The sequence below is a fragment of the Genypterus blacodes genome, unplaced genomic scaffold (assembly GCF_046128005.1).
Source record: "Genypterus blacodes isolate CSIRO-AG114 ecotype Tasmania unplaced genomic scaffold, CSIRO-AGI_Gbla_v1 ptg000024l_1, whole genome shotgun sequence".
Taxonomy (NCBI): Eukaryota; Metazoa; Chordata; class Actinopteri; order Ophidiiformes; family Ophidiidae; genus Genypterus; species Genypterus blacodes.
This window is the reverse complement of record NW_027466837.1, coordinates 243,218-314,796: the sequence shown is the minus strand read 5'-3', so window position 1 is coordinate 314,796 and position 71,579 is coordinate 243,218. Positions and strand designations below refer to the sequence as shown.

Sequence of the window (71,579 nt, the reverse complement as noted above, 5' to 3'; positions counted from 1 at the left end):
GTGTGCCAACATGTTGGAGGTGGTGTGTTGTTATTTACAGTAGCTTTAACAATTTGACCTGGTTTCTTTCTTTCCTCCTTTTTGAGGTTCAGGCCCCACAGGGCCTCACACTTTTGTTTTGGCTCAGGTTTATTATCCTTATTATTCTCTTTCTGCCGTCTCTCCTGCTCCCCAGACAGCATGCATACTTAATACACACTCCTATCTTTGCACTGTGATATTTAACTAGGTGCTTCCAAACAAATGTTAGTGCTATTTGACAAATGGTGGCGCTATACACAAATTTCATCGCCCCAAAAAATCCCAATGCATGAAAGACCTCCATGTACATTTACATTTCTACATCTACATAATCAAAGGCGATTCTTTTGCACGCAGCAGTGGTGCCATTACTGCTACATGGCCACAAAGCCAACACCACATGACTTCAGCTCCAGGCCCAGACAAACTGTTCTGATCTGGGACAAAAACCCAGAGTCGGAGCCAAATCGCTGCGAGTCACAGACACTGGCAGACACGAGTCCAAGCAGTTCAGCAACGCATCTTGGCCCAGATGTCCCAACAATTTCAGGCATGTTTGAAATGATCTGTGGGTCCATGGCACGACTAGAATGACAATGAACAATAGCCAATGAGAGAGCAGAAGAGCTTCCAGTAGCTGATGTTTTACACAATCTGAAGTTATGAATTAGAAAATGTTGCAGTTTTGAGGTTGATTTTAAGTCGAGAAAGATGTCGTTTGTAAAACTGTAATCCAAACAGACTTTGTGACTTCCTGTGAACCAGAGAGGGACTGAGATTTGAAGTTTTTGGGACCAGCTGGATGAACTTAACTGACTTCATTCAGCTATGTTATCCTCAGTTCAGATAATCTTGATATGATGAATGTTTGGCTGAATGGTCTTCGTCGATCACGATGTCACAGTTAAACTCTCCCATGGCCATTTGTCTTATTATTGCCCAAATATTTGTTCGTTGCCTCCGGTTGGCAAGAGACGTGGACAGATTTGAGGACATAATGTAGATTAATTCTCAGAGCTACGACACTGAGGGGAGCAATGCTACAATTTCACGCTGTAACTTTGTGAACCAATATGGAAACACAGACAAAAACATTATGTCACTCTACTTTATACACACACTCCTTATATGGCCATCAACTCCTGCTTGTTTGTGTGTTTTAGCCTTTGCATTTTTCTCCTTTCACGTGAGGCACAGTTCCATCTTTCAGTGTCACGGCTTCTATGTAAATGATTCTAATGTAAGTCTTAATGAACTTAATGGGGAAATGATTTATTATTAAAGATTATTATTCAAGCTTGGTAATTCCAGGTCATCTGTCTTTGGTAGGTAAGGAGCAGCTTGGTAATCACTTCCATCTGTCAAAGACAAAATGGTCAAGGAGCTACAAAGCAAAGAGACTGAACTGATCTTCCTTTCTCTCTTCCTCATCAGTAAATAAGTGCAGACTCCTCACACGCCGGCAAATAAATGTCTCGTTGACAACAAATGCATAGAAATAGGAATAAAGACGGCAAACAGAAGAACCGACTGTGCAAACACGCCCACACACGGACATCTGTGCATGTGAATACCTGAAGCTCAGAGGCATCTGAGGCAGCAAGTGGGACCGTCCACGCACTACCCAAAATGCATCAGGTCTAATTTGCGAAAGGTTGATAAATGTCCCGCGAGTGCTTTTAAGAATTGCACTGATGAATCACGCTGCCTCCGACTTCATCCGTCATCATTTCTGGATGTGAGCCAAACTTAATGAAACTGAAACACAACACACCATCAGATACACAAAACAACACCTCCAGATCAATAGGCATTTAGACCCGGGCCGCGCGTGCATACAGACGCGCCTAACGCCGTGTACGCACACGCCCGGCCGGACACGCGGCAGACACGCACACACACTTAGCGTATTGATTGAGCTCCCTGTTAGCCATTTTCTCCACGAGCTCTGGGTGCAGAGTGAAGGCTTACAGCTTGCAGTCTGTCCTCACTAAAGCATCACCATCTATCTACAGGTTAATGAGGCTCAGCAAGGGGGGATTTTTTAACTGCGCTTAGCACTACTGTAGTCGGGGGTTACACCAAATTACACAGAATGTACCTTTCTTCTGGTAGCACACTGTGAGCCGTGTTCACCGAGAACTCGGCCAGCAGAGGATTTTTAGACAGAAATGAGTGAAAACGCACTTCTGTATTGACTCAAAAGTCACAATGAGGTTTTGCCGAATGACAGAAAAGCGGCTGAGCTGAAAACTGCGTGTTCAGGTTTATGTGTTGTTGTGTATTATGGGGCGCTCCTTATGTAGAGACACAGAACTATGGGAGGATTCAGTCAGATAGGCTGCAGAACTGAATTATCCTTCCTGGGATTGAGGAGAGGGAATTTGTTTGCTTTACAGAGAGAGAGCGAGAGAGTGAGAGAGAGAGAGAGAGGGCGATCAGATACGCTTTTAGATTCTTATCATGATAGATCACAGTGAAGATACAACAGCAGAAGCACTTGAGCTAATATACTTTTCACAAAATGTCAATGTCCACTAATTACTTATTTTCCCAGGCCTGTGTTGAAGGCCTTGAAATAAGAATCACAATGAGTCATTTAGAGTTCATCATTACCCTATCATTGAGTCAAACACGTCCCATCTGTACTCTTTGCTGCATTATGTGCTCAGCGTGTCACCGTGCCTCCCTCGCTGCTCCGTATATGTGCTGACGTTAGGTGCATAGCAACAGAGTTCACAGTTGCAGAAAGCGATCTATAAAAGACTATTTCTGCACTTTGCGGTATTCTCAAATGTATTTATTTATTTAACTGCATTGGGCGTGACACAACTGACCCGGCTGACAGTTGCTGACATAGTACAAGAGAGGTACACCAGGTAGTAGCAGCTGCAAGACAAGTACACAGCTTGACAGCAAACTAAATATGAAGGACTGATCCACGGCTGCACTGTAACACCGGCACAGGCGGGGACGCTCACACCACTCTGCATCCAGGGAGAGACACGGCAAATCTGCATAAATGGCAGATGTAAACCGATCTGAGGTGATAGACTGAATCTCTTCCAGCAGAATGTACACGGCCGAGCTGGATGGAGGCTGTTGGTAGCATTTTGCGAGGCTGGTCAAAGCAAAAGGGCATAAAAACCATTTCACTTAAACAAATGTCACATGTAGCGCAATGTAAGCTGTTTCCTAGCGTGAAGCGTTTGGAACAAATGAGATCTTTCCTTCATTTGGAGGGGAGGCAGAGGACCTAAAGGGCAAATCCTCCGAGGGGGAGATGTTACAGGGCAGTGTTTTGAGGAGACCCTGGTGGCCATCACACACACACACACACGTACACACACACATACAGGCACACACAGCCCTTGAACACAGCCGACTTAGCATTAAACCCCACCGATGACTCCTAAAATGCCTCAAAGCACAGTTTGGGCAGCACCACACCAGAACACCCACAGAAACACAGACAGAGATAGTCGTACCGTGACACAATGCTGAAGTGAGAGAAAGTAAGAGGGATTGCGGCGCACACATTCAGGCAGAAAATGGATCTTTGTGTCGTGCTGCCTTTCAGACAGACAAATTGTCTCTGTAGATAATAGAGCCTCAGAAGTGAGGATGAGGAGCCGTCCTGAAATTCGTCTATTCAAAAAAAAAAAAATGAGAAAGACAGAGAGCGGCGGCAGAGAGCGAGAAGATGGAGGAAGCGGGAAAAAGTCAGAATGAAATAGTGGCGAGTGAGCGAGGAAGACATCTAGGCAGAGTAATAGAGATACGATGGAATCAGACGGCAAGGGGCACGTTAATTAGGGAACGGGTTGATAACAAATGTATTAGGAGGCGTCTGAGGAGAGACGTGGGGAGGCAGAGGGGTGAGGGAGATAGGAGAAGGTTAACAGGAAGAGGAAAGAGAAGGGTGAGAGCGAGGGGGGAAAAAGACAAAGAGAGACAAAGGGTAATTATGAATTAGTTGATAAAGAGGTAATAAAAGTCCTGGAGGACGACAGGAGTGACAGAGACGGAGGAGAGAGGAGAGCGGAGCAGAGGGGGACGGCGTGAGGAAAGAGGACGCCGAGGATCCCACGGCTCCCACGGCTCCCACTCATTACTGCAGCTGAGAGGCGATGGAGTCAGGGGTGATTTTACTTCGGAGAGTGAAGCATCATGGGAAAACAGGAGATGATCATCAGTATAAAAGACAAACCTGATGTCCGTCACCTCACCTAGCACAGAGCAACCAGGTCAACCACAGACAGCACGTGAAAATAAAATAAAATAAAATAAAATAAAATAAAATAAAATAAAATAAAATAAAATAAAATAAAATAAAATATTGCTGAAAAATTAAAAGGCTGAAATCTAAATATCAACACCCTTTTTAAATTGGCTCTACTCTTCACCTCTTTAAGTATTGCTAAGCCCAAATGGACACACACACACTTGGTGTTTGGGGATGTGGGTTCGTCTCCTTTAGGTGAAATACAAACGATTAGAAAAATCCCTAATTCAATTCTTAGTTGTTGTGGTTTAAGCAGAGTTGTGTAACTCTCCGAAAAACATCGAACCAAAGTTGACTGAAAATGAAAATTGATTGGAAACACATTCCACACTTCCACACAGTTTAACTCAGCAGACTTAAAAACAGCAGCGTATTCTGACTTCCTGCCCCTTTCTTTCCTTTGATATGTTAAAGTGTTATGCTTCATATTTACCATAATCTCACACTCACATCTTAACTCCTCAAGTAGTAAGTGCGTATCTCTTACAGGAAGTATCTGGCACGCTCGCCATCCTGCAGGTCGACACACACGCGCGAGGTTACCACTTGAGATGAATCATCTCGTGCGATATAAAGATGCGAGCTCTCACACTGCCGACATCTCGCATATTTTGGGTTACAACTCATAAAATAGAAGCTCTTGTAAATTCTTTGGTAATAAGCTTTGCAGCGCTGACTGTTGGTCTCACAGCGTAATGAACAGACATCCAGTCTACAGGAGTTTATTACATTCAGAGGCGAATCCCAATAACGATCCAATTCTGTTTTACAATGAATATTTTATAGAACTTTATTCGATTAAAAGCAGTGTAGGAAATAAGAAGAGTCAAAGCTCAAAATCACCACCATAGCTCACATTTTTGCCCCAAAAAGCTTAAATAAGTGGATAAAAGATGCCTGTGATGTAATAAACTGTTAGGAATGAAGCTTCTAATGAATCAGAATGAATGAAAATAAATCTTAGATTAGGGGAAAAAGGGCCAAATCAGACTGTATGGGCCTTGGCGGAGGTATTGAGCTTCCTTCTCTGTAGGTGGCGCTCTTGTCGTGTTGTTAACAGCGGGACAGCTGATGGAAAAGCTTTATTAAACTCCCAGTTGGTTAAATAGCTGCTGTGTTAAATAAATCAATGAGGGCGAGCAGTAAAAGCGCTCACGTTTATGTGGAAATGTTGCACATTATCGCCTCAAATAGTGAATTTCTCTTTCTCTCTTGGTAATTAAATGTCCCCACAGTGGGTAAACAGAGCTATATGTGGAGTCCTGACTGTGCGCGGAATTAAAACGTCCACGCGTGTGTATGTGTGTGTGTGTGTGTGTGTGAAAACATCTTTATGGCGAGCGTGACACCGAGTCACATGTCAGGAGTGCAGGAGCGGCGCTTTGTTGAGTGCATCATTAGAAGAAGTGGTAGCAAATGTCTTCAGGGTTCTCCTGTTAACACTGCGGGCCAATTACACACACACACACACACACATGTACACACACACACACACACACACTCTGGGCTCTCTCTTCTCTTACTCTCTGTTTCTCCGAGTCTCGTTGCCTCTTCCTTCCCAGTGTAAATAATGTAATTTGTCACAGACAGGCCTCCGTGTAGCAGATGACCTTTGGAGACCTCACAGTAAATTGGTCTCAGCTAGAAACGCTACGTCATTAGCGCTCGCCGTCTCCGCCTCCCTCCGTCTCGCCTCTCTCCGTTTCTCCCTGCTTTCAAATTCACTTTTATTATTTTCTATTTAATTTGAATCCACTCTTTAATCTGCTCTCCTGTGAGGCTAACTGCCTTCCTCCTGTCTGTCTCCCTTTGTCTCGCCATCAAACCTGCAGCAAACCAAACAAACCTCACAGACCTGCTGGGGGTCAATGAGGAGCTCTGTCCTGATTGGCCGATTTGCTCAACGTGTTTTGGTTTTGTTTTAATTCGTCAGCTTTGTCCTCCATCAAACTTTGGGAACTTTAAATCGAAACTGCGATGCTGCAAAGAAACGCAAGAAGCTGCGATTTGTATGAACAGTGAGACAGTGAGTGCTGTAGTGCCCCCGGTGGTGAACTTGGGTAATTACATCATCCTACAGCTGCTCCAAGAGGAAGTCAGTGGTTCTGAAATGAATGGGTTTTGGCTGAAGAGATGGCAGATGTGTCGTGCAGTGTGAACATTAACATGTTGCGTGTGTTTGTGTGTGTGTGTGTGTGTTTGAGAGCCAAACACGCTGCGGTTCAGTTTGTTTACATTATTCAGCGGTCCGATCCGTTTAATCTGTGCTGCGAGGAACCACTGACACATTTGAACCATTTTCATTTGTATATTTCACAAGAATGCAGACTGAACTGGCATCAGTGCAACTCAGCAGAACACATCTGTCACAGTTAGGGACCGTGGTGAAAGTGCAGATCTTCACCTTGAACTATTCTTAACATTAAAAAATAAACGCGGTTGAAAAAATAATTACAATTTGATTTTTGGGAGCAAATCGTTCAGGCCGACATGAAAGTGTGATTTAATGTGACAATGAAGCAAATTCAGAAGGACTAAAACATCCCAATCATTGACATTCACACACACAAACACACACACACACACAGGCTGTCTCACACACAGATTTACACTCATAAAGTAGGTATCAGCAATACGACGAGTGCCAGCTTCAACAGAGAGGAGAGAACCGCCGGAGCACTGGGTTCAAGGCAGGCAGTGTGTGCTGTGTATTGTGTGTCTGTGTGTGTGTGTGTCTGCCAAAGAAAGCGAGACAGAACGAGGGTTGTGTGTGTGTGTGTGCATGAGTGCGCGCGTTATCATTCCTCAGCACCATGCTCCTCTTGGCAGATGGTTCCGCCAACCTTGGGACCTAGGGGGTGTGTGCGTGTGTGTGTGTGTGTGTGTGTGCCCGTGCGTGTGTGTATGTGTGTGCCCTTGTGTGTGTGTGTGTGCCTGTGTGTGTGTGCGTGTGTGTCATATTGTCTTGGTATCTTGGGGGCACAAGGGCAGAAGCTACCTGGTGTTGACTGCCAAGTCTTTCGCTCTCTCTTGCTCTTTCTAAACCCTTTTACACACACACACACATACACACACACAGACACACACACTCACACTCACACACACAGACACACATACTCACACACACATTGATTTGATAACATTTTGAAAATTGAGTTTTAAAGCACAGAGGTTGAGACAGTTCATGATCCAAAAGTAAAGTTTGTAAAGACCAGAATATTTATGATTCATGATTGCTTTGCTATAATCAATATATTGAGTTATGGATAAAATAACCAATCCTATTATTAAGCGGCATTGTTGAGAGTTCGCCCCAAAAATCTAAACAAGCAGGCGGGGCAGATGAGACATCCTGAGCTCCAAACTGTGCATAAAGAACGGGAGGAGAGCGAGAGGCAGGAAGCAAACGAGCCGAGCCGATCGGAATGCTGGGAAACAGAAATGAAACTCAGGCTCAGAATGTGTGAGGTGCTGCTCTAATTACATTATCGATCACAAGCTGCTCATTAGCCGCTTCCTCACAGCGCCGCCAATGGGAACTTGTCCTTTAACCTCTGTTTACGTTGGGTTAGAGCGCAGAGCAGCACAGAGAGCAGCACAGAGCAGCACAGAGCAGCTCCGCATTATCACAGGGAATCATATCGCCACATAATGATAACATTAGGTCCTCCTCACACACACACACACACCCACACACACACACTCGTGTGTGGCCTAATGGCAGCGAACAAACACCTTCATTGAGAAAATAAACCAATTAAATTCTCCCGACAAATGAGTGAACAATATCTCTAACTAACAGACAACTAATCAAACTAATTCCTAATTAGTCGTCACGGCAAATTATAGCAAATACTTTCACTAATTAGAGAAATTGTCCCTACAAACAGCAGCAGCACCTGACTGGAGCAAATAACTTATGAAGCAATTTAATTAAGAACTGAATAAATGGATTCTTTCCTGTGTGAAGCTTCGGCTCACAAAGGGAAAATTACAGCTCAGCGTTCCGGCTAACCGTGATCTTTTATTCTATATGGAAACATGACAAAAAGACATAAAAGGGACCTCAGATCAATAACACTGATAAATGTGTGTGTGTGTGTGTGTGTGTGTGTGTGCGTGTGTGTGGGATGAAGACACACTGTCCTGGTATCAGATCACACAGGAGCTCCAGCAGATTCCGGCTGATCCATTTCCCATGAGCAACACCTGCAACACCTACACATGATATTCCCCCTTTACAGTCCCGTTAGTGCTGATGAGGCTCGTACTCGCGCTTGAGTCGCATCCATGAGGCACAACGGCGTTTTGGCTCTAAGCACGTTTGACGCAAAATATATATCATCTTTTCGGAACAATGATCTATTTTGAGCCGAGTGTGAGGCTTCAATCCAACATGGATTTGTATAAAACCTAAATCAAGCTAAAGAATTGACTGAATTGATGCGTGCTGTAAGCGAGTGACAGACTTCAGCACCTGGGTCAGCGCCTGCCCCCCCTGGCCCCCCAGCAGGGATCCAGGTGAGCTGCAGCTCCCGCTCTGTTCTGTTCTCCTCCACACTTCCTCCTGGGCTCTGTGCTGCTTTGTGTTTGAACGTTTTCTTTGTGACTTCTTGGCAGCTCGGGCTGGAAGCAGACGCGGCTTCCTCTCGCTGCCTGCATGTTGTTGACGTTCCACTGTGAGGGAGCGTCGAGTGGAGAGAAGCTTTTTGGCGCCTGGGCGAGGACCGAAATCTCAGATTGATGAATTATTGTTGTTGTTTTTTTTACCAAGTTGAACCGGAGTGTGTGATGAATCTGATGCAAAGCTTGGGACTGAATTTATTGATTAATCTCTGTGCAAACTCAATTCCAAATCCATTTCACAACACAAAGTAAGAACAGAATCACTTGCAAAAAAATATAAACGACTCGATTGTTTCTGCTTTTATCTGGCCTCTTCCTGCAGATGTGAACTTTGAAGCTTGTAAACCCGCAGCTGGAACCTTATCAAACCACGCTGGTGATATGTGTAATCAATTCAATAATTAAGCACTTAAATGGTTCAACCAATCACCATCAGTGTCAATTAACATTCAAAGCGATCTCCCCCTGATTCCAGCAGTATGATTAGCTACACGATGGGCAATTACAGTGAAGACTATGGCACGCTCAATGCCAGCCGCGTTACAATCATACCAAGCTCTCAGATCTCCGGGCGGGAGAATGAAGCAAGGGGAGAGATTGGAGGAGGAGGAGGAGGAGGAGGAGGGAGGAAGAGCAACAAAGAAGAGGGAAGATGAAAGGGTGTTTCTCCAGGAGGAGGAGGAGACCTACAGTGTTGGATTCGTTCAGATTTAACAAAGGCGTGGGGAGCTTCCAGATTGTTTTCTCTCTCCATTTTCCCTTAAAGGGAAAATCCACCTTCAAATAGGAGCCGCACATCAAATGCAACGACGGACTTTTAACTTCCATTTGAGTGATCTCCACGGTTTCTGTTGAAGGTGTGTGTCACCCTTTGTGGGATGAAGTACAGCCGGCATAATCCATTCTGAGATTATTTAGAAAATAAATCAATCTGAAGATAACACCGTCTCTCTCTCTCTCTCTCTCTTTCTCTGTCTCTCTCTCTCTCTCTCTCTCTCTCTCTCTCTCTTAGGCGTTCACACTGCACGATCACAAGTCGTGGCCTGGTGGAACGATCTGTGCTCTTCTTCTTCATCTTTTCTTCTGAAACCTCCCTCAGCCATCATTGGGTCAAACCTCTCATGGCCGGTCGTGTCACAGGGGTCGGGGTCAGAGGTCAGAGGTCAGTGGGGCTGTCACTATCGATCACTTTGGTCAATTCATCTACCAACTATTTCAATTTTTTGTACAAGTATATACAACATTCCGCCAACTAATAAAAAATGTAATAAATCATTATAATTCATTCAATTTGTAATGCATGAGTTCAAATTCTCCTTTAGGATTCACACAATGTAGATTTGTACTATTTCTATATGCATTCATTTATTTACATTTTTAATCAAAAGTCATAAGTCTAAACTCTTTATGTGTCCAATTCTCCATCTTCCTTCCCACACTGATTTAAAGTGTGTTACATCTCTGTCTTGTCTTTTGATTCCTCCTGGTGCCTTAAGGACACATGGCAGAGTCCAGCATCAGTCCAGACTGTGCGTCATCTTCATGTCAGGCCGTGCTGCGATGAAGGGCATAGAGCCGTCCACTTATGAGGCGTTGAATCTAATGTCTCCTGTATGTCTGCGTGTTGTGTGCTGCTGCTGCTGCGGTGCGCTCGCTTTCCTCATCAGGGACTGCTGACGGCACACGAGTGATGGGGGGGGGGGGGGGGTATACATGTGTAGACGCCCTCAGCTCCCAGACACAGCGTGTTGTTGCAGCAACAGGGGGTTAAGTACCTTGCCCCAGGGCCCTTCGGCAGTGGCAGCCGAGGGACAGCGGCGTGCGTCACTTTCCATGCTGATTCTCTTCCCCCGACTGAAATATGGATTCAAAACAGCTGCGATGTATCAGACAAATCATCTGCCGCGGCTCTACTGCAACACATCCACCTTCCACTTTACAGAGACGGATAGATAATAGGCAGAGGTGTTTTATTGCATTTTACTTTCATTTAATTGACTTCTTATCCAGACTGGGTTCACACAGACACACACAGACACACACAGACACACACAGACTTCCTCTGCTTTGCCTTTTTGTCCCGATCATGCAGAGTCACCAGTGGGAGCTGCCTGGTACGGCCCAGCTTAGGCTCTTTGTCCACTGGGAGCAGTTTGGGCTTGGGTTTATCACCAAAAAGTCCAAGAAAACATCTGTTCTGAATTTTAGAATTGCCCCTCTATGACTTAATGTAGATCCGATTTCTGTACAACACCAACGCTGCAAAATCAAGCAGAAAGAGAGTGTTTGGATGTGTGTTCCACCTCATGGCCTTGTGTTAGACCTCGTGGCCTGCTTGGTGTCGTCCTCTGCACATCTTTGCTCTCAGCTGCATGGAAACCTGCATCAGTGAGAAATGGAATAAAGAGCCACACAATAACTTTGTGGGCGACCAAACTCGTTGCTTTGCTTGGCCAGCGGAGAACCGCAGCATCAGGACAGACCAGAGAGAGAGTTTGAATCAGAACCCCGATTGTAATCTGACAAATTCATGCCCATTCGACCCAAAACAGAGCACAGAGTTTTGAATCCAAGTCCGACAGAAACCCGACTAACTCCTCTCAGACTGACCTGAACCCAACGTACCCAACAAGAGAAAACTTGACATTCTTACCCACATTCCTACAGCAGCATCTGTTTCCTCATAATCACTAAACAATGCAACGTGTGTACCGCCGCACTTTCGCCACGGAATGTGAACAATACATTTATACTAAACTGAGCATGATGTGTGTCTTAGAAATGTAACAAATCCGAACAAGGCCGGCGTGAACGGTGGAGCCTGTCGGGTTCAGACGCTGGTATGTGAAGCGCCCTCTGCTGGTACACAAACAACATGACCACAGTTCAGCAAAGAAATGCGTTAAAAATGCTTTAAAAGTTTCAAAATGTCGTCCTTCTATCTCAGTTTTCTACAAACATGCCTCTGCAGTCCTCATGTCAGGCTCTGTGACCTCTCACCCTAACCATGACCTTTAGCCCAAACATGCACACTGCGAGTATTCATAGGATTCCTTCCCTTCCAGCATGTAGGTGACGTTATTAGGGACGGCCCGCCCTCCTGTCAGAGTACAGGTGGGACAAAGGAGCACACTGCTGCTCTGACAAGGAATTCATTTAAAGGTGAAGCAAATCTACCTTTGAGATGTCCCCATGCTGCATACATACAAACAGGCCTCACTTCATTCATTCATTCATTCAGTGAGGTCAGAGTGTGTGTGTGTTGGGGGGGTTCAGCCTGAGACACGTCTACACACAGCAAGTGAGAGGCCTTCAACTAACTACTAACTGGCTATTAATCTCTCGGCAAAAAGGCTAAACCCCCTGCCTGACACTCACACACTCACACACTCAGCCTCAGCTCACTGTCAGCAGAGATCAGCAGATGAAATGCAGCTTCTTGAATCTATAATAAGTCATTAACAGCTCGTGCAGGTCCATCCAGTCACACTCATGCAGCTCTGCACTCTGATACATGTGGATAGAAATTATCAAACGTGTGTGTGCGTGTGTGTAAATGTGTGTGTGTGTGTGTGTAAGTGTGCAAGCATCAACACCTGTACGGCCCAGGTACACACACACACACACACAAATCGGGAGTGATGCACTGGAGGACAAACTCACCTCAACTCAGTGTAGTGACATTTCTCTGAGCATGTTTATGACAGATTGAGCATTAAAGCTTATCGAAGTATCAAACTTGTGCTCAGTTTCCGGTGAAGCAGATTTCTCCTGTTTATTTACCTGCGTGTCTCATTATGACCCTGAAGATCACACACACACACACACACACACCGCTCAGTATCAGAATAAGACGGTAACAGCCGGCGTGTGTGTGTGTCTGTGTGTGTGTGTGTGTGTGTGTGTGTGTGTGTGTGCGTGTGTGCGCGTGTGTGCGTGTGTGTGTGTGTGTGTGCAGGCTACGTGTGCATGCCCGAGCCTCAACCGGTTCGTCTCAAACAACAGCAGCAGCCTGATGATGACAAAGAAAGACGATCTGCTCGATTCCTCCAAATTAACTTTGCGTGTCACGGAACTACGAGCTGAGGGTCTGAGGGGGTCTGGGGGGGGCTAAGGGGGTCTGAGGGGGGGGTCTCTGTTATTCTACCCCCCGACCCTCCCGAGGCTCCGGAGATGCCTCTCTGCCCGCCGCTCGGTGCCGCTCCAGATGCCCCGCACTCACACACGCTCCGCGGTCACTCACCATGGCTGCTCCAGCTCCCAGTCTCTGAAAAAGTCGAATTCAAAGAGGTCCATGCCCGCGTCAGGGTGGCGGTACAAATCCAGAGCTGCTGCCGCTGCCGCTGCCGCTGCTGCTACGTGGTCCTACATACAGGCTACTGAGAGAGAGAGAGAGAGAGAGACAGAGAGAGAGAGAGAGAGAGAGAGAGAGAGAGAGTAGACACGAGCGGCTGCTGCCAGGAAGCTGCTACGTGGTCGAAGCAGGCAAGCTGACAGGAGAGGCAGAGGTGGAGAGCGAGGGAGGGGGGAGAGGAGAGGAGAGGAGAGGGAGAGGGAGAGGGAGAGGGGGGGGGGGGGGGGGGGGGGAAGAGAGAGAGAAGGAGAGGGGGAGAGAGAGAAGGAGATAGAGGTAGAGAGGGGGGGGCAGGCAGTGAGGGAGGGGGGAAGGAAAGGAGAGAGAGGGAAAGATAGGAGAGATGAAGGAGAAAAGTAAAGGAGGGGGGCAAGTTTGTGATAGAGGAGGGAAGAAGGGAAAGTTTGGGGGGGGGGGGCAGAAAGAGAGAAGGAAGGAGGGGGGGGGGCATTATGTATGTGTGTTGGAGGGAGGATAAGGTCAGGGGGAGAGAAAGTTGACAAGGGGGACAGAGGGTGAGGGGGGGGGGGGGGGGGGGTGCTTGTGTGTGTGTGTGTGGGGGGGGGGGGGGTAGTGGCGTGGGATCATAACAAACAGACCTATAGACTTGTTTATATGTTTATGTTACACTGAATCATACAGAACATTCAGCCTTTAACCCCCAAAAGAAACAAACAGGTCAGTTTACTTGAAATACGGCCGACAGAGTAATTGATCATATTTACTTTATCTTCACTGCAAGATGACACACACACACACACATGCACACACACACACACACACTGAAACCTCAATGATCTTGAAGTCTTGTCACAGCGTCATTAAATGACAGATGACATCATAAACGAAGCTAAATCAAGAACAAAAATTACACTAATAACACTAATAAAATATGTTTTATTCTATTTGTGCCATTTGTAGGCATTTGTCTCTCTGTGCACTTACAGATTACAATACAGATTATTATATTGTTTCATAAATTGGGAAAAAATAGAAAAAGTGTTAATTGGTAGAAAATATTAGTGTAAATAATGTAAAGACAAATCTGAAGATTAATAAAACTGTAAAGACAATTTAAGAGAGTTAAAGCAAAGACAGTAAATTACACACACACACACAGTGTTACTGCAGTGTGTTTGTATTCATGTATAACATGGAGTCTCTTTGTTGGGCTCCTGGGGGCTGAGATGAATCTAATCTGGATTTCTGCAGTCGAAGCAAGGATTTAGGTCAAAAACCCCCCAAAACAAATCACAACACAGAGAACCTGAAGGTTTGGGACACAACTGACAAATCCAAACACTCCACTAAAATCCAGAGTGCTGGAATGCGTGTGTGTGTGGTTTAAACCGTCACAGACTGGTTTATAGGTAAGAGCCAGTGTGTGTGTGTGTGTGTTTACTGATGTTACATTACAAGAATTCTGGGTATTGATCTCTTCACTTCAAACAGCTCTCCCTGCCATTTGGAGCCTCCGGTCTGCAGAGCTGCCCAGTGTAATTTCAGCTAGAGGGCATTCAGCGAGCGCACACTTGTGCCAAACCCCAACAGTCCAACAGAAAGCCAGACTCTCACTATCCAGCGCAGATCTGAGGCGTAATGTCAAGTTTTAGCGTGCAAATCCATTCACCTCGTCCTCTTCAGAAGCTCCAACTGAACATGTGTCAGAAACATTCAGGCGGCTGAATCAGGATCATCGTAGCTGTGTGTGTGTGTGTGTGTTTCACAAACGTGACCTCTGTTCTAACGCATATTTTAATCTGCTAAATCTCAATCAATATCTGCACTCTGACCAAACTGCAGCCATTGATCGCCCATCATAGGAACCTTTTCAATTAAAGCCACAGAATGTAACTTTTTCAAAACAATTTTTTTTGTCGAATTGGCTGAAATCCCGATAGGAATCGACAAAATGAGTACTCAGTATAATGTCATGTCGATCGCTCTTAACCTTCATGTCTCTGTAGCGCCTCCTACTGATGGAATCTGTTGGAGAAAAAAAACACAATTTCCACATTATTTGCTTCTCCACCCCTATTCTGACAAGAGGGCGGGAAGTGCAGAAGCCGGTAGCCAATAAGGAGGACCAAGTCCAGAATAAATCCTGCAAATACTTGTCCATGTACATTTTAGTGTTACATTGATTAGTACAAAACAGAGAAAGTAGTGCGACATTTTTGTGTCACATGATACCAACTATTGACCAATCCCATTCTTCTTCCTATCCAACCTAATGTCTGTGCTGGAGGAAGGTAAATAACCTTGTGTGTGGCGTTTCCTTGGCCGTCTGATTGGAGCGTCAGGTACAAACGTGCTACCTACCAGACAGCCATCCTCCTTTGCTCCCAAACACTCGGTGCAACACTTGGCCAGTGGCACGTTTTACTGTTTACACCTCGCTATGAATAATGATTGACCAGATGGTTGAAACTTCTCACTCAGCATGTGTGTGTGTGTGTGTGCGTGCGTGCGTGCGTGCGTGCGTGCGTGTGTGTGTGTGTGTGGCGACTGTAGCTGCAGCCGCGCTTCCTTGTGACATCACCGTCTTCTCCTTTAAAAGTGGAGATGAGATGAGACGACAAGGACACAGCAGTGGACATGATGAACCAAAGCAGAGCAGAGCTCGCTTACACTGCTTTGTGTGCTTTCAGTAGAGGTGTGTGTGTGTGTGTGTGTGTGTGTGTGTGTGTTAACCGTGGTGGAATATAATGGGAATGAAACACTGCCGGGCATAAGTCAAACTGTTGTTTCATGACCTTGATAAATTTCATCCATTCCGAGCGCTCAAATCAAAATCCCAGCCGTCTCTGGACCTTAAAAAACACTGCATTGAAATTCAACCGATTTTCAAGGTTTTTAAGCACCTGCGGGAACATTTGCGTTGTGTATGTGTGTGTGTGTGTGTGTGTGTGTGTGTGTGTGTGTGTGTGTGTGAGGAAAGAGCTGTCCAAAACTAGGTCAGACACTGAGAGACAGAATGACTGAGGAGAGAGAGAGAGAGAGAGAGAGAGAGAGAGAGAGAGAGGGTGAGGAAGAGGGAGTGGGAGAGAGGCAGAGAGAGAGAGAGACATGACGGGCGAGTTGATGTGATAGATGGACAAAGGATGAGAGGAGGGAAAATAGAGGCAGATCGAGAAAAATTTTAAATATTAGAGACACAGGGGCAATTACCACCGAGATGCACCGAGCTGCAAACAGACATAATCACCATCATCATCATCATCATCATCACCCTGATTTCAATTTTAACTAATTACACAGACTTGCTATTTGTTTTGGGGGATTTTTTGTTTGTATCTTTGGCAATACTGACAAAGCCACACAGCTGTGCCTGTCGTGTCTATTTAAATAATAACAGGCGCGCGCACACACACACACACACACACTCTCTCACACACAGAGAGAAACAGACAGAAAAAGAAGCAGAAAGCGATGAAATAGTGAGAAAAGGACCAAGTTCTCGGCTTTGAGCTCATTATGCTCGCTGTGTATCTTGCAGAAGTTGAGAAATGCATGTCATGAATTTTCAGTAGGCACCCAGGCTCTCTGCTCCTCTCTCTCCCTCTTTGGTACAAACGATGGAGCGCCCAGGAAAAGCCGCGGCGCCACAGCGCCCCCACGTGGCTAGACAGAAGTAGTGCACCATGCAAACGATAAAGTGGGGCATCATTGATGTGGGGCATGGGACTGTCAACTGAACAACTGCCAAGTGTTAGTATGTACTTCAGTATCATCTTAAAGCAACAGTATATAAACTCTTGTAGATGTTGCCATGTCTCTGTGGCGCCTCTTACTGACAGAATCTGATTTGATGAAGAGGAAGAGGAGGGAGAAGTCTACTCAACTCCCCTAAATACAACAATTTACCAAATGGGGGGTCTACTTCAATTGTCAATCATGTCTTATCTTGGGTGGGAGTTGTGTCAGATATGGTTCTGGTCTGTTCGGGAGCTTGTGGTGTGATGGTCCCACATCAGTGAAGTCAGAAATCATCCGGGGGCTAACAGAGGAAGGTTGACCTTTATTTATTGAAACTGCTTGCATACAAAATATATTGCACTATAACCAGACATGTCAACTCATTACAACCCCAAACATCTTAAATGCTAGTAGTATATACAAAAGAAAACAAAATGCCCAAAAGTGCACACAAGGTTTACAGCTTTTTTGACTACCCTGGTTTAAGTATCTACAGGTTTTCTGTGTCTTCACTCTCTGGCACTCTACAGTCAACAGCCCACAACGTGTCTAGTTAGTACTCACTATTTACATTCTGCAGATAAACCACTGGACTGCTGTAGATTTGGGTCCTCTCAACCCGATCCGAGATGTACAACGTTTGCAACGTCAGCAGGGTTAAATGCTTAGCGGAGGACTGAGGTGCATCGCCGTCTGAACTGAACCGGGGGTCAAACCGCCCCCATGCACTGATTAGCCTTGTAGATTTGACAAATACTTGAGGCGAGTGTCCTCGTTTTGCAATCTCAGTTTGGGAAAAGTCAAATCCAAGTTGGTGGACAGGCACGGGTCCACGGTCACTGTCAGTCACCTGACCTTAACTGGTTAACTAGTTATGGAGTTGTTAAATTAGTACCCTAATAATGTTTACACCCAGAACATTGTGACAATGCATTAACCGGGATTATTGTGAACATTCAACATCAATGAAAGCTTTACAGTTTCAAAGGAAAATACATGAGAGGCAAACAAATCTGAAGCTAGAACTATGACAAAATGTTTCACTACAGGAAAGATGTCCCAAATCATTTTCTGTGGATCAGACTGATCCAGGTTCAAGAGTCCATTATATGACAAAGATGACGAAAGAAAAATGTCAAAATGTCCGTCATGTGTTGCCCGCGGAAGCAGACGACCATAACCTATAATCTGATCCCTCTGTTGGCCACCATGTGCGCCGGCCACAGGCAGCCAATACAGCTGGAGGAGGACTAACTCTGGCTCTCAGCTTCAAAGTGTCACTTCAGAAAGTAGAAACCAGTCACCAGTCTTCATGATGAAGTGTTTCATGTGGGTAAGCAGTGAGGTGGATGATACAATATCAAAGAAACAAAGATCTACAAAAATCTCCTTTTGTACAGTTTAGCTTCTGCTTGTAGTACCAGACTGTTAGTGAGATCAGTGACTACAATGTTCTAATGTTCTGGGGATAAAACATTACATTAAGGTCGAGGCAACAGTTCTTCGTCCCCACCAGAACTCCTCTTGGTCACAAACTGGGCTGCAGTGTGACTCGTCCCAGGATCTCTCCATGTACACAAAGTTTGAACCTGCTGTTCAGCGAAGACAGTTTGCGACCCATAAGAGTTCCTGAACGTACCTCCGATGACATGTTACGCTTCTCTGAGAGCTTAGCTCTCAGGATAAGAAGATACGTTCCACTTTATTCTCTCCAATCTGTCCTGATCTAGGCTAGAAAGAGTAGTCAGTCAAAGCTAGTCCATCAGAGAGGACAGGACAAGTCCCCCCTCTCAGGACCAGCACAACCAGCCTGCATGCAACTGTCTCCCACAGACCAATGTGCAGTTTGAGCTATAGTTGAAGACGTGTTAGTATTACTGTTTGTTAGTCACACATTAAAGCGGGAAAACAGTTGCATTAATCAGTTTGTTTGCAATTCTGAGATTCCGATGTCGTTCCAGCAGTTACATATTGGAACAGAGTCTCTGACCCTGGCTGATCAAACGCACCAGGAAGCAGGTTAAAGCGCAGACACAGAGGAGTTTCCCTTCGTCTCTAATGGCGGCACGGCAGAGTTGATATGAAGGTTAACGTGGCTCTTTGCTCTTTTCCATGGGGCCTAAAAAGCCTCAGAAAAACTCTGCCTACGCTCGCCATCGCCGCGCAAAGGACACCAGCAAAGGAGAAACAAGAATAGATAAGGGGAGGCAGAGGACAACACGTCATTTGAGAAAGAAAATCTGATAAAATTGTCCTTAAAAGTCTCTAGACATTAAACGTTGATAACTTCAGAGAGGAAACGACTCCTGTACAAGACGCTGTCATCAGTATACCTTAAAAGGGGGAATCCACCTTAAAACATTATTCCTGTAGTTTATTCCAGAGAGGCGTTAAGTCCTAAACCTACATAACAAGGAATAAGACCGACGTGTGTGTTCATGACAGCTAAAACTTAGCAACTACTGCTCACAATCTGTCATAAGCTTAATTGTACATATCTAAAAACAAAGAATACACCCAAATGTCTGCTAAAATAGTGGCTAAATTTGATCTCAGGTCGTCTCTAAAGGACCTTTCCATCAGTATGTCAGTCCTGTGTTTAGTGTGAAATCCACTCGTGCTCGTTTAAGGACTCTGCAGCGAGTTCGCCCTCCGTCAGGTCTGTTTCTGTGTTTTGGGTGGATTTTCCCTTTCAGGTGAAAACAAAAAGTCACCGTTTCCCAATGACGCAGGTTCAGTCTGGCGCACTGAGAAGGTTCCATTATTCATGACAGATGTGTGTGACTCAAGCCTGCTGTGGAGGATACTAGTATGTTTCACACATCATTAAGTTTATTATCAAGAGCGCTAGCATTTTAACTGTTATTAAACACAAAAGGAAAATATCTGGAGAAGTGCACATTTTGAAACAATAGTACAAATCTTTTCTGGGACAAATAATGACATCATTATTTACAGTATGCAACCCTCCCTTCTTCTTTTTTTTGTTTTCCAGGATTTACAATAAAATGCAATATACAGTTACTTTCACTTGATCCATTGTTGCATCCCAGACTGGAGGGGAATGAGGGGAACCGTGGCAACCGTCACGCCAAATCAATGATCCCCACAGATTACTGGGTAATACTTCTGAAGAGACAAAATTAATAATGATAATAATAAAAACAAAAGCCTTTCCTCGACTCATTACCTCGTGTGCTGCCATCGTTTCGTGTGACATTTCCAAAAAGGTAAAAGTTTCTGCCGTGTCACTCGCTGTCATTACGCTGATGGCTCTCACCCACAGAGGGAACCAAACGCAAATGCCGCTCATCGCCGGCTAATCGACTCCGCCGACCAAACTCAGGGGTCGAGGGACATAAGAGCGACAAAGCAAAACTGATTAAAAGGACTCAACTTCCCTATCTCCTTTGTCCACGCCAAACAAATGTCCCCTGGTCCGTGATAAAAACATACGCATCGTTAAGATTAGAAAGGTACACTGATGCGTGTCCAAGTAAAGACCTGGCTCAACTGCTGGAATCCTTTCAGTTCCTTTCATTACTCCAGTGGCACCGCCGGAGGAAAGAAAGCGAAACCTTTAATTATGGGTAACAGTGACTTGGGTCATTTTGGAGCCTGTAAAACCGCCGGCTCTGAGCTGTGACATTAAGATTGGATTGGATTTATTTCCAGTGTTTGCTTTGGATGAGAAATGGCCTTGGAACAGATTCAAGTTGAACCTTGAGGCCACACACAGCATCAATTATCTGCACACTGGTCTACAAAAGCAACTGAATCCATTTCACAGATTAACTGAACCAGGCCAGAAAGCTAGAACACTCACATTTGTTTGACTGTATAATGTTACAACACCATCAATGTGTTTACAATGGGCGTGGCGATGCAAACAGGCACTTCCCCTCCGTGCTCAACTCACTCTGAGGTGAATGACATCGCCCCAGGAAGTGCCTGTCTTTCCACGCCACGGCCCTTTTTATCAAAGTCTCCTCTTCCCTGATGTTGACGTCTAGGTTGATGCCACAGTCACAATTAAAAGGCACGTGTCACACAACATATGGGAAGGTTTCCCCGAGCGTTCACACATTTGGGGCTATGTGACGGCTATGTTGGTGAAAGTGCGTGAGCCAAACTGTTGTGTTGCGTTGCGTCATGGTGATTTGATTTTGGTGAGAATCCAGGAGGCTGCTGTGTTTATCTGGATTAAGTACTTTAATAGTTTTGTCTGATGCTGGTTGAGATTTGATAGAAATGCACACAGCGTTGTTTTTCTCCGTCCATTGGGAGCTATTTTGCAGTGTTTCCTTCGAGGCCGCTTGTGGAAACATCTAAATGAGCCCATATGCTCTGTAAAGTACAATTTAAAAGCCACTGTGACTTGGCAAAACAGTCAGAGTGAATTGACTGCTCTGCATTTGTGTGGGAAAACTGAAGATATCGTGTTCTGATGAAATATGAAGGCTACTGACGCTCTGAGAAACCTTTCCATGTTTTTACATTGTATACTCACATTAGAACAGTCTCACAAAAGTCTATCCTTAATCTCTTTTACGATCATAAATCAGCAAATAGCTAACTTGCTACATTTACCCATGTATAATGACTGTAATCAGTTTGATGTTGTTGAGCTCTGGAGCCATCTAAGGCTTCTCCCCCCTCAGTTTGATGTCGTTTAAGTTGACGATGTCATTGAGGATGTTTCCATTAAACGTGGTGTCGACTGAACCAGCAGGCTGGTTTGCAACAGTGGTGTCCGGCGTTAACGCGTCCAAAAAGGAATCACTGTCAACTATTCCATGACAACACCACCAAGTCCTCTTTTAGTTGATTTTTGTCGTATAATGTCCAGCTCAAGGCGATGTACACACTCGCACGAGGCTGGAAGAGTGAAGAGCGTCTTCTGGGTAAGACAGCGAGAATGCAAAACTACTCTAGAACCATTCAGAACGGTCAAACCATCCAAACATGCTGCAGCTATGAGAAGTGCCATCACGGTGTAGGAAAGGACAGATTAGAGTCCAGAAAGGGACACAGAATGCAAAAACTAAATCCAGCATTGAAGTATTTGAAAGTAAACTATTAAAACTACCAACTTCAGGCGAAGGTACGTTATAAAAATGAAGGATAATGTGAAAAAGGAGTACTGTGTGGGGACGATGTCATTAGACATAAAGATGCTCGACCGTATGCAAAGCAGGAGGAGAACCATGAGTCCAAGGCACTTGGATGAACGTGAACGGATAACAAACCCTCATTAAGACCCAGAGGAGTGGCAGTAGTCTGGTATTAGCAGGTTCTATTTACACTATATAACATGACTTTGCTTTTCTTTTGTATATATTTTGGCATGGAATCATCCTGACAAGCATAAATAATTGAATTGTTTCTGTGTATTTTTATAGATGGTGCTGATATTTAAACACTCTTCAGTCTGGTAATGGCAGAAAGCACCGCTCAGGTCGTGGTGTGTGCGTTATGTTGTAGTAAACGCGTGTGGTCTCAACCTTTTAGAACCCCAGGAGCAGAGCTGCTTAGGCTGTGAGGCTGGAAATAGTTAAAAACGTGTGAAAAAGTGCATATTTGAGCAAAGGAGTGAGTGACAGATCTTCCTCTATATGTGCAAAAAGAAAAGGGTACAATCATCAACATGCTGAGCCCAGGTTACCGCGGCGATGAAGACTTTGAAAGGGCCTTCAACTAGGAAAAACTTTACAAAGGAGGCCGAGAAAAATGTGATTTTTCCGTTTAAAGTCACGCCTCATTAAATGTAAATTGGATTGGTTTGACTAAATGATCTTATGGATCTAATCAGTTCCCCAGATGGGCTTAATGTGCAGTGGGGCAATGTCCTGTACATGCTCCTGCAGATAAGTAGGCGACGGAGAGGACGGGCTAAAAAAAAAAAGCAGGCTGTGTGTCCTTCATGGCCACGGGACAGCAGCTGATCACATGCACCATATTCAACATCCAAAAGGTCCACCACAGTTTAAACTTCAGTCTGGGCGAAGGAGCCCGGAGCAAGACGGAAAAATCAGGAAGAATAAAAACGTACACATTGTTTTATTTAGTCTTCCTTCTACATTAATACTTAAAGATAAAATGTACTGAACACACAAGTGTCTGCAAAGTTCTCTAACGGCCGCTGAGCCAAAAAGGTAAAAATACAAAAGATTTCATAACTTAGAAAGAAAAGAACAATTCATCAGTCAAACAAAACCGTTATAACGTTCTGTGTTTCTGAGCTGCAGTAACAGCAGAGTGAGTCTGAGTTAACCTGTTCCTGACCAGGTTTGGCTAAAAAAAAGAATCAGACCAGAGATGATTTCACTTTAAACTGGCGCCTAACCAAGCTTTAAACAGAAGTGCAACATGCAAAAAGAAGTCGTTATGTGTAAGCGCGCCTTTGTTAAGTAGCCCTCTGTGACGTCAAAGTCTCCGGTCGTCGCCGTTTTCCTAAAGTGTGACGTGAACGACGACGCGCGTGCGAAGGTGCGATTTGCCGGAACAGGCAGTTTTAAAATCGTAAAACGGGAGGCAGTTGGTCCGCAGCTCCAGTCTAGCCACACTTCCCATAAAGGTTTACATACATCTAAGAGCCTCGGATTAATGTTTCTCCATCCGTCTGTCCCAAACCGTCTTATATATGCAGAGCCAGACCGAAGCAGGAAGGGGCGGGGTTTATAATATCTAAGCGACGGGGAAAATCACAAATGATCACACTGATAAAGAGTAGTATATGCTGGCTCCATTCTAGAGCTCTGAAAGACATTCACTGGAGATAAAAAACAAAAAAAACAAACCCCAAACCTTTTCACATTTCATCTCGGAAAGCAGAGACCTGCGTTCCTCTCGGGCCACACGTCGTGTGTGTGTCCCGTTTACTTAAGTGTCAACGCGGTGCCCCGGGGGGGAAGGGGTTAAAAGTACGACTGACAAAAACAGCCCAAGGCACCGCAGGAGAACTTCCTCCCAGCCTGAAAGCTAGTACCCACTAACATGGTCTACAGCCAGATCATCTCAACCCAAACCCACATTTCAGATGGATTGGGAGTCATGGCGACGCGTGCAGATAGTCGGGGTGACGAATATCTGCCAAAATGGTGAGTTTCTCCTATTTTTGCTTTACAAACCAATGTGTCTTGACTTGACTGGGCCTAAACGACACAATGGAACGAGCCAGGAGACCAGTTTGCGGGGGTTGATGACTTTAGTCCAACCCCTCGTGTTCTTTTCCTTGTGTCTGAAAAAATGGATTGTTTGTTTTACTCGTTTACTGCAGAGAAAAACAACAGTAGAAACCACCATCAGTCAAGAGCAGACCAGACCGGACCCGGTACGCCAAAAGACCAGACAAGGGACGACAAACCGGACCGGCTCGTCTCTGGTCTAAGACTTCCATACAGTAAAATGCTTTCACGATCCTAATATGCGTATTCGTGTGTCTAATTAAGACAGAAGAAAGAAAAAGTGTAAGACCCAGATTCTACCATGACTTATGGTAACTTATCTGTGTGTGTATGTGTGTGTGTGTGCATGTGTGTGCCTGCGTGTTTAAGTGTGCAGGTAGTCCAGTGGTGTATCTACGACACTCCGTTCACCAGTGTAGGAGCGTCCTGTTTGTCTTTCTTCATCCCTCGGTCTCTGATCGGTCGATGATGGTGACGGGCCGGACCGTCGGCCCCCGCGCCAACACCGCCCGGGGTGGAGGAAGGCCCGGCTCCTCCTCCTCGGCTGCCCGAGGCGTGCTGCACGCTGCGCTCGTTGTTACTGTCCACGCGGATCTGTGAGAAGGAGGAAACCCGGTTAGTGATCGTCCCGACAGACGCTAAGAGCTCCAAAATCGCCATGGTTACTGTGTGTATATTTACCTGCAGGGTGTCCTCCGGCACTCTGGTCTTGGGGTCTCTGATGTGACGAGGTCTTGGATCACCCCACTGCACCTCATCACCTAAAGCAGGACAGAGGAAGACGAAGACGAAAGATGAACTCCATTTGAAAAGGTAGAGAAGTAAACAAAGCTGCTTCGTTTCTTAGACATTATGAGCACTTATATGTTACAAAGTCCCAAGAAGCTTCCTACCCTTGTATCCTCCGCCTCCTCTTCCTCTCCCCCCTCGCCCACGCGGTCCTCCTCCTCCCGGCCCCCTCTTCCTCCCGTCTCCCCGCCGGGGAAGGGTGCCGCCTCCGGTCATCAGCTCCTCAGTGGGGGCCAGCGACCAATCGCTGAGCTCGTCCTTGTGGTCCGACTCCGTCTCTGATGCGTTGGACGCCTCTGAGTTGGTGCCTGTGGTGACGGGGAGCAGAAGTCAAAGCTCATTTAATGGGAGGAGGAGAGACGTCAGCGTGAAGCCTTTAATAAACTGCTGTGTTCCTCTGGAAGACACAAGCAGCTTTGTGATCGCCCGATGTTTGATTTGATTAAAACAAATGACAAATGAGTCCTAAAACATTACATGAGATTTCCACGAGCCCTTCAAAATGCGTGAATTCATGTCATATTATGTGGCACCTGAAGCAAAAGACGCACCACCTCCTCCTCCTCCTCCTGCTCCTCCTCCTCCTCCTCCTGATCCACCTCCTCTTCGTCCCCGGCCGCCTCGTCCTCCCCCTCCCAAGTAGGGCTTCCCTCCTCCACCGCCCGCTCCTCTGCCCATCCCGAGCCCCATGCCGTTGTCGAACACGTAGGTCTTGTCTTTGGGGTTCCGCGGCCCCGTCCCTCCTCCTCCTCCGCCGCCGCCTCCCCCTCCTATCTGCCGCAGCTGTTCGTCAATCTGGAGACGCTCCAGTCGGAGTTGGTCCACCTCCTGAGGACGTAAAGACACAGGTCACAATGTAACACGTAGCTTTGGGTGTAAATGTTGCTGTGATCTTCTCTTTCCTGCCGCACAGTCGTACGTTTCAATGATTCCTGCTACTTTCCCCATACTTAAGTCAGTATTTTGTCCTTTGCACGTACTAAACGTGTTGCCAGTGCAGCTGACCTGACCTTTCTGATAGAAGAGAACCAGACCGATCTGTTGCTAAACAGTAGCATCTTTGTTGCTAATGAGTTACACGGAAACAAACAGAAGACAAAAGAGAAAGTGGTAGAATAATGGAGGAAGCTTTGGAGTTCTTATGTACAGAGTCATCATCCCTGTCTATCGTCATCTGAGGTTTTGTCATGACAACGCACCTGTTAAAGACAAAAGGCAATAACCCCAATCCTTGTTCTTTTATGGCCCTGTAGCTGCGGCGACTGATGTAAGAGTTAAAATCACAACATTACATCACCTTCAGCCTTTTTAATGATTGCTCCTATATTTACTTCAGATTCATAATTGTAATCTGCAGCTGAGACACTGGATGAAGGCTGGAGAGGACACACACCTTCAGGTAGTTGAGGTGGTAGTCCAGCAGCACTGTAGCGTTGGAGATACTTTCCTTGGTCCCCACAAATACAAATGGCACCATCCCCTGTAAGAAAGAGGGAATGTTACCTCCCATCTGGCTGACGGCTAAGTGGCTGATGTCTGACTCCCACTGTCTGCTTACATTGTCGTCCATAAGCTGATATTTAGCTTGAGATGTGACCAGAGCTTCTTTCCCACTGACCTCATCTGCAGCTGCAGAGGGCTTTTTGTCATTCTCTGGCTCAATACGAACCCGAACCACACCGGACTTATCAACCACCTCCTGGATCAGCTTCCCGTTCTTACCGATCACCTTCCCTGTAGCCACGAAAACATGAAAGTTAAATCATTTAGGAATGAATCCATAATAATTCAAATGACCACAGGCGTTACCCTCTTGTCTCTGTTGTCTGGAGGTAAACTGGAGTTATTTTCTTACCTACTAAGTTCCGGGGGACTTTGATGATATCTTCAGAGAACTCCAGGAAGCTCCTGGCTTTACGAACCGCCTCCTGGTCCTAACGCATCCAGCAGACACACAGCAAACATCAACACTCATACAATCTGTTGCTGACACGGTGCTTTTCTGTGTGTGTGTCTTTTGTGTGTGTGTCTGGCCGTCCTACCTCTCCGTATATATGGAAGGTGCACGTCTCCTCATCCAGGTCTATGTTGGTGACTCCAGGGACTTTACGGGCCTGCTGAATGTTGGCGCCGTGGGTCCCTATGGCCAAACCCATTAAGTCGTCCCGCACAGCAAACTGTTCGTGAAACCGTGACGCTAGCTGTCTGGAACTCTTATTAAGAGGGAAATAAAAAGGGATGAAATGTGTCAGCGCACAAACACGTCATATGCCTGTGTGGGCTGAGACAGCATGAGGTATGATGGCAACTTAAGCTTTGATTGTCTACGAGTCCATAGGCCTGACGGCTCCTCATAGACTGCTTGTGTGTGTATGTGTTTGTGTGCGTGTGTTTACCTCCAGTTGTCTGTTGGCCTCTTCGTTCCTCAGCATGAGAGACAGTTTGGTGCGCAGGCTCCTATAGTGCATGTCACTCATCATGTTGGCCCGCTTTGTTGTAAACTCATTCACCGACTGTCAAAACAATCAGAACTCGTTTCACACAATGACACTTAATTCTGTTGTGTTTGATTGAGTGTTTAGATACATGAAAGTAGCGTCAAAGTTGGAAGATATTAGTCAGGACTTGATTTAAAAGGTAGAAGAAGAAGAGGAGCAGGAGGAATGGACAGCATTACAAAAACACGGACGAACCAGAATAACCAGCTGCTTTTTGTCTGAGTCGTACGTGATGCTGAACGCTCCCACAGCCTTCTTATAGTCTTTGTGTGCCGACTCCTTGGAACACCTGGGGAAGAGTTCAGAGTTCCACATTCATTTGAATGACGTCTTACAATAGTCTTTGTGTCAGAATACATGAATCAATAAATGGGCATAAACAAAAACTGTGACTGGATAACAAAACGTATGACTCTAACGTCCTGTAACACACACGTGATTAGATTGGTAGATGTGTGTGTGTGTGTGTGTAACTTACATCTGCCGTAGGTCCTCAGGAACATCCATTCTGATTTTGATGAAGGTGGATTTGGTGGCTGGTTTATTGGGGTTGACCGGCCGTAACCGCTCCAGCGTCACGATCTCATTCAGTGTAGCGTCGCATGCAGCGTACTCTATAACATAAAACTAAGAGACAGGGAGAGGGAATGACACAGTGCCTGACTGAAGTCGCTGCACGCTGTCAAGCATCAATGCTGCTGTAAACTATCAATGTATCAGATTATACCACAATCCTATTTACCAAGCATGGATTCATCGCCTTACCTCTCCTTTCACCATGCGAACTTTAGCCAACCACCATCCACATGGCTCCTTGTCATTAGCCCTGGAATATACCTGACAACACACACACACAGACACACACACAGAGACGTCAAGAGCAGATTATGTACAACAAATTAGATTTGCAAAATCAACTAATCTACATGCAAATCTAGTTTTCTTTTCTCTACATTTTCTGTTTGCGTTCCACAGGAGCTCGTCCATACAGATCTCTGATGGGCCATGCAGCTGTAACACATCTCATACCTTACACTAAAGACTACAGGAGATAAGTTCCAACACCTAACATATCTCCTAATTTAAATGTTCTGAAACTATTATCAAAGCAGTGACTCAGTCCCACCTCGACCTCATCGCTCTCATTTATCTCCTTGCAGAACCCTGTTGGAGGAGGAAAACGAACATCCTGGAAAGGGATTTGACGCTCTGGTTGCCAACTGGAACAGAAGGACACACACACACACACACACACAAATTTGGTCATAGCTAACAGGTGACATCTTCTCGTATGTCAGTTTCTAAAACTATTGGCTGTATAAGAGGATTACTTACTTGTTTTCAAATGCCACAGTGACTGTTCCTTCATTGACATCCTTCACAAAGGCCTAAACACAACACAGAGGTGAGTTAGCTGAGGACTGTTCATCTATACATCCAGCACACAGTAAAAACAAAATTACTGAATATTAATATCACATTTTACATGCAGTACATATAACAAAGATAACATTTTACATGAATGATCACAGAACAAAAGGCGATTCACTACTATTAAACAATTTTAAAAGATGTCTTGTGCCCAATGAAGACATGACTGATTACTTGATTGATTAGAAACTTAATCCATTAACAAAGAATGTTACGATTATTTTCTAAACTTCACAACTAGCAGGTGATTAGTGATTGGCTGAAACCTATCTGGCTGTATGAAACCAAATACAAGAGTCCTATTTTACGAGCCTTGAATTAGCATCATGAACCTGAGCTTCAGATGTCACTGCTGTGCTGAAGTGGAGCTGTATGACTTCATCTATGTACTGTATCCATATAGAGTCTATATGCTGAGCACAGTGGGACATCATGGTGCTCATGATCACTTAATACATTTAAAATGATATCGAGGAGCCAGCTGAGCAACATCAAGGAGCAAAACTTAAGTAGTGGACAACTTCTTGATTTCATCAGAAGTGAAAATGAAAGTCTGGTGAAGTGCAGTTTATGGATATAACATTTCTACTTTCTGAACAATCTTTATGTTAAAGAAACTCCTTATACATCATGAATATTTCTTTCTAAGTCAGCCAAAGACCCAGCTTCGACATTTAATGCATCTTCAGTACCTGGCCAATAAATCTGGACCGGGTCAAAGCCACACACAAGCAGGTGTAAATACACATGAGATGTCTTTAAAACTGTTTAGCAGAAAGATTTCCTGTCCTCAGAAATGAGCTCAAATGTGTTCAAGGTGCCTGTATTCTACATGGATTCCATTCATACTTCCTGCATTCCAGCAGCCGACTTCCACAAAAACGAAACCTAGGCTGAACCCGGTCCAGTGTGAATACACAACACACACAGAATGATGTCATTCACATCTTACATGAAGTGCTAATTGTGTGTGAATACATAAGTGTAACAAACGTGTAACAAGCTGCCAGTGAGGGGAATCGAGGTGGATGAGTTAAGGACACACCGTCCATGAAATCAACACCTGTCATGCCTAAGTGTCCATGAGCAAGACGCGCAGCTGTGAAACGTGCTCCTCATGGTTGAGTTTGATAAGGAATCAAACCAACATAGAGGTGATCGATTAATCCCACTTGTTTCAACCCTAAATATCACCAACCATCGAAGCAGCAGAGACTAAATCGGGATGAACTACGCATCATTTTGATCCACATGAAGTCAATGCAGAACACAGATCAGAGCTGGCCCGAGTCCCTACAGTAAATTACTTTGAAAACCACAATGAGGAATGATTTCTGAGCTTGTAATTTTGAAGGTAACCACTCCCACTCCGCTTTGAATAATAACTTATTGAATTAACTCGAGGGCCACTACGTTAATAACACCAGCGCCGCCACTACAGTCACACTGGCTCAGTAACAAAGACACTAAAACAGCAGCCGAGTCTGAAACTCTTATTTTTCTGGAGCATCATCAGGCTTTTGTTTACAAAGCTTGGGCTCCACATCCCGGCGCTGGCAGCACACGAGCCGCGGGGCCCGCAGGCGCAGCCAGGTAGCGCTGATGGCGTCCGGCGAGACGCTCGCAGACGCGTTAGCCTGACGCTGGGGCATGGGACGGTTACAACGCAGAGAAAGCCCAACAAAGCAAAGCGCGCACACTTACCTTATAGAAGGCGCCGCTGGTTCCCCGCACTTCCACGACGAGTTCATCCATGACGCAAGTTACTACAGCTCGCTAGCTGGCTAACTAGCTACCGTTAGCAATATGTGTAGCTAGCTAGCTAACCGCTAGCGGGCTAACCCAATGCTAGCCAAGGCAGAGAGTTGGCTGCCGCTGGCTTCACTACCTGACCTAAATATGCTGGCAGATAGATGCACGGACGGCCGCGGCAGTCGTACACGACCGTAATGTCGCTCCCCGGTTTGTATTGATATGAAAGTGGCGTTTGTTTAGTGCCGATATGCAATTCCGGATGCACGGTAAGTCAAAGGCGAGCCATTTAGCTGGCTAGGTTAGCTTGGAGTAGCCAGTTATGTTAATGTAGTGTGATTAGTGGAGCTGGAGCATCTCTCTCTCCATGTGACGTCTCTGCTTCTTCCTCTGCTGAAATGTGAGGCTGGGCCGACACATCTCGGCTTATTGCTGCTCTCCACAGGTAATAATCAGGAACGACCGTTTGTTACAGCGTCATATCTCAACAATGACTGACTGGTCCACACATTCTTCACCCTCTTCCCGAATAAAAATATCAGATTATTCTGCCATTTTAGCTCTGAGCGTTTGGCCTTATGAAGTCATACGTTATATCCTCTGGTGCCCTGCCAAGATCACAATCCTCCATAATAACTTCATTTTTACATTTTGTTACCAATAACACAAATAAATACAGTAATATACCAGTTATTTTACTTGCAATTACATGCTTTGGAAGTCGAGAGAGAATGTGCAATATAATTCATTTTATTAATTTTCTTATGGAAGATATTTTTCTCGAGCTCTTTGGAAAATGATCTTGTTATCTTGAGAAAATAACATTCAATCTCTCAAGATCTCAAGAAAATTATATTGGGAGATGTTATAATGATAATGATGTAATGATAATGATATTGCACAATTTCTTCTCTCTGCCACTGGCAGTGTGTGACTCATATCTGATCTTCATACTCACACAGGAGCTCAGACTAGACTCCTTTGTTCTGGTAGTGTTCTTCCTCACACTTGGCCTTGGAACGCCCTGAGGTCCCTCCAGGAAGAGACATGTCGTGATGTGTGAAGCCATATGCAGATACAAAGTCCCCCTTTATGAGCTGGTCTCAGGTGTTGTGTCATAAATTACTCATCACAGTTGTGTAACCTTGACACAACTAGACTCATTACGGGATCATTCAGAAACAAGAAGCGCATTTAATCACATGAAACTATTTTACATGGGTTTTGTTTTCTTTGACCGCCTTGTATTCATCTGCTACATCCATTAATGGATACATGATCTGTTTAAGAATGTTGTTTTCTATCCAAAGACAAGAAAGCCACAGCCACATGGCCGCTGTGTGCGAGAGAAAGATCGAGACGGAAGGACAGATGGTGAGATATGGTGGGAGAGAAGGAGAAAGAAATAGCAGGCTATACTTAAATAAATAGAGAGCAGATAAATATTGATACCAACATGAAACAGACATACGAAGACCTAAAGGGAAAATATAAAGATTGGACAGATTTATGTGAGGGTGACGCTGTGATAGAAACATAAACTGAGACCGCCAGAGAATAGAATAACAGACATGAATTCAGAGGCTTCAGTGTGTGGGAGGAAACCAGGCTTTACTAACAGTAAATACTTTAGCCGGCTCACAAGAGAGTGTATGAGCAAAACAGACCTATTTATGAGAACTCCACAGTGTTAAACACTCCTGGAGTGCAGAATCAGTAAAGCCAATTTAGCTTTTAGCTCTGTGGAGAAAGTTTTAGTTTAGATTGGTAGAAGTGATTTGAGCCTGGCTGTTTTCCAAAGTGCTCATTAGACCTGATGCATGTTTTAATCACGGACCGATAAAAATTGACCACTGGTTCCTTGAGGATCACAAGTCCCTAATGCTGGAACAAATACACAGAGAATGAGGCTGTGAGTCAAATGAAGCTTCTTCAGCAGTTTTATCAGAAGTCCCTTTGTGAGATTGTAACAACAACGTTACATATGAAACATATAGTAGAAGACAGTCTGATAGAGTCCAAAACAATACAAACCAATAGCCAAAAACATTGTCATCTGAGATTTTACAATAATCATAATTAAAATTCACACAACCACACAACCTGAAATCAAGTAACACCACTCTTAAGGCTTTTGTTAAAGGAGTAACATGATATTTTGATTTTTGACTTGCTATTGTTTGTCTTTGATGTAGGCAGGATTGTGCAGTATCAATAAGATGAAAGATGACAGTTCAAATCACTGCACCAGCAACCATTCATCCTGCTGCTAACTCCATACGGTTGCTGTTCTGTAGTTGACCTTTGACCTCCCTGTAGAGAGGAAAGATCATACTCGTGCATTAATAATTGTTCATATTATCATTTTCTATTAAGGCCAAAACCTCATTCAACTGTGATAGCAGCAAGCTACAGACCCACTTAGTTTCATCAAGAGATGCTAATGTGAAATGATGTTAATGCTAACAAGGTAGCTTGCTACAGCAAATAGCCGTCTCCATTCAAGTAATTGGAACACAGGACATTCAAAATGTTTCCTATCAATGTAACATTTGGCCTACAAAAGTACCAGAAGAAATTTCACAATGTCAAGGTATCCCTTTAAGAGCACATGTGGGTTTTAAAGAAAGATCACCACAAAATAATAGCAAAACAAACGGAATGTATGCAGAGAGAAAGACGTAGCATAACAAGCATAGGTACTCTGCATCTGTAGCTGTGTCAAACAGGATCACTGCAGGCGTTTGAAAGAGAAGAATGGAGAACTTGATTTGATATTTCAGATGGCATTTTCATCTTGCTTGCTGTAAAACTGCACAGACCGACTCTTACTGTAATAATCCCAACTCTTACTGTAATAATGCCTCTGTAAGTTTAAGTCCGGTATGATCATTTTGCTGATTCTCATACAGCCGTACCAGCATTATTACATTAGTTTGCATGTTTTCCAACCATGTTCTAGTGTTGGTTTATTCAAATCAAGTTTACGAAGGAAATGCAGCCACCTTTTTAATTTTATTCCACATTAGGCAAGTACAGTCGTCTACCTTATTACAGCTATACATTAGTTAACAAACCCATTGGTAGACCACACAATAAATAGTTATTTTAAAGAGATAAAAAGTTGCTTTGAAGTACACTTTAAACTTTCCTGTAATCTGTAGGATTTTGTTTTTTGTAGCGCTTTGTTAACGTTCTGTGTGGCTCTGGAGCTGCATGTATGGAACTCAAACTTTCATTCACAGATTTGCCCGTACAATAACAGTGAGACGCCTTCCTCTGCGTCTATATGGTAATCACCTATTCAATTAACCGGTAATAGCTTCTCAAGTGTGTGGATCCAGCTGGGAGAATAATGAAGGAGAAACGCTGGATCAACAAAACCTGTTTATGTTACTGGCTCGCTAGATTTTTCACACAGTGTTTCAATTGCGCGGTGTGATGAAGTAAGAAGAATGTGGAAATCAAACTACCTGCTTGGAAGATATAGGGTTTGATTCCTAACTAGTGGAGGGGTTTTTAAAACACGGGCGAGCATACATTATGTTTTCTCCCATGTAGACAGTTATAGACTTATTCAAACTTGAGTATGGAGAAAGTGCTGTGATGGATGACACCAAAGAAAGTCTGACTATTTATAATATTTAAACTGTATTGGGACTATACAGACATGCTGGTTACATTGCCATTCCTCACAATTAAACAAGTTGTGTATATTCGGCGGACAAAGAATTCCTATTACTTCCTTCGGTGTATGCGTGTCTTACTCGCATTGTTGCCTTCATAGCAATCCAGACAAAAATCATGACTATAAATGAAGGACCAGTGTGTTGCACAAAGCTCTATCATTACGTTGTATACACTGTGTTCCTGCACCCACACTCCAGCTGGGCTTCTTTGTACATCATGTCTGTGTTAATAATGGATATGGCTTTCTACTGAGTTGGACGTGGCCTGTATCATCTACGGTTTGGATACTCCTGGACCTTTATACACATACACCAGGTATAAAAGTCCACTCATACATCCTGGCTCAGGCCGCTTGTGTTATTTGTTCAGAGAGGTGGGGGTCACAGTTTTGCATTTTCTCTGATGTAAAGAATAAATCATTCAGAACAGAAAATGGGCTTTAACTTGAACACTCTTTGATCCCTTTGCTCTTGTCTGCTCTCCACAACAGCACGACGACATAAGATAATGAACAAAAACAACCATATTCATCACAAAATATGGAATCGCTGTGTACACGGGAGACCAAACAGAAAGAGCTGACTGGCAATGTAACAATTTCTGCATTTGTTCCAATGCTGCACACTAAAGAAAAAGCTGGATAAGCCTTAGTTTACTCGACCGTAAGCATGGAGAGCGCGTGTTTACATCAGGATTAGATGAGAAAGAGGAGCTTTGCCACGACAGTCCTTCCTTGTCGGGAGAGTGTCTTTCTCCTGCATAAGGGTAAGAGGATCTTCCTGCCTCTAAATCAATATTTGACATGGTGTCTGCAAACCTCTATGTTCTGTTTTCAGGAAACCAAGCCATCAAGGTCTTTCTGGAGCTCCTTTCAGCTGGCCTGAACCTCTGAGTTCGTAGGACACAGGCAGCAATGTGAGGCAATGAAGGTCATTCAGCAGTAGTATTTATTATAATGCTTCAGTTTCCAATTGCCCTCTCTGCTGTCTACACAGACTTTGTCCACGCTGCATATTCCCATCACTTTTCCCTCGTGCCCTCACAGTGATGTTCTGATTGGTCTATTCTCTGACTATGAGCAAACTATTTAAATACATCACAAAAGACCATCTCAGTTATCCTCTCATACTTCTACTCGAGAGGCTGAGAATTTGCTTTCTATTGCAGAGTATCTCAAGTGATTAAAATGTGTGACCTATTTAAATTACGCTACGATTGCCCAACTGATTCATATAAACCACAACCGAGGCTGTTTTTAAGGCGACAGCAATACGATCAAACGCTGCCTTCAGCTGGAAGAGGGACAATGGATAAAATCAATGTGAGTTAGATGACAAGATAACAACTTGATTACAGAATGTTGCTTCAAAATGTTGCCATGAATACGGGCTGTGGTAGAAACCAAACTTGGGTTGATTCCGTCCAGTGTTTCTGAAATGAAAGCTTTACAAAAGGTCATAGGGCCGCTTGGGATCCATAACCGATGCATATGTTTTAGGTTTATGTTCGCCCTGGTCCCAGAGAGGAATATGTGTACTCACTTTGGATCTAGGTTTGAATGAGTGGAAGTATTCCTCAACTATACCATCACAAGGCAACTTGTCATCAGGGACAAATCCCTGCTCCCTCCTTTTTTTCTCTTCCCTCCCACCTTACATCCCCCATCTTCTCCCTATTTTTATCCTCAAGGACTTCATATTGATGATGCTTCACTCCCCTGCTCAAGCTCCTTCTCGAAGTAAAGCACTCTTACCCAACCTTGCTCCTTCTTTTTCCTCCTCATCCACCCAAACGAAAGACTCTAAACTAAAAGACTCTTGTTTGTCATCCCTCTCCTCCCCCACCTCCTCAATATGTAGTTCCTCTCCTCTCTTTCCTTCCCTCATGTCTCCCAATCCTCCTCTTCCTCAACATGGACAATTACTCTTTGTTTCAGTCTGTTGCGTGAGTCTCACTCTCCCGTCCTCTCTCTCCACATCTCTGTAGAGCAGCGACTTCTGGGCCTTGAGGCGGCAGGCCAGGGACATGAAGATTGATTCGACATTCTGACTCTCTCGCGGGTCCTTGGCCGATGTCTCGAACAGCAGCATGTTGTGGGAGTCAGCAAACTTCAACGCCATGTTGGAGGGCACCTGGGAAGTCAGCAACATTTGGCTGTAAGCTCCAATATAAAAAAACAACTTGAGAAAAACATTGCATTCTGTTGCTTACTCTCCTCCAGCACACAAACCTGTATTTGGTCGACGAGGTCACACTTGTTTCCCACCAGGACTCGGGGTACTGATGCTGAGACCCGATGGCCATTACACTCCTGGAACCAAACAAAAACGCAGCAGATGGTAGCTTTAGGCCCTGCACACCCATGGAACACCCACACTTTTTGTTTTGTGTTTGCCGTTATTGTAGCTGATCAGACTCAGGACCATGTGTTTTTACACAGACAGTGCATGACTAACAGATATTCCTCATATTGTTACACCTGTTAGGGAATAGACAGAGACGTCTCACCCAGCATTGCTATCGACCTGTGGCGATGCTTTCAGGAAGACGGTCTGTGCCCTAGGAGACCTACTCAAGGTCGGAGATGCATGACTACACCTTGACAGGACCGATATCTGAGAACCACGGCATGTCGGAATCAATGCCAAAGCCAAATCCTCCAAATGCTACCAACGATACTACAAATAATGGTACTACTCCTGCTTCCACCATCTGTCTTACTGTGTCCGCTACCAGTGATGACAGGATAAGTATTCCATCTATGACTAGTATCAACACTACTTATCTTCTATGTGCTATTAATATTGTTTCCACTGTCACTATCACTATCGCGATCACTATCACAAACGTCACTACTAATGCATTACTATTAAGTACCAACACAATCAATTGCTGTGATTGCTTCCAGCTTCTCTTTGCCTTACAACTGCTTTTGAATTTCCCCATAAGACATTACCATTACACTCCTGCAGAGTCACTTTATCAGAGAAGCCACAGTCTCGAAGAGACAGATCAGAGGAGGAGGCATCACTAAAACGTGAAGGGATAGATGTTGGTGGGGAAGAGTACTCCCTTCAGCTCAGTTGAGTGTCCTCAGCTCGACCTTTTATCCGCTACTAATGTAATTGGAATATATGTAACAAGTTACCAACCTCTATCCATGTCTGCAGATTGCGGAAGGAAGCCATTTTGGTGACATCATACACGAAGACCACAGCGTGGACGTTGCGGTAATAATGTTCCACCATGGATTTACGGAACCGCTCCTGACCGGCTGTGTCCCAAACCTGAACCTGTGGGGATAGTAGCAGGTAATGAGGATTTCAAGCCATTTCTACAATAAAGTGTTTTTAAAAAGTTACAGACTGTAGCTTTTAGCTTACACTTTACGGTGGTGACTGATCACCCCTATTCCCAATACTTTACTCAAGTATTATGACCTAGTTTAGGTATTTAAATGACAATAAGCTTTAATCTGGTTAGATGAAGTTTTTCAGTGCACATGGCTACACTGTATCCTTCAGGAGCTACAAAGGATGCATATTCAATGTTCTCAATTTAAGACGCAATATTCTATACAATCCCCATGTGGAAGAACATGAAACATGATCATACAGCTGCACAAACATAATATAACTTACAGTGTAGAAGCTATTCAAGGTTTCAGGCCTGCGTATTGAGACACATTCCTCTACTCTGTCTCAACCTGAGAGAGGTTGTGAATTCTGCTACATTTCCATGGGAATAAAATTATCAGAATTGACAAAAACATTTCAAGCAAGCTGCTCTGCTGCAGGTGGCGGTTTTATAAAGCAGCATGTGATTATGCAGCCTTTAAACCAAGAGGGTGATATGGATGAAAGTGTTGTGTTTATGGTAATAGTAAGTGAGATACACATTGACTTTGTAGTAAGCTGCACTTTCTATACGAATACCCAGGCCCAGTGGAAAGGGCCAGTGAATTATCTGCTACTTCCATTTCAAAGGATGAGCCCTGCTATTTAGCTCCAGAGGCTGAATGCTACAATAATAAAATCACTGCTCTGTCTGTGCCGAATCCTGGTGTATCACAGAATAATTTGACAGCTATTTGTGGAAACTCAAGCCAAATGACTGAAAAGACCAATGTCAACTTCCTTAGGCAACGTGGCTAAAAGAGAAACACAGAACAAAAAGATTATATATTTTAATTATTTCTTGATTTCCTTACGTCCATATCAGAATTTTTAGGAACAACAATATGTTTATTTATTGTTCCACTCTCACACTCTTTGCATGAAGGTGCTATTTGTGGGTGAAGTAGATTTAAACACTGCTCATAGTACATGTGTGGTGTGTATGTCTGTGTTTAAATGTGACAGACAGTAGTTACATGCAGACATATTGTTCACAGATTATTATGATGACTATATAAAATGGAAGTAAAGGTCACACAGCTTACAGATGCCTGCCTGATCTTGACCGACTTTCGTTTCTACAGCACTTGGTCCACTCATATATTATAGCATCCGTATCGATTTCCTCCAATTTGTATTCCGACAAAGTATCTTGGAAATCATTAATTTTTAATCTAACAATCACAACCCCTGTAGCATAGTATTCTGCCCTTCATTTTTATAGGGGCAGACATTGTTGTGACTGATGACATGGATCATCCACCATATAGCTCACAGTAAACTACACAAACAGATGATTATTCAGAGCTTAAAAGAGGACTGGGTTCCAATTGTGACAAAATGAAATCTAGCGAGCTTGTAATTCCATTCAAATTGTCTGATTTAATTGTATGCTTAAATCTTTGTATGTGCAAATAAAGCAAAAAAGGTATCTAGGGATTATTATAATGATGCCATAAAGCAGATGGCTCATATTATTAAGTAAGATGAGGCCAATATAAATTCTTAACACAATTTGGTAGACACAGCACAATATGTAATACCCTTTTGAAACACTTTTGTAACGTGAAATATGTGATAAGAAGCCGTTTGTTTTGGATTAATGGGATTTACTCAAATGGAAAATAACAGAATAGGCCCTGTGTGAGCCACATGAGACTGAGAAGCAACAGAACAACAGAACCCCAGAGGAGGAGCAGGAGGAGGAGGAAGAGAGGGAGGAGGTGAGGAAACACCACTTATTAACATCCAGCCCCTCTGATGCTTTTACCTTGATGGTTTCCCCCTCGATCTCCACCGCCTTCTCCCTGAAATCCACGCCGATGGTGGCCTCGGTCTTATCCGGGAAGCTCCCCCCGGTGAAGCGGAAGGTGAGGCACGTCTTCCCCACGTTGGAGTCCCCGATGACGATGATCTTAAAGATCCGCGTCTGGATGCTCAGCTCCAGGGAGGTGCTGAGATCCACTGAGGATGTGAGGCTCTGGGCGGCATCGTTGCCGCTGCTCGCTCGGCTCCGGCTGGCTCTGTGGAAATCCATGGACGAGGTCAGGATGGTGACATTGTCGTCCGCCCGGTTCCGTCGATGGTTGCCTCGTACTCCCCCTCCTCCCTCTCGTTCACCGCCCGGGGCTCGGGTCTCCTCCTCCGGGGAATCGTTGGTCATTATTCCCGAGGAGGCGATGTGCAAGGCGGCGTGCGTGCGTGGAGAGCAGAGGGGGTGGATGGATGGATGGATGGATGGACGAGTGAAGGGAGGGGGAAGGAGGAGGAAGGAAGGAGGAAACCGGAGATACAACAATACCGGGGATGCTCCCTCTCAGCAGCTGGTTGCGTCCTTAAAGGGAGAAAACGCTATGAGAATATAGCAAATAATGTGATAGAATAAGTTGCTCTCCATCAGGAAAACAATGGTCGGATGTTAAATAAATATAGAAAAGGCTATAATAAGCTAAATGCTATTATAGGCAGTGACATTGTATATCACCATACAATGTCAAAACAATACTACAAAGTCCATCAGTTAACCATAATGCATGGATGCAGATCTCTACAGGGACATTACACAGATACTATAAAAATCCCATCAAGTATAATATGATCACTGAGTGCATCACTGAGTCCTACAGAGAACACTTCTCTTTAGCGCCATTAAAGTCATACTTCACTTTAAAAGACACAATAAAGACTCACGCAACAATGAACACAGCAAGGACACTAAAGACAGATAACAAACAAGTAACAAGTCTCTCTGAACACCATATGTTTCTTATAGGAGGCAAGTTTACAGCCACTGAGCGCCATAAATATACTGTGTCCTCATTAGCTTTCTTATGGTTGATAACCACATCACATGAAGAGTTTTTCATTCTATTTCTGTTCATTTTTCCATGAAAATGAGAGAAATGAAATGTGGCTGCATCAGTGGCTTCACAACGTCCATAAACATAAAACCATCTGTGTGTGGAATAAGAATAAAAGTGTAAATTGAAAGGTTCAACTAATGGACGGAGTGGATTTGTATGCCAAACATGTCTTGCCAACAAGGTAGACGCTGATCATGTGATCCCATCAGCAGGCCACATTATCACATTCCATGAAACAACATGGCCGGAACGCATTAGATCCAAGCGTGGTCAGATTCCAGCCTCAGTGTTCCCGTCTCAAGGGTCAAGGAAAATACACATCCAAGTGATTTCCAGCAACACATCAGGTTTCAGGATTAGTCCATTCTTCAGCCTGGTGAGGAAAATGCAGATTCCCGACTGAGACGCTCGTCTGCAGGGTATTAGCTAATGAGGATTAAAGAGCAAACTCAGCAGCTCAGGTTGGACCATTACAAGAGCTTTGATACTGTAATAACCACAGGACCTAAGTGAAGTTTCCAACTCTGTGTGACCTCCTGAGATCTCCACTGATCTCATTTATATGAAGCCCAGCCTGTTACAGTGCCCCCTGCTGGCACACTACTAGATTTGTTTACACTGTGATTCACTGAAATGGAGATAAGTCAGCCGGAGAACATTAACACTGGGACAGGGGTTTAGTGTCGCGTTCAAGGACATCCCAGCAGGCAGGATGTTCGCTGACGCGGGGATTTGAACCCAATTCCTGCTGAATAGACTCACTAATGCCTGCAACACGCAAGGACGACTGAATATGAGTGTTACACTGAGGTTTTAAAGTTGTGCTGCAAACCTGTCAAACAAATTAAAAGTGTCTGCACTGTAATTTTACTGCTGATTGATCACGAGAGGAATAGCGTGTGATGTCATATGTGTTTAAAGGAAATCAGTGCCACTCACCCTTTGAAACGGAGCCGTGCAAGGATCTGACGGGTGTGTGAGCTGCTCTGCTTCCATTTTGTTGGATGCTAAGAAGACAAATCCCACAAAAAAGCTTGCTTACAAACACACTTTTGTGCACACAGACACATGTACACACACTCGCGCTGATCCAAAACTGACATGCATACAGACCCTCTCCTCCTCACAGACACATACACTACACTGTCTTTCTCAAAGAGATACATATAATCTCTTTCACACACACACACGTATATGCACGACAAATACGCAAAAAACACACACGCTCACACTCTTGCCCTGCATTGAACAATCCCGACGCTTGTGTCTGACAAAGCTCCCTTATTCCTCAGTCAAAGACCGGTCTGTGTGACACTAAGCCTCACTGAGACATTCACATTCTGGTGAACACAAACCAACAGTGAAATATAGCCACATTTGCATACACACACACTTGTATCCACACATAAAAACACACACACATATCTTGGGTTTAAACATTGACACGTGGCTGTAGTCAGTCATTGAAACACCACAAATCTGTGCGTTACTTATTTTTAAATCTGGCACACAGGGCAGTGCGGTGCCGATCTGTCGTCTCAGCCGTGGGAACAACTTGCATCCAAATTTACCTACAAGCTGAGAGTCCAAGTCAGCGTCTCAGGGCCAAGAATGATGTGTTTGGCTTTGTTCCCTTTTGGGATTGTTTTGTTTGACTTGAGCAAGTGGTTGTTCTTATCTGTAAAGTTAAATTCATACAAAGGTAAACACAGATTAAAAACATACTGAATTTGCTAAATGATGCTCAAATATCATAAAATATGTACAAAACACTGCACTCCTGAAAATGTCAATGTTCAGTATGACCTGTGTTTTGCTGTTCACATGACAAATAAACTTGAAAATTGAAACTCGAAACCATAGAGAGTGTATACTGTATGAATTCTATCCATTCACGTTTGTCATCAAATTCTGAATACAGCAGATTATCAACAAACAACATTAAGTTGTTGTTTTTGTCCATTATTGCTCAGTCACCATCTTGTTTGAACATATTCACCTTGTTTGTTATAAGCCGTTTCATTTTGTGTGGAACCTTGATTCGACCTGTAAACACTCATTTCATGTGTGTGTCTGTAGGTCTTTGTGTGACGCACTGGCTTCCCCACTGGACAAAATTCAGCACCGATTAGCACACAAACCCTGTGAGAGAACTTGGAGGAAGAGCGTGCAAATAATTCACCTGAAAAAATCTTCATCTCAGAGGAAAACAACAACAACAGCTTGCATTTGGGTGAGTGCCAAAGTTCTTATATTTAGGCCCATGTCGATACTGGCTCTCTGAATACAGGCGGCTGACTGAGAGAGATTGACAGAAACAAATAAACACAAACATTTTTATTTTCTACTTATAAATTATAAAGTTACATATGTTGTATTATGCAGACTAGTGTTTTAAATACCCAGGTGCTTCTCATTCTCTCCTCGAACCTTCGATTTCAGTCAAACCTGAGCCTATTTGATTCTTCGTAGCCACTGGCTGGTTAACTGTTCTTAGCCACCGTAAGCTCACAAGGTAGCTATAATGCTATTAGTGGCTATTACTCGCTCACCATTATGTGCATGAATAAATGACATGGATACACAGTTCATTAGCTGATGCACATTGTAGAGCAGTACTATGGTGTACTTGTGTCCCAGTAGGAAGGAGTCAATGTCCACTATAACTTCACAAGATCAGGTACTTTAATAATTAAACACATCACTAAAGAGGTTATAATGGACTTGCTGTGATTGCCCACTCCTTGTTAATGGCTGCTGAGACATTGTAAGGTTATGGAGTTGAAACTGTGTTGTAATCCACAGTAGTGCTTGCTACTCCCTGATACAATTTCTTGCCATTTTACACCTTGGAGTACTGGGAGTTGTTCTTGTGTACCAACACCTCTTTTAAGCCCCTGGTACTCATTTCTGCCTAAAGCAAACCACATCTTCTGACAGTGGACTCTGGGTACTGTAGTTTAATTTTAGGACTCCTGCGGTTGTGTCAGGTGATCCTGTATCTGTTTACCTTCATCCCACACCTGGTAAAGAGACTGGCACTTGTTTTTTACACTTCACGCAAAGCTCCATAGTGAAAATATCAAGATTGATGCTTTTCATCTGGCATGGGATGTTTGCAACTATTATTTCCCCCCAAAGTTCCATTGTGGAGATGATACAGGACCTTAGATGACAATTTTACAAACGGTAGACAAAACAATGTCTAAAGTATATATATCATACATACATTTAAATATAGCAGTCCTGAGACAGCAAAGTCCTCAGTCATTACATTACAGAACAGACTGGAAGAGAATGGAAGGGAAATGTGAGTGACGCTCAATGATCAAAGCTGGAGGAGTAAAAATGCATTTCCACTGTTAAAGGAAGGACTGTTCCAATGACTGTTCCAATGTTCACAATGGCAAACTGAAAATACGCTAAAAGTTGCATTTAATAGGTGAAAGTTCCCCATAGAGTCCATGTTTGTTGTACATCAATGTTTTTCAGACCTCCTGTATTATGACAGCTTTGCCGTCTGCCATCCTTACAACAGCATTTGTTCAGTCTGCTCATATCCCCTCACTTGTCTGCTGTGAGATTCTCCTCATTTAGAAAAAAATGACGTACTGTTACTCAAACCACTTGCAGGTATGTAGATTTAAAGTCTGTCCCCAGTGCGTTTTTGGCATTGCATTTGTAAATGCCAGAGTTCATGAGCACGGGGTTCTGTATGACCAGACTTCCCTCCTCGGTCATGTGGATCCCTCCCTGCACGGTGAAGCGGTTATGTGGGACCAGTGTGGTGCGTCCAGGTAACGTCCATGAGATATCTGGTTTGGGAATACCAGTTGCTACACAGCTTAATGTCACTGGCGTTCCTCTGTGGACTCTGGTGATGGAGGTCAGCACATTAGTGATGCGTGGCGGGTAAACCATCACTGACACAGGGTAGGACAGGGTTGATGAACCAAAAGCGTTGAAGGCTTTACAGGTATATGTTCCTTTATCAAAGGTGGCGACCTGTCGGAGATGGAGTGTCCCATTGGACAGCAAAGATACTCGGCCGACGGTTTGAGGTTTGTCCAGAATGAGGCCATTCGGCAGGGTCCATGTGAGGGACGCCTGTGGCCAACCGTCCACAGTGCAAGGCAAGTTCAGACTGTAGCCATACGTGATCTTGATCCCACCTGGAAAATGTGGAAAAGGTGAGTTTCAAGACGCCTCAGTATAGGTACAACAAAAGCATGTGAATGAAAGACAAAATCGTACCTGTAGATCCTCTAATGACCGGCTTCCTGCCTGCCTCCAGGGCATAACGTTTCTCAGCTTGTCCGGCCACGTTTTTCGCTATGCACCGGTACACTCCCTTATCACTTGCAACCGGTTGAGAGATCCGCAGAGTCCCATCTCCCAGATGATGGATGAAGCGTTGAAGTCTAACACCGGGAGCTAACACGGTCCCATTGGGTATGACCCATGCAAACTCTGGGTGTGGTTTACCACGAGCAGGGCACACCAGGATCAACTCTCCACCACCTTGTTTTATTGGTAAGATTTCAATATTGGGAACAGCAAAGCTTGGTTTCTCAGCCAGTGAGGCCACTTCTAACTCAACCAAGAGTGAAGCTTCACCTAGGTGGTTTTTAGCCAGACAGGTGTATCGCCCTCCATCTGTTTTCCTCACACTTCTCAGCTCCAAGCTCCCATTTCTGTGGACCTGGAAGCGACCGCCCAGATAGGGTGTTGGCAGCGGCTGGCCATAAGGGGTGAGCCACCACACTCTCGGCTCAGGTTTCCCTTCCACTGGGCAGTTCAGAAGTGCCGTTTGGTAGGAAACAGCCAAGATCTTTGATGTGGTCTTTCCTTTCATTCCATTAATAAAAGGCTCCTGGGATTCAACCTCAAGTTTCAGGTTCTTAACATCATCACCAGCAGAATTCCGTGCCACACATGCGTATTTGCCTTCATCGGCAAGAGTCACTTTCTTGACCACTAATGTTCCATCATCCATAATCTGATACCTATCTGAGGACGCTGGTATGACAGCATTTCGTGGTGAGATCCAAATGATTCGGGGAGTAGGTTCACCTACTGCTTGGCAACTAAATTTACCTATTTCTCCCAGCCTCACTCTTACCAGTGACTGTGATTTAAATCTAATATTCGGAGCGTCTGGTCCTACTTTGACGCTCAGTTTTCTTTCATCTTTGCCCAGTTTATTCTTGGCATAGCATGTGTAGTCGCCCTCATCTTTTTTGCCCATCTGCTGGAGAACTAATGTTCCGTTGCCAAAAATGACATAGCGGCGATTCCGCAGGCCGCTGTCATCTGACTGAAGGGCGTTGTTAATTAATGTTCCATCTGGGAGGCTCCAGGAAACCTCTGGATCGGGAAGACCAGTTGCAACACAATCCACCTAGATAGGAAACAAATGATGGATGTGAGCTCATTGGTAATCAGCCTGTAAGTCAGTAATGAATCATAAAGGCATTTTGTGAATTAATTTCTACAAACAAAGTATACATATTTACATTCTTCTGCTTTCCCAGTTACTTGTTGGATACCTTGTCTGACTTATGTTCCCTGATTGTTCAGTAAGTTGTTCTTTATGGCCTTATTTGTTGTTCCTCGCGTTTTTATGTCTTTAATAAGGACTTCTCCTTGCAATTTATTTTGTTGACTGTGTTTGAATCCTGCTCCCTTTTACTTCTGTATTTTTGTAATAGGATGAATCACACCTCCCTATTGCTGTGAGTAACTGGTGTGTTAACTTATTTGTTTGAGTAACAAGGCCTCAATGTTTCTGTATAAAAGTTAACATGACAGTATATGTAAAATCTATGCATGCAAAGTGACATAGCTCCACACAGATACCTGAAAGTGTTCTCCAAAGGTGACCCGGCTCTGTGCAGTTCTCACTTGTTCGATTCTGGGAGCTGTCATCAGTACTTCCACCTGAAATATGTCAGTAACAATTATCACAAGATTTCATCATAGCTTTGTACAATACATAACAAACTTAAATAAACCATGTGGGCAAAATCCAAATTTGATTCCCTAACTAAGAAATGATTGAGTTATTTCCTACATGAAGCAATGTAGATCTTCATAATAAACAAAATTGCCCTTGTGCCCTTAATGGAGATGATTGGAAATTTGCTAGCAGAAAATACTTATTTATCTCTGACATTGCATACCTGGAAAAGCTCCATATCTTCTCCATTGGGCCGCTGAAAGACACACAGATAATTTCCTCCATCCAGCTCAGTTAGCTGAAGGATCCTGAGAGTCCCATTACGGAACACTTTAATTGGTCTCTCTGGGCTGCGGACAGAAAGCGGGGAGATATGAGATGGAGATTAAAGCAATCAGTCAAAAGTAATTGCACATCATTTTTCTTGATTTTGTTTCCATCAATTTTTGACACCCTAGTCCAGTGCAGAGCAGTGTTTGTCGCTGATAACGGCACTGTTGCACTCATATACCCCCTAAACATAAAACCTAATGTATTTCAAAATATTTTTTTAAGTTTTTACAAAGGCGTTTATGTTACCTGTACCGATGCTCCATTACGGTCTTGGAGGGTAACTGCCAGGTGGTTCCTCCTGTTAATCCTGTAGACTCAGGACAGTGGAGGTAGACGGCTGAACCATACATAGCAGAGACAGAGTGATGTCTGGAAGGCTGTGATGTAGTTTGTCGGTTAGTTGGAGGGTTGGGAAGAGGAGGAGGAGGAGGAGGCTGACGAGAGAGTGCTGGGGCATCCGCTCTAACTTCCAACTGGAGAGTTCTTCTGGCAATACCCACAGCATTTGTGGCCACACACTCATACCTGTGAAATGATTAACAAGCAAGTCAAAACAGCATAGACTTCAAATGGGACGGTGCAGCAAATCAGATGCATTTCTAATCTTAACAACTTCATTTAATTTAACAACACACTTCTTATTTAATATTCAGATGCTTATTTAAGTGTTGGCCATTATTCTAACAGGTTTACCTGGTAAGACCCCATTAAACCTGTCCATACAAACAGAAGGAACAGGAGAGAGAAACGAAAGAAGAAAAAAAAGCATACAAAATAGCACTCCTACCTCCCAGCATCAGCTGGCACAACATTTCTAATGTACAGGGTCCCATTGGGGAAGACAAACAGCCTGTGTCCCAGGAACTGTGATGGCTTAACATGGACCCCTGCTGGGAGCGACCATTTCAGGGCAGGCTGCGGAGCACCCTTTGCAGAGCAGTGCACGTACACACTCCGACCTGGTTAGATTTAGATTTTAGTGGATTACAGAAGCATACAAGACATATCACAGCAGAAACTTTGATAAATAATGTACTGTGTGACTTAAACGCATCTCTGCCACACCTTTCTGAATGCTGACAGTGTCCTGCGTCCCTTCGCTAATGCTTGGAGGCAAAGCAGCTACGTGAAGATGATAAGTAACTGTGTCAGCACCTGCAGCATTGCTTGCAATACACTTATAGTCCCCTTTGCTGGAGAAATTTGCAGACTGAAACTGCAGGGTTCCATTTTGAAGCAGGGACACCGAAGAGAGACCTATCTTGATGGCTCCAACTTCACCAACAAATGCCCGGTCCGGGAGAATCCAGGAAACTTGGGCTGGCGGTTTTCCAGAAGCCAGACAATCAAGACTCACTCTTTTCCCAAAGTAAACAGACACTTCTGTGGACTTGGGAGGTTGGATCTTGGGTGCCTCAGTCTGGACAGCTAACGTGATGACGATGCGATCTGATCCGAACCTGTTGTGGGCCGTGCAGAGGTACTGGCCCCGATCCTGCAGCTGGATGTTTTTAATAACAAAGGTTCCATTCTTCAAGACTTCAAAGCGGAGGCCGTGGTTGGTGCCGGCTGGGATGGTGGCACCTGAGGAGGGACAAATGGATAAGGTAAGAGAAAGAAATCTGAATTCTCCCTCTTTCTTGGTCCAACTCATTATTACCTGTAGACACTTTGGTCCAAGCAATGTTGGGTTCAGGACTTCCAGATGCTCTGCAGGGCAGGAACACATCACTCTCTGCCAGCACTGACACACTGTCTGTGGTTACTGTGGTGATATGGGGCTTTCCTCCACCTCCTCCACCAGCCATCAGCCATGGGAAAGGAGGCGCAGCAGTGGGACGCCGAGAGCTAATACGTCCAGCTGCAAAGTTATAATTTTACAATAATTATAATCAGTCAAGGTAGCGCTATCATCGATAACTTTATAAGATAGATAACAGAAATAAGGACAACAGTGCGTTTATCTCCAATGGGCCACTGACCTCCATGCAGAATTTCCGGAGTGGTGTAGCTGTGAGGGTGGGCAGTTGAAAAGAAACCAGAGTAAGATGATTCTGATGGTTTTGCAGGTTGCAGGCTGTAGGTGTGAGAGGCAGTGGGTGCTGGTGGTTTGGGTGTAAGAGGCTTGTATGGAGATGGAGGAGTTGGTTTTGGTGTGACAGGCAATGGGGGGCTGTGATGGCTGGTGGGATTTTTGGGTGTCAGAGGAAATGTCACCCTTCTTCCTAACTGAGCAATGCGATCAAGCTGTGCCTGGAAAACAAAATAAGTAAAAAAATAAATCAAACCTGCCCATTTATCCCTAATATTATATTTCATTGCATCATATATCAGATTTTGTCCCTTAATAATGTCGACACATATTTTGACAGTAATAGGAATACACTTTAATTTCACTTGAGCTATGTAAAACAGTGTTGCCAGCTTATTTATGTTGAAACAAAATTTTTTTCCATCAAAAACATTATCCATGCATAGTTCAAATCATTATTTTCCAATATAAATTTAATTAATTTTCCAAATTTTCACATATTCAAAGAAGTATATTACACAGTAACCCTCCAGTCATCATACCTGTCTGTATCTGTTCCTCAGACGTGAAAGAAACAGCTGATCTCTGGTGTGCGTCCTGCCATCAACATGGTGGCCTTGATGGCGATTTGATGTATAGGGAATTGTGGGAGCAAATCTGGAGTTTCCCGATGATCCAGGTACAATAGGCGTGGGCTTCACAGTTTCAGCTATGATCTCTGGACGATTGGTGACTGCTGACCCTTGATCCCAGGGGTGAGGTAGAGGCCAGGGCCGACGGGTGGGCACAGGGAACAACCCAGGGCCTAGGGACAGAAAGCAAGCTTTGTCTTCAAACACAACTAATATAGCAAATGGGTTGTGGGTTGTGCAAGGTGAGATGGAAAATATGCACTGTTGTGGGTCCCATGGGTCCCAACTAAATATTGGCTTTGTATGGACTGTTAGACGTTGACAAGTCGACATGATGGGGGTTCTTCCTTATTGTGTTTGATTGTGACACTATGTGCTTAATGATTGCCTAATCATGTTTCAGAGACCTTTTTGTAAAGTACACTGCCTACAAACTGTTTTATTTACCTTGCCTTGGCTGAGGAAATGACCTTTGACCTGGAACAGATGGGTAGAGGGGGTAGGAATGATGCCGATGGTGGTGTGAAGGCCGGAATGAGGTCGGAGGGACACGAGGAGGCTGTGAAAACTTTCTCTTCTCTTTTTCTTTCTTTCCTTGTGTGTCGTCGTGTGCGTGTGAAGGCCCAGCAGTGGGAGTTTGTCCTTTCCTCTGGTTGTAGATCCAGGGATGAACTGGCTCCATGATCGGGAATCTATCGCTCTCAGGCTTTGCTCTTGGGTTTTCCTCCTCTTTGTTTTCTCCTCTCTGTGTGACATCCTCTCCTGTTCTGCTGCTGCCTGAATGCGAAGGAATACCCTTAAAAGATGGAGTTCTCGGTTGTTTTGGTGTTGTCTGGTCTTGTGAGGGTGTAGTGTAAGGTAGATTTCTGCTTTGGGTTGTGAACCGGATGAGATCCTGGGTATTGTAGCTCTGCGTTGCCTTCTCTCTCCCACTGCCTCCTCCTGCTTCAATTTCAGATAGTTTTTCTTCTTCTTCCTTAGCTTTAATAGGGTCTCTGCCCATTTCACCTTCAGACTTTGCTCCTTTGAAATGTTCATTTGATGGTGGGTATAATTCCCCTTGTTTGCCTGTCTCACCTTTACATTTTCCCTGGTCTCTCTTAGGCTCATTAACTTTTACAGACTCCTCTGCAACAGTAGTTTCTGTAGGATGATGGAGACCATCTGGGGTTGGAGTGGCAATAGTGTCTGGATAAGGCAAATAATGGCTACCTGACAGGCTTGGTTGTTTGTTTGTTCTATCTGATGGAATTGTTTGACTGTCGAAATCATGTGTGGTTTGAAGGGTGTTATCATTTACATCTTCTTTTGCATCCAAACCTTCATTTTCCTTGTAATCATAGGCATAATACTCTGAATCATCTTCATCTTCCTCTTCCTCTGTTGGATACTCAACATCTGTAGTAGTTGGAGGAGCTGTTGTAGTAGTTGTTGTTGTTGTTGTAGTAGTAGTTGTGGTTGTAGTTGGTGTGGTGGTGGTTGTAGTGGGTGTGGTGGTGGTTGTAGTTGGTGTGGTGGTGGTTGTAGTGGGTGTGGTGGTGGTTGTAGTTGGTGTGGTGGTGGTTGTTGGTGTGGTGGATGTGGTTTGGGGAATGGTTGTTTGCGGCTTTGACAAACGGGGGGAGGGGTTCAGATATGGATTGACTCTTCTCAGCGGTGGCTTTCTACGTCTATAGGGCAACCTTCTCCTGTTGGGCCGACCAGGACCAAGGTTGGAGTTGTCTCTTCTCTCTCCGGGGTGCTTATTTTCTGTCTGTTCAACTGGTTGAGGTGTTCCGATTGCAGGAGGGTCCGTGACCGTTTCTTTTTTATCATTAACACCCCCATCATGATAAATAGATGGTTGCTTGCTAATTGGAGGCTGAGCCACTGGTCTTACACGAGGTGCCTGCAAAACCGGTTGCTGATTCTCCAATATTTCAGACTTCTTCTCTATATCCTGTTTCTCCTTTGAATGTACTTCAGTCTCAGGTTTTGTGGTGAAGGATAAAGTTGTTGGTTGTGTTGTAATTTCAGGGGTAGTAGCATGGAGGGAATTGTCAGGGGTAGTCATAATAATCGTAGTGGTAGGTTGGGAAATATAACCTTTGATGGTTACAGTGGTCAGCTCTGGTAATGCTGAGGGCAAAGCAACATTTGCTTTAGAGTTGGCTTTTGCCAAAATCTCTGCCCAGCGATTTGGATCTAATTCCTTGACAGAAGTATTTGGTTTCCTCTTTGAATCTTTTATCTTCTTCCTTTTTATAAAGCCACCGGTATTCCTCTGCAGCGTCCCGACCTTCTTAGGTAACTGTGTGGTAAAAGGACGTTTAATTTCTTGGTAGTCGCCCCCTGAACCCTCCTCCCCTTCTTCCCCATCAATTGATAAAATCGGTACTTTGGACGTCTCAGATTCCTTCTCTCCTGTGATTTCCACCACATGTGACAGCATGTCAACTCCATACAGATTTGATGTCACACAGCTGTATTCCCCTGCATCTTCATGTGTCACTTTCTTGATCATCAAAGTGCGGTTTTCCATCATTTCTGTCCGTCTTGTTGTTTGTGTGGGTAGTACAATTTGATTTTTGGGCAGGTACCACATTGTTTGACTGGGCTCTACTGAGATCACTTCACAAGGGAGAGAGACCGACTGTCCCTTTGCCACAATGATTTTCTGACCATTGAAAGCAGTCGGGCTGAGTGAGCGTTCTTTGATGGTGAGCCTGATGGCCACTAAATCCACACCAGCATTAGTTCTGACCATACAGTGGTAAAGGCCCGAGTCAGCACCTGTGGCATTCAGAATCACAAGTTCCCCACTTTCAAGAATTTCAACTTTATCAGTCACGACTTCTGCAATGGACAAATCTGGAAGTATCCACTCCACTCTCACCTCTGAGCCTGAAGTGAGAACGCTGCATTCCAATCGAGCGTTTGAACCCTCGAGAGCGGTCTGAACTCGTCCTGTTGTCCCTCTACGAATGAGAGCCCAGGATGAAGAGATGTCATCTTCTTGTTGTCCCCCACGGCCGTTTATGTGCTTGGTAATTACAGTAGTAAAATCCATCACTAGGTTCTTGGTTGTTGTCTGCTGCCTGTTGAGCTTCAAAGTGACTCTGGGTTGAAGCAACCATGAGGGTTCTGCCATCAAATAACCCTTTAACTCTGTGAAATATGGGGAGTTCTCATTTACAGTTTGGGAGTATTGATAGGTGACTCTGCTTGTGTTTCCCCTTTGATGGCCTCTTTCTAAAATAGCAGGGCTTTCGTAGTAATACGCAACCAACTGCCATAGATTTTGTAATGTCTCCCGATCGATTTCACACTCTAGGGCGGTACTCAGTGAAACATTGACAGATGCCTCCCCAGGTAAGCGTGGATTCACAGTCCAAGTCATTGGTGAAGTTTCACCAGGCCGCCGCACATCACATGCCACATGAGCACTGTTTCCATGGCTGTCAGAAAGAACAAATGTCAACTGCCCTAAAGGTTTTTCAAAATCACGAGTGTAAGGGAGGTCAGGCTCTGCTTCAGTTTCAGCAAACACAGGATTGTCCCATTGTTTGAGAGGCGAGCGGAGAGCTGGACGTTCACAGGTAAGCTTGTCCAGACTCAAGCTGAGCCAGGAGGTCCCATTCAGGGGCTGGGGGGAGGAACACTGGGGGCAGGTCTCACTGGAAGGGTCTCGGTCCTTCTTGCATTTTATCACCCCTGGGAGTAAAATATGGAGGAAAGGAGGGGAATAGAAGGAGAAAAGGACGACAGGTTTATTGGATGTAGCTGAACATTGGATTTACAATCTGCTCATTAGCATTCTTCGAAATCAAAAGAAAAGCTAATAAAACCTTTCAATTTGTTAGTTTGAGCTCAGTGGATGTTTATGGATTCACTAATTCATTTCTGGCAGTGAAAGCCTTATTTTCACATGGAGCAGGCCATAAACATAATGATATATTATCAACTGTTCTAACACAAACAGCGAACACATGGAACAGATTATAAGTGAAACTGGAAAATACAACAATGCAAGCATTGACAAAAAGTTTGCCTGGCAAGCATGTGAATCATGAAAAGTAGTGAGACAGGCAGAGAACAATTAAATCAAATTAACCAATGTTATCATTCATATGGAGCCCCCCCTAAGGAAGTGAGCTACAGAACCAAACAAATATGTTTCAGGGGGCTTGAAGAGGCACTCGACCAAGTTTCACAGTTCACCTTTAACTCAAACCCTAACCTTAACCCACAGCCACTATATTAGGGAATGGTAACGTCCCATAGAAGTTGTACAAATCAACTCCATATGATCTGGAGCGTGCTCTAAACACTTTCTTTGACACTTTGACACTTTGTGTAATCAGAGTAAAATGCATGCAGTGGTTGCCAACTCAGGATATGACGCTACATGTTCAAACAAATCAGTTTTCTATCATAATCTACATCTGTTACTTGATCAGACCCAGCTTTGTGCTCAGCTTTACATCCACTGTGACAGATAAATTCTTGAATCCTCTCTTTGCTCTGGTCACAAAATGGCATCAGAGAATAGCAACATTCAAATGAGAAAAACTAAGGCAGCATGAGATGAGTACATTACATTACATTGCCATCATTTGGCAGACGCTCTTATCCAAAGCGACATACATTATATTACCACCCTTCGCAGAGGTGGGAGCAATTGAGGGTTCGGTGCCTTGCTCAGAGGCACCTCAGCAGGGACTTGAACCGGCGACCGTCCGGTTCCCAAGCGGGAGCTCTACCCACTGAGCTACTGCCTCCCTAGAGTAAGACAGGAAGTCGCATGTTTTGTGGCCTTTACCTTCATGCCTTGAGCTCCACTCCATAAGCCAGTGAAGTTGACAGTCACAGGTCCAGGGATTACCATGAAGAGAGACCAGCTCGAGTCTGGGTGCCGTCTTCAGCGCCGCAGCAGGGAGCTGCTCCAGCAGGTTGTCTGACAGATGTAAGTTTCTGAGAAAAAACAACACGTACTTTTCTTTACACACTTAACGCTGACAGCAGAATAGATCGCAACATGCAAACATGCATGGAGGCATGTGGAAAGACAACTGCGTTCATTGATAGCTTTGGCTAAATCTAACCTCCGCTCTATGGTACCTTATTTCAAATCAAAAACTGAACTAACTGAAACTACACAGTAAAACTATACAGTGTGACTTCTGTACTTATCTAAATAGTATTTTGAACCGTAAGTCAGGTTTTTAGCTAATCAAGATCTGGGAGGCACCAACTCTTGGCTAATCAGGTGTGTGTCATGCACTTGATGGCTTTCATGCCAAACACCACATCACCTTCTCGTACTGGCAGCCATGCTTCCTATTCTTGCCGTGATAGTTTTTCCACTGAGTAATTCTACAAATTGATGGTATAGATTGAGAATTTCCTCCAAAACTGGTTTGAGTGTCATAAACTTTAGGTTCCTTACTTAAGCCCAGAGGTCCAGAAGTTTCCAAGCACTGACACTGTGATGAAGGTGTGTGGGTGGATCTCTTTGAGAAGATTCCCTTCCAGCTGCAGGAGCTTTAATGAGGTGAGGCCAGAGAAGGAGTAGGGCTCAATAAACGTGATGAGGTTGTGGTCCAGATGGAGACGGACCAAAACTACCAGACCCTCGAACAGACTGGGGCTCACTGATGTTAGCTTGTTGTAACTCAGCTTCAAGATCTGGAGAACAGCGTCATTGTTATTAATCTGTGACTGTTCTATTTGAACATGGATCCAAATTATAGATCTTACAAACATACACACACTCTACCTGTAGTGATCTCAGACTGTAGAAAGCCCCTGGGTGGACTGTGCTAATGTCGTTACCATGCAACATGAGCATTTCCAGTTGTCGTAGCGACCTGAATTCTGACCCCTCCACCTCCGTCAGGCTGTTATAACTGTTAGAGGGAGAAGATAAACAGAACCAGTTACTAGGAATCAAGTCAGCTGTGTGTGTGTGTGTGTGTGTGTGTGTGCGTGTGTGTGTGTGTGTGTGTGTGTGTGGTGGGGGAGTGGTGGGGGTGTCATACTTGAGAGGCCATGCAACCTTTCAATTAAATGGAAAATGATGGCTGAAAAGAGTGACAGATGGAAAGAAGGCAATAGGTGTGACCGAACCAAGAGTCCTCAGTCAACCTTTGAACCCCACTGATTTTCTTGTTCTTAAGACGTCTTATTGGGCAAGGCAGAGGAAACACACACACACAAACACTGCTGAATTACCATTGTGCAGCATCAATGTGCAGTAGAAAGTTGCCAACAATGGAACAGCAGAGCAGAGTAGAGGCAGTTGACAGATCTGTCCAATAACAGGAATATGTGCGGCGGTGTGTTATCACCATCTATTTCTCTGCTCAGGGGTCGTACGATGTAAAGCACCTAGACATTCCCAGGTTGCAGTTATCACAGCCCAATTGCGGCCACATGGGTGATTGTGGAGATTGTGTTTTTCCACTGCCATCACTAAAACAGCCAGTGGAGGATTTATCACTACGGACACTTTCATGTGTGTTTCAGTGTTTCGTGACTGCACATGTTTTTAGTGAAGGTTTCCCCCACAGGAAACTGAAGTTGTTACTTTTTTAACAAAAGGTGCATCCCTCCAGTGTAGAATGTATTTAAAGCCAAACCTTTGTTGCTACTGAGCAAACGTCTGAAAGGTTGAATGTGTGGGATACAACTTCACCAGAGGACTGACTAGTGATGTGTTTCATGTTGACCTGGAGAGTCTGCAAAGCTGATGTGTCTTTAGTACCTCATTGTTTTGGTTGTACAGTGTACACAGGTGTAGCTGCTCTCACTCTGTACATGAACATGCAAAACCTAAATTATACCACGATTAAGGCAATGGATTGGTCTTTAAACTTCAATGTTTGGTTATCTAGTTGAGTTTCCTTCCCTTTTTGGATTTTTCTTACCTTCAAACCCCGGTGACCATAATCTTAGTTTTCACATCTACAGTTTGTATTGTTCATCAGTGCTGCCTATATCTTTAAATCATTCACTTGAGTTCTGTCAAAGTTTTTCCCTTTTGCTCCCTTTATGTCTCCAATGTGACATCAGCAATAACAATATCATAAATCAAATGTCAGAAGGGTGTTTTAACCTCCCAGCGCACAAAAATGTATGCAAACATCTTTAGGCTTTAATGCTCGTAAACAATTATCACACAGACTTCAGAGCACTTCATTTATTACAGTGTTGATAATGTTGTCATACATTAAAACTGGGAAATGATTGAGGCAAAACAAACCAATTAAAACAAATCAGATGTGTTTTGATTATTATTATTATGCCGATTCATCTCTGCTGTGTTTAATAATGTGACATCAGGTTAGAGCAAATGAAATGGCAGAATTTCAAGGATTACTGTCTTTTTCCTTGTCAGGTCTTCCAAACACAATTAACAGCTTTGTATTATGTGTTAGCCTTCATCCCCGTATGACTCTAACATCTTGTGCTTTGTAGTTTTTGACAGCAGTTGGTTTAGATGTTGTGCGGATGTAAACAAAAGTTGAAATGGACGGATACATGGATTTATCAGTGCATCATCCATTAAATGTGTTCAATTAGCCTTGCCCTAATCCTGCCTTAAATGATGGAATACACTCTCAACAGTTTAAATAAAATGCTCTGTGTGAACACGCACAATGGCTGGCATTAGACACTAAACGCCTGGTCGCCATCCCAGTTTGCAGGGTGGTCTAGTGTTTAGAGAGCAAGATTCTGTTAGCTCCCTGGAGGTTTGGTCTCCTTCCAAATGTCTGCTGTGCTGCAGTGTGTTTGAGGGAACTGCTCCACACACGCAGACGCAACCATCAGGGATCAATAGAGCATCAGAGAAGAAGCTTTTCATAATCCAAAGGGCATATTCGCCAGAAGTAAAACATATTAGCAGAGCAAAGAAACTCCAGTGTAGCATGCAGAGTCAGCCTCCCACTCACTACTTCAGCCATGAGAAAAGTAGCTATTGTCCTTTTTTCAAACCATTTTTTGATATTGTGCCACCATGTACATATATAATGTTCCTAACAGCCCATGAATTTTGTTTATCTAGATATCACTGATGGCTGCTCCCCGGTACAGGAGCCAAGAAGGAGACAGTCAGAAAGCTTGATACAGATATATAAAGATATGAGGTAGTTCTTACATGCTGAAAGGCTCAGAGCTACTGAATACCTGGAGAGAGAAACTGTAAGCAGAAGTATAACACACCTTAAAAGCAGCGGTAGCTTTAGACCCCATGTGCAGACGGCACAGAGTACGACTTTGCTACTACTTGCCAACGTGTTTGGCAGGTATATTTTGCAGCCAATTATTACACACGGTAATTTGTTTTAAACAATAGCTGGGCAGTTTCTCTGTTATGCTGGAGGACAGTGAAAGCTCTGTCCACAATAGTAAGAGCCACATGGAAGTGATCAAGTGATTTATTCCCTATGGAGTAAGTTTACTACCACATGCTGGTGCTGAACCCCTTTTCTTCCCGGCTTAAACAGATGTTGTCAAATTAAATGCACCACGGGCCATGTACTGATCGCAACACTGATTAGACTCTTCTGTTTGGTGTAAAACCAGTTTCTTTTGTACTTTGAACAGGTTGGAATTTGAAGCAGTGGCAGGCAGCAATACGTTTTCATTAGTGCATCTCCTGGGGCAAAAGACAGATCTCTCAGTTGGTTCCATAGTGAGAAAAAGTCATTTCAAAAGAAGACTAAATGAGTTATTATGATTGAGTTCTTCCAGTCCAACCACAAAGCTTTCGTCTCAGCAGTTTGCTTTGGAGTTATTACTGGCAGAGTTGATCAATTTGTCAGCAAAAGAAAACATTTCTCCAACAAATCACCCGCACCAGATCCTGTGCAGGATTTGCAGGGTTAGTTTTCTGACCTGTAGACTAACTAATGATGTCATGTAATGATGTGGTCTTACCCGAGGTTGACTCTTTCTGTGTCTTTAGGAAAGGGTTGTGGTATAGTGATGAGGTGTCTAAATGTACAGTGAACCTCTTTGACACCAGGACAGGTACAACTCCTGGGACAGGACGGGATTGCGTGGACAGGAGTGATCTAAAATGAATTCAGAGAAAGATCAGACAAGATGAGGCGATGAGAATCAAACAGATAAGTTCAGACCTGTGTAGGCACTCACAGTTTGGAAAGATATCAATGCTAACTGGACCAAATAGAATTATGGCTTATATAAAACAGGTGCCAGGTCTGATGCCTGATTCCACAAAGAGTTGTTGTCTCCAATAATTTGTGCAATCTAGAGCCAAGATTTTGTCTTTGTAAATGAGCCAAGATTACCTTTAGACCAAACACAGTAGCAGTTGGACATACATACTTCCGTGGCTACTGTTTCTGCGGTTGGCTCAGATTCCCTGCTGTCGTAATATTTAAGCGACTTTTACCGTTTGCCAAAGCAGCGACGAGAGGATTAGTGGAAACCACACTGCGGCCAACCTGCAGAGGAGATTAGCGCACCACCGCAGCGCCATGACTGGATGGCTGGCTGGCAGGGCGCTCACGCCATTAAAACACCTGGAGGAAGTGACAAATGGAAAGAGAGGCACAGATGTTACACAGGAAGGAATCTTGGATGAGAAAGAGATAGCGAGCGAGAGATGGATTTCTTTTACGACACATTCTCTCCATTGTTTGCAATTTTGTGGAGTTTCTGGACCAGTTGTTTCGTTGTGTCCTGTTTTGTTACCCAAAGTGTCCGAATTCTCGCCCAATTGCCTAAAGTTACGTCCAAATTGCCTCCTGTAAGATGCCCCCCATGTGTTCCCTCAGTTTTTCCATGATTGATGTGTGGGCCTCTAAAGCCATTTGAGACATTGTATATCATAATGGGCTTTGCATGTAAACATGACTTGACAGACAGCATATCTGTGGTAGAACACACTGCAGTAACCTGGGCACAGAGTCACACACACTTTGTAATGTCTATGTAATTGCATACATTGTGTCATTTGTTTTATATGATACATGAAAAACAAGTACATAATCAAAAACACATTTTCACTTGTGACAGCTGATGGGCTCTTAAAAGTCTTGTCTGCAAACACACAAAGCTTTGGCAAGACACGACAAAAGAGTTATTTGCCATATTTAACAAAGTGCATTCGATTAGCAACCACATCACGAGCCCAAGCTGGCACACCTGCAAAGGCTATGTTAGACAGGAAGCGAGGGGAAGGAACAGGTGAGAGAGAGAAAGGAAGAAAGTTATGAGAAAAATCTCTGTCACTCAAGAAGTTGACAACTGTTGCAGCTACTTAACGGCAAACTGTTTGCCCCTGAGCTCGATCAAACACATCAAAGGAGCTGGTTTGAACAAACGCTTAGATTCTGCCTGACATGAACACAATCCTGTTCAACTGTTTAAAACTATGGAGGACAGATGATATACCTATATATATTTATATAGTACAGCTCGCAGGATTTGTAATATCTGAAACATGTACTGGAATAAACCGGAGTACAATAGAGAAATGGAAAGTAAACACTCACCACATGTGGTTTGCTTTAGGCCCAGGTGGTTTGGCACTCATTATATTGATTTAAACGTTAACATGCTTCTTTCAGGGCATTATATGGCAATTACATACAACCACAACATGGTGTAAACACCCACAGACATACTGTACACACACACACACACACACACTCGCACACACACACACACACACACACACACACACACACACACACACACACACACACACACACACACACACACACACACACACAGGTATTTAGAGCCATTTGAGGCCAGTTTGGGGTTTCTGGTTTCCACTTGTACCTCTGTGTTTTCTTCTCACACTGAGGCAAATTTACCTACCAGCTGTGTGTGTGTGCATGTGTGTGCACGTGTGTGTGAGAGAAAGAGATGCGACAGGAAGACGGGAGGAAATGGCTCTAAGAATGTGACCTGGATTGTAATCTGTTATTATAATTCCAATGAGTGATTGATAATCATGAACACACACACCAACACACACCAGCACACACACACACACACACACACACACAACAGTATGTGTGTAGTTGATAGGTTGGTTGCCGTTGGTTTCAGAGGTGAAACTTTTCCAGCACAAAGCTTTTCTTCATACTGTGATAAGATAAATAAGAAGTATGAGATCCTCTATTCCAGGAAGAAGATTTTCCATTAGCCTGCAGACACATTTATTGTCTGAGGCGCCACAATAAGACTAAGGGTTCATATCAAAGCTTATTAAATGTGAACACAATAATATTCATGTATTCCTCCCCTCAACAAACTCACTTTATTGATCTGAGGGACGCATTGTTTGTCTTTTGAAAAAAACGGAGTAAAGGAGAGGAAACTGTGGATGGATATGATTACGTTTAGTTTATGCTTTATTCACTTTATGAAAATCCCATGACTTAGAATGAACACTGTGTATCAGTTTAGTATTCTATGCAGGAGTTTAATACCAGACTTCAACAGTTCTTAGGCTACATTTTATTGGGGGACTCTCGCTGCTGTTTCACACAGGGAAGACCGACCAACTTCTGCCAAAACAAATCCGACTCCATTCAGGGTCAGGGTGAAGGTGGTCACAGGTGAACGCCAGTTACGGTTCCCTCCCCTATCTGATGGCTTTACCAGCTCTCTGTGTCAGCACACTGGAGACAGACAGAGGGAGGACAGAGCGGAGGAATGAGGGCAGACAGTAAAAGGGGAAGAGAAGGGAAAAACACTAAATCATTTGAATCACTTAGCACCCCTCACTGACTGTTAGCCGACAGAGACAAAGTGCCGCACTTCCAGTAACCTACACAGCACCGAACCTTCCAGCCTCTTATACTTATGAAAATCACATGTTCATCGGCACATTGTGGTTCTTTTACTGGCTCCAGAATAGATCCTTCATTCCTTTATCTCTGTCCATGTGCTCTCGTCTTGCTTCCATACCACAAATATTAGATTCTGCTGTGCCGTAGTTCTGAATGAGGAATACCAGGAGTCATAAACGCGTTGACACAAAGAGAAAGGGGAGGAAGGTGGGCCGGGATATCTTCAAGGAAAAGTAGCAGAAGTACTTTAAGACTGAAAAAATGTGTTTATAGAGAAACTTCAGCCTGATTCAAAATGTCAACCACAAACGCATCCAAAGTAGAGAGAGAAAGCCAAGCTTAGTAGCACCGCCAATTAATGAGCAACGAGTAGCAACACACACCTGAAGACGCTCTCGTCTCTGATCTCTGATAGCAGCTGATAGGACAGTGTGCTGGGATCCACTCAGACATGAAATGTATCGACACACAAAGCTGAGAGACACAATAATAGCTACAGAACCATAAAGCTGTCTTGGAATTTAAATTGGATCTGACCCAATTTGGAGCTCTAGTCTGTTCATCAATACTGTTCACTTGATCTAGCTGACAAGTCCTTATATGAAACACAATTAGCAGGTACAAAAGTGTAACTTAGCAACAGTGTAAGTAGCAACGATTATGTTGAATCAGTCGGTACAAAAGAATGAGAAGAGCATAAGGATAGAAGAAGCTAAGAAGATGCTAAAGAAGGCATTATTTACATTGAGAGCAGTGACAGTTGTAAAGTCTGATGGCAGCAGGAGTGAAGGACATGCAGAACAAGTCGTGCCACAGGATCACAACTGTCATTTGTAACCATAGCGACCTGACGACCCTGAAAATAGTGTCTGCTTACGTACCAGCGGGAAGCACCAGAGCCAGTGATCCACCAAGGACACTGATGACTGACGGCCGGACTAATCCCTCTAAAACATGGTGTATTCCTTTAAGAATGTTTGAATGCAGCCAATACATCTTTATGTCAAAAGCATTACGCTGACTGGCAGCCAAGTCACAGCTGCCCTGTTCAAGATAACACATGTCAAGAGAGGACTACAATATGATTACCACATGTTTTCCATGCAAGTCTGTGATATCATGTGCTGCCCATATATCCTCATTCAGAAATGACCAACCGTGTGTGTGTGTGTGTGTGTGTGTGTGTGTGTGGAAACCCTGTGTCTAAAACAGTATTTCACTGATTTAAAAATCTCACTCTCCCTTATATTTCATAATTTTAGTGTCTCATTTGTGTGGTCACATGACATGACTGTACCCTGAAGGCCTGTGCTCACTTTGCAGCCATGTGGTTCACCGTGATTTGTTTGAATTAATCGCATAATGATATCATTTAACTTCAGAAGCCTCTTCTTACTGAGGGTAAATACATGTGACATCTCAGGGTGGATAGAGTTCACTGTCGTTTTAGAAGTCTGTCTGTCTCATAGACGTTATAGAAATAATGTGTGAGAAATGTTGGACTATTGCCTTCTTTCCTTTCATGTCGTTTTATGGCAGAAGATATAGGGAAAACATCTTGGTGTTATTGATGGAAGCTGGTCACATAAACAGATATCCCTCGGATGACCTTTCTTAGAAGTGGCTGTAAATCAATCAGTGTTGGAGTTTGACTCCATGCAGAGAAGCTCAGGTGTGCTTCAAAGCCAAGAAAACACACCAGGTAATGAAAAAAACGACGTAACCTACCAAAGAGATGTTTTCCTTCCACCTTTGTGCAAGCTGTGCCAGTCTGTTCATGCTCGTCCCTGACGCCTCCCCAAACGCTGAGTTTGTTTATATTGAGCATCTGCGTAACTTAAGTGCTCAATGCTACAAAGACAATGAAGTTTTTGGTTGCAGTAAACATCCTTGAACAGCAGCAGAACTGTTGGCTGTGTGGATGACATGACTTTGCTTTTCTTTTATCATATATAAATATTTGGAAGTTTGGATGTTTCAGTACAATTCCCCTAACATGTGACTGTGCGGTCAGATCTGCTCCTTGCATTAAAATGTGATGTGTATCCAGATATGTCATCCAAGGAAAGTTGAATTGAATAGAAGGGAAACTTGTGTTAGTGCAAGGTGTGAACGCACACAGAACATATTGAGGTCTGAATGCAATCTGACCTGTCAGGCTGCGTACAGATGTGGTCTGCTCGCCTTGTGGTTGGATCCCAGACATTAAACTAGCCAGGAGTAAATGAATCCAGGTGTAAATGCATCCAAACGCCAGTTGAAAATGTTATCACCTCACCTCAGCTCCTCACTTATGAATAAAGTTGTTTTGAATAAGGGGCAAAAACGTTACAAGTTATTGTCAGAAATTGATTGATTGAAGTGAGAACGCTTCAATCAATGTGCACATTCAAGGTGCACACAATGAACGTTTGTATCCAGATATACAGATTACAGATAGATCGGAAATGCGGCAAACGTTTTGAAGATCAGTTTTATATCACACACAGATTCAGCCAAGACAAACACAGGACGGCTGTCTGCTGCTTATTTTACTTTCAGCGCCAGTCAATCAACCGATGGGTTACAGAGACACAATCCATATCTATCACCGTCTGACATTGAGGATGAAGTTGAGATTTCAGAGCGAGGCAGACATCCAAACTGTCACTTTTAGAGGCGTTTTCACACTCTCATGTCCTGCAAACTGACAGACAATCACACTTATCGGCAATAATTCCCTCATCTGTCATCTCCATGATTTCGCTCAATAAAGCTGCAAGTTAATAATAGCGAAAATCTGTTCTGCTTATGAAGAAGTGTGTCACTGTGAGCGTGTCGGTGCATGCGTGCTGATAGAGCGCTGCATCGTGATTAGACTTTTGATCTTTGAGTGTGATCAGAGTGAAAACCAGACGCTGCACAGAAAACACTCAAAGCTGACAAACATCAAACCCAACAGCAGCCAAACTTTACATACCATGTTTACATGTGGTGTTTAACAAGATCTCACTGCAAAATCACAAGACACTCACCTGGAAATTTTCTCCTCAAAAACAGACCCCCCCTCAAAAAAAACTGTCAAAAACTAAATGGCTTGAGTAGAATAGAAACCCAAAAGGTCCTTTAATGGTTTCTGCACGCTGGAAAATGAGTTTTTACAAGGAAAACAGACGTAAAAAATAGGTATCCAGTTGGTGTTTAAGTTCCGTTGATGTTCTCCTGACTTGTAAAGCCACCGAGTTCCTGGTCTGTGTGTGTGTGTGTGTGTGTGTGTGTGTGTGTGTGTGCGTGTGTGAAAGAGAGAGAGAAAGAGAGTGGATGGAGCGCTGTGTTTGTGTGTGTGTGTGAATTAGTTTGACCCTCTGTTGGTCCTGACAGCATCTGGATTTCAGATTAACTTCTTTCCTTCTTTCTGCCTTCTATTCATTCACTCTCTTTCTCGTCCCTCCTCACTCTCTCTCTCTCTCTCTCTTCCTGTGTGTGTGTGTGTAACTGTGCGGTCTGGAATGCTGCTTACTGTTTCTCCATCCCCTCCTACACCTACACTCCTTCCTTTCCTCCTCCATTCATCTCAACTCTTTCTTTCCCCTGTTGTCTTGCTCTTGTATCTGCACACTCTGTCTCTGTCTCTGTCTCTGTCTCTGTCTCTCTCTCTCTCTCTCTCTCTCTCTCTCTCTCTCTCTCTCTCTCTCTCTCTCTCTCTCTCTCTCTCTCTCTCTCTCAGACTCTCACTTCGCTGCTCTCCCCTCCACTCATGTCTCCCTCTTTTCCGCTAACTCTTCTTCTCTTTAACTCCTCTTGCTTCCTCTTGCTCTCTCACAAACCCCTTTTCCCTCTCCGCCTGTTTTTCTCTTTACATCTCTCCACACCTCCCTCTCTCCCTCTTCCCCCCTTTTCCCTCTAACGTTACCTTACAGCTTGTGGATACAGACAGGCCAATTATAATAATCCGACTATAGATACTGAGCATACGCTTGGGGCTACACACACTAAAGAGCAGATATATTTCAGGCTGGCAGACCTCCAGTGTTATTCACATTACCTTGGCGGGAATAAAACTTCTTATGAATCAAACAGGATGAGAGGCTTTTAACTGTAATTGTCCTTTGAGCCCCGTAGGTGTATACATGCAAACTGCAGTGTTGAAACATTGTGGTTGCATACAATGATTGCGTTGACAAAGTGCTTGATTGGATTGAAAGCAGTCAATGTAAAGTCTGGGCTTTTCATAACAGCACTGTCAGGGTTATAAATAGCTCCATATGCAGCTTACTATAGTCAAAGCCTCATATTATAAGTGATAGATGTGTTCCTGCATGTTTACATTTAAAAGTCCAAGTCGATTTTTTTGTGGTGATTGATCGATTGGTTGACATTTGAGCACAGCCTGTGTGGCCTCATTTAATAATAAGGAAGGAGACACATGCTTATAGTTCAATAATCTGCAATAAAGTGATACAAAATGATAAATGATGTGAATTTACAGCAAATGTTTACCACCTGTTATTTCCCGTTCATCAAAATGTGAGCCTGATAAACGTGAGAACAGCATGGATGGGTTTTTCATAACATAACAAGGTTTGACATGAAAAATTATTTAAATTTTACATTAAATAACTTCTTTCATCAGACATGAGCCAGCTTTACTGGAACAATCCACGTATTCTCTCCTAATCCCTTCTTTTCTCCTGCTGGATTTACATCACTCAGTGCTTTCTTTCTGCACTTTTCACTCTCTACCCACATACACACACATATACTCACACAGCGATGGCTGACATTCAATCAGTTGTCAGCTTATTGCAGTTCAATATGCCAAAACATCACTGGCATTCATTTTCTAACACACACGCACACAGTGGGTCATTGTAACATCCTCCCCCTAATATTTCAGCCCTTTCACCTCAGCCCAACCCATCAACCAACCCCAACTTCTCTGCCCCTCCTGCCCCCCGCCGGCCCCTCCTGCCCTGCCCCTTAACACACTATTTACCCAAGTTTGGAGGCATTTGGTGCTTGTTTTATTGACATATTCAAAGGTGCGCTGTTCTCCAATGGAGTAGTATTTTGTGTCAACTGTGACACCATCCATGATGTCCTTAACAACTGTGATATCATTACAATTGTGACACCATTCGGAATTTGCATTCCTGTCTCCCATGTCCCACTAAGAAGAAAGCAAATGCACCCATTGCAAATGCTGGACCCCTGATCAATGTTTGTGGCATGTTTAGGGGCAATTGAAGGGATGGTGCTCATTGTATTGACTTACTTACTTACTTACACACTTAAATCCAGCACCACTATTATAGATCCTCTATCAAACCTACTAAAACAACATAGAATAACCTAACCACAGAAAAAGCCCCAATATGACAAAACAACAATAGCAAAATGACAAACGTGACAAATGTGTCTTTAAAAAAACAGATATATGAGTGACAGTTTTGAATCGAATGTCAATGACGCCATGTTGTCACTAAGTAATGTCAATAACCCCCAAGCATGACGTCATCCATAAAGCAACAGCTTATATAAGGTGCAGGAGTGATCATCAGAGGTGATGGCAAACAGAATGGCAGCATATTCCATTGAAAGGATGTTTAGCTGCAAACACAGTGAAGATCACACAAATTCAACCGGCATGCACGGCAAAGAAACAGGCAAAGCAAATACTTCTCTGAGTGTTTTCTCTTGCAAATGTGTGTTTGAGATTGTGTGTGAGGCTGAAGGGGTTAAATACGCATTAAATGCGCAATATAACACAATCTTAGATGATTGTTTATTTAAAGATGACAGGGGTAAATCGTGTTTTATGGACATGAATCCAAGTGTGAAGCAATAAACGGCCCATTCAATAATACATTCTCACTGTGGTCACAGTGGCTGCAGAAGACCAGATCCTCAATGAAGGCACTCTGCTCTCCAACAGCACAACCAGCTTCATTGTTCAGGGCTGTAAGGGAAAAGGTGTCTTTGGACAAGTGGCCTACGGCCTTGAAGTGACCACAAACACACCTGTGGCCATAAAGATATTCACATCCACAGAGACCTGCCATGACGAAGCTTCCACAGAGGTAACCTGAAGGGAAGGAGAAGACTGGAATTGATGTCAGAGTCAGAGAAATCGATCAAGTTTAGCCAGAGTGGATTTGGGTCCGACAATGAGAGCCTGGGTTTTATCACTGTTAGAGTTGAGTTAAAGCCATGATTCAGTTTCCTGTAAGCAGTCAGAAAAGGGAAGTGGGCGGAAGGGTTGATGTTGGCTTGGTAGATAGAGATGGGTGTCGTCTGCATAGCAGTGAAATTGAATACGGAATTCCTTCACCTATCCTTGGGGTTTTTTCATATCGTATTGAGACCTAACCAGACTCTCAATTTCTCCTCTTTCCTCTGCTCAGTTCTTCATTCAAGGGATGCTCAGTAAGATTGATCCAGACAGGTATAATCTGATTCATTTTTACGGGATTGTGTCGTATGAGCTTAAACCCTGCCTGGTGTTTGAGCTGCTGGATAGGAGTCTGTGGGAATATGTAGACGGCGGTTCCCCCCTGTCCCTGGCTGTGATACGGCCCATTGCTCAACAGGTAACTGAGGCTTTGATTATTTATTTCCAGACAATGGCCAGATATTGTAAAATTTTTGACAAATACACAATTGAAACAGCACATGAGCTCAGAAATGTCATGTGATGCTTATCTCTGTCTTTGTACTTACAGCTGTCAGTGGCCTTGGCTGGACTCAAGAGTCTTGGCATCGTTCACACTGACCTCACACCTGATAATGTGATGCTGGTTAACCATAGGGAGCAGCCCTTCAAAGTCAAGCTCACTGACTTCAGCTTGGCCAGACCTGCCAAGATCATCAAACCTGGTAGCTCCCTCCAGCCACAGATGTTCAGGTGTGTTGATGTTCCATTAACTCTTGGACTTGGATCATCTGTTGTTTCATGATGATTTACTTACTTTACTTTTTATTTTCAGAGCTCCAGAGGTGATGTTGGGACTTCCAGTATCAGAGGCCATAGACATGTGGTCACTGGGATGTCTGTTGTTGTTCCTCTCCTTTGGTCATGTGCCCTTTCCTGGGGCTACAGAGTATGATGTGGTAGGTAACCAAGGAAGATTCAACATAGAAAGATCACCATATGAGTGTCAACTCAGCTAATGTGAGGTTGTGTTGTGTTTTCAGATGCGGCACATCATTGACACCTTTGGTATGCCTGATGTCAGCCTGCTGGACAGAGGGATAAAAACAGAGGAGTTCTTTGATAAGGACATCACCAAACACAGTTGGAATCTTAAGGTATAGTAACACCAAAGAACACAGAAAATCTAAAAGCACTTTTGAACTTATTGAAAATGTGTCGTTGATCATCAGCTATCATCTGTGTCTGTCTTTAGAGTCGAGAGGCGTACAAGGCAGGGACTCCAGTCAAAGTAAGCCAGGGCTCATTCTGCTTCAGAATAACAAAATTATACTTTCCTTATTCCTTTATAACATCTCATGACTTTGGAGTACTAGTTTAGTATTTGAGTATTTTTGAATTGCAAATGCATAAACAAAAAAATACCATTTCATCTTTAGATGAGGTCTGTAATAGACAATTCAGGCGACACAGACCAGGATCCCCTGGATGAACTTGATGAAAGTACACTGAGCCCAAAACAGGCCTGCGAAAAGGTAACAACAACTTTATTTACAAAAAAATCACTCATTCTAAACTTGTAGTACGAGCTTTGATTGTAGTAGAAATAGTGTACAGGTAGTTTAAATGTGTTGTGTAATGTTTCAATGAAATGCATTAGACATCAGGATTGTTTATTTGTTTTTATATGCAGGGCTCTCCTTTACAAGACATAGTTGAGTATGAGGACGGTCAGGCCTTCATCAGCCTGCTGCGGCAGATCTTCATTGTGGATCCTCAGAAAAGGATCACGCCTAAAGAGGTTCTGAAGCATCCGTTCATCACCATGAAGCATCTGAGCTTCTTCAAAAAGCACAAACCTCAGTAAGTGTGAATACATCTATATATCTATGTACAATATGTGTGTGTGATATACATACAGAAACTGCTTTGTGGTCAATTGATAGAATTACTGACTAACTGATTGTCATACTGTCATGTTTTCTCACAGCATGGAGAAGTCCATCCAGGCCATGCAGGTCTGCAAACCACTGGAGGATTTGGAGAATATTCCCAATTCTGATCTTAGCCAAGATGACAGCATTCCATCTGGAGCATTGGTGATCAAAAACAAGGGTAAGACAAAAGCAAATTCTATGAGTTTTCCTCTGGTTCTGGTTTAAAACATATTGACTATTTCTGAGTGAGGTTAATCATCTTTGTCTAATCCGTCTAATATTTCTTTCTCACTTTTTGCAGACGGCACACATTTCACAAAGTTCTTGAAGTTCCTCTCTCGTATGGCAGAGCATACAAGAGAGGAACTTCAAGAACTTCTTACTGTGGACTGAGACAACACTACATTTTTAATAAACTCCCCTTAAAAGCACCTTTTGCATGTTTCTACCATTTCTTGGCGACCCTCCCGTAACATCAACCATTTCATATCAAGTTTGGAGGCGATTGGAGGAAAGGTGTTCTCATTCATGATGTAATCTCATAAATGATATTATCGCCAATTTTGCCATAATCATATCATTATGGGAGGAGCTAGGGTGGTTCCATTCATGATGTCAATACCAACTCAGGACAGGGTGTGTTATAATTTGCAAAGTTAGAAAATAATGTAAATGAAATGATAAGCACCCTCTGCAAATGATTGAGCCCTGAACAATGTTGCTGGTGAGTTTGGAGAAGTATTATAAAGCTGTTAAAGCTACTAGCAACTATAACTATTATACAACTATAACAAATGACCAAAATGTCTCTGATCAGCCCCTGCTGGAGCTTGAGGAATTATCAAGGACATACTGATTCAACCTTCCCAACTCATCAAAGAAAGATTACAAAATAATGTATAAAACAACATCATCAAGCCACAAAATTAAATCTACAATCAGTAATTGCACCCTATTGTGTTGTATGTGGATATATTACATCACCAAATAGAAAAAACTCCTACATGCTAAACATTAATCACATTAAAGGCAGAGTCTACACATGTGAGGGGACCATGACATAACTTTATCTATTCACCAATATAAAGTATGTAGAAACAAAAACATTACTATTAGTTTATCTGTAAACTAGACAGGTGAGTGACATTATTGAACATTATTTTGAAATCCAACAGTCAATGATGCCATATCAGCCCAGCTGCCACTAACTGATGTCACTAAGTGACACGATATCATCCACACAGCTGCAGTTTATAAGACACTGCAGTGACCATTCTGTTTCACATCAAAACAGAATTGCAACACGTTTCATGAACGTTTTACCCGTGAACACAGCGAGGAGCACTTGAGTTCAGCCGGCCTGCACGACATGGAAACAGGTGAGAGGCTGAAGGGGTTAAACATGATTTAACTTGTTCATCATAAATTAATGTTTAATATAAGATGAAGGGGAAAATGCAAGTCTGCATTGCATTGTTTGTTCAGGAACCATGCAGGAGAACCAGATGTCAGACAGGTTCACTGTGGTTGCAGAAGATCAGATCCTTAAAAAAGGCACTGTGCTCTCCAGCAACACCACTAGCTTCATAGTGAAGGAGACCACAAACCCACCTGTGGCAATAAAGGTATTCACGTCCAGAGAAACCTGCTTTGGAGACGCTGCAAGAGAGGTAGGAGTCATGTTGTTTTTACTTTTGTCATTGATATTGTCACATATACTGTAAATTGTTTTGTCTAAGTATGTGAATTGACCTTGTCGGGTTAGTTCAGTTCAACTAACATCTCCATTTCTCCTCTTTCTTCTCCTCAGTTCTTCATTCTAGGGATGCTCAGTAAACTCAATCCAGACTGGTACAATCTAATTCGGCATTATGATACCCTGCAGTATGAGCATAAACCCTGCCTGGTGTTTGAGCTGTTGGATAGGAGTCTGCGGGATCTTGTCGATGGTGGCTCTCTCTTGTCCCTAGTTGAGATACGACCAATTGCTCAACAGGTAATTGTAGCTTTTATAATGCTACTTCCAGACGATACAGATTTTTTATTCTATTAGTAACATAAATACATAATTGAAACAGCACATGACCTCAGGAAGTTCATGTGATGCATATTTCTGCAGCTGTTGGTGGCCTTGGCTGGAATCAAG

The 71,579-nt window shown here is 43.8% G+C and overlaps 3 protein-coding genes across 6 annotated transcripts; all 3 read right to left on the bottom strand.

Annotated features, from left to right (window-relative positions):
• Positions 1-17,287: 17,287 nt before the first annotated feature.
• Positions 17,288-31,054, bottom strand: fmr1 (fragile X messenger ribonucleoprotein 1). 4 transcript variants are annotated; one of them, XM_076143374.1, is made up of 15 exons: positions 30,595-31,053; positions 28,795-28,847; positions 28,586-28,679; positions 28,225-28,296; positions 27,938-28,086; positions 27,655-27,748; positions 27,358-27,474; positions 27,004-27,174; positions 26,817-26,895; positions 26,520-26,695; positions 26,355-26,441; positions 25,495-25,789; positions 25,066-25,269; positions 24,854-24,933; positions 17,288-24,766 (listed from the first exon to the last, which is right to left on the bottom strand). In XM_076143374.1, exons 1-15 carry the CDS (start codon positions 30,643-30,645, stop codon positions 24,566-24,568), a joined length of 1,923 nt encoding a protein of 640 aa, XP_075999489.1. In that variant the 5' UTR covers positions 30,646-31,053; the 3' UTR covers positions 17,288-24,565. The 4 variants fall into 4 exon arrangements, with proteins under 4 accessions (XP_075999489.1, XP_075999490.1, XP_075999487.1 ...); XM_076143375.1 differs by having other exon boundaries at positions 26,580-26,695; XM_076143372.1 differs by having other exon boundaries at positions 26,355-26,695; positions 30,595-31,054.
• Positions 31,055-35,996: 4,942 nt separating this feature from the next.
• On the bottom strand, positions 35,997-39,927 carry rab33a (RAB33A, member RAS oncogene family). Its single transcript, XM_076143461.1, has 4 exons — positions 39,499-39,927; positions 37,485-37,625; positions 36,563-36,643; positions 35,997-36,464 (listed from the first exon to the last, which is right to left on the bottom strand). The coding sequence occupies exons 1-4, from the start codon at positions 39,889-39,891 to the stop codon at positions 36,240-36,242; spliced, it is 840 nt and encodes a 279-aa protein (XP_075999576.1). The 5' UTR covers positions 39,892-39,927; the 3' UTR covers positions 35,997-36,239.
• A 3,041-nt stretch (positions 39,928-42,968) lies between these two features.
• On the bottom strand, positions 42,969-59,037 carry LOC142992846 (matrix-remodeling-associated protein 5). The gene is made up of 17 exons (XM_076143359.1): positions 58,951-59,037; positions 58,470-58,606; positions 55,306-55,435; positions 54,976-55,214; positions 54,349-54,500; positions 51,128-53,240; positions 49,995-51,052; positions 49,458-49,720; positions 48,842-49,136; positions 48,544-48,744; positions 47,949-48,467; positions 47,671-47,842; positions 47,130-47,408; positions 46,774-46,900; positions 46,451-46,531; positions 44,846-45,992; positions 42,969-44,763 (listed from the first exon to the last, which is right to left on the bottom strand). The coding sequence occupies exons 1-17, from the start codon at positions 59,035-59,037 to the stop codon at positions 44,210-44,212; spliced, it is 7,554 nt and encodes a 2,517-aa protein (XP_075999474.1). The 3' UTR covers positions 42,969-44,209.
• Positions 59,038-71,579: the final 12,542 nt, after the last annotated feature.

Excerpts from the sequence above, each read along its gene's own strand:
- LOC142992846 (XM_076143359.1), bottom strand. The coding sequence starts at position 59,037 with ATGGCGCTGCGGTGGTGCGCTAATCTCCTCTGCAGGTTGGCCGCAGTG. Across the intron at positions 55,436-58,469 it reads ACAGAAAGAGTCAACCTCGG|TTATAACAGCCTGACGGAGG; the intron begins GTAAGACCACAT and ends TCCCTCTAACAG. Across the intron at positions 44,764-44,845 it reads GGTCATTAGAGGATCTACAG|GTGGGATCAAGATCACGTAT; the intron begins GTACGATTTTGT and ends CACATTTTCCAG.
- fmr1 (XM_076143372.1), bottom strand. The coding sequence starts at position 30,645 with ATGGATGAACTCGTCGTGGAAGTGCGGGGAACCAGCGGCGCCTTCTAT. Across the intron at positions 28,297-28,585 it reads ATGAGAGCGATGAGGTCGAG|GTATATTCCAGGGCTAATGA; the intron begins GTGGGACTGAGT and ends GTGTGTTGTCAG. Across the intron at positions 27,475-27,654 it reads AAAAGCAGCTGGTTATTCTG|TCGGTGAATGAGTTTACAAC; the intron begins GTTCGTCCGTGT and ends TTGTTTTGACAG.
- rab33a (XM_076143461.1), bottom strand. The coding sequence starts at position 39,891 with ATGACCAACGATTCCCCGGAGGAGGAGACCCGAGCCCCGGGCGGTGAA. Across the intron at positions 36,644-37,484 it reads ATCTGCAGACATGGATAGAG|GAGTGTAATGGCCATCGGGT; the intron begins GTTGGTAACTTG and ends GTTTGGTTCCAG. Across the intron at positions 36,465-36,562 it reads ACCTCGTCGACCAAATACAG|GTGCCCTCCAACATGGCGTT; the intron begins GTTTGTGTGCTG and ends CTGACTTCCCAG.